Below are 72,089 nucleotides of genomic sequence, written 5' to 3'. Positions count from 1 at the left end.
CCACAAGGTGATGACAGGGTAGGATGTTGTAATAGGTCACTTATCGATCAACTTGCCAGAACGCTCCTTCGACAGCCCGGTGAGTGGGGTGATTAATTGAGGCAGACAGCCTCACAACAGCCTTTACCATTGCACTGGTTTCACTCCATTTTGCTGTAGAGGCTCGAACACCTGCAAACCTTCTCTTTGCCACAGACCCACAGACATGTCATACTACTCCTGGAACACCTGCAGCTTATACCTCAGAACTGATCAACAAGCTTCGGCCGGCATGCAGATCTACAGAGCGACGTTAACAGGGCCCGCTCACAACAAAAATACTACTATGACAGACACGTCTCTTTATAAAGCAGGTGGTTTTGTGTGGCTCAATGGGCCTCTGGGTCAATAATTAGAAGCTTTCCCCTCATTGTAAGGGCCTCTTTAAGTTCTTGGAGTGCCCTGGGCCTACTCCCAATGACTGGATGATTGGAGTTACCTATAAGATACAGTACCTTTTAGATCCACCCGACAAGTATCAAGTGCTGCAGTACAACCAGATATGACCATACCATGCGGCTGTAAATCAACGTTCAGACAAACCCTCACAGGTATCTTTTTCTTCTCCACCACTAACTGCATTGTGCTTTACCTTTCAAATCAGGACACGGGATTCAAAGTGACCATTACTCCCTCCTGCACCAAATTCCTGCACCAAACACTGTGCGTGAAGACTCTGCTCAGCAAATGCAACCCTCTTCTCAGGGAGATGAGGCTTCCTCTTCTAGGCATATGCATAAGAAGAAATATTTAGATGTCATGGAATATTCTCGTGATAACAGCAGCGGTGGCACCAATGGAAAAGTGATGCAGTTCCACTGTGGTTCTGTGGCACATAAAACCTCCTGGTTGGCTGAAAGACTTTGTGTTGAGCTAAATGTTGTGTGTGTTTCTATAGCATAGTATCATAAACGAGGACGGCTATTTTGTGGGAGGGGAAAGAATTGTAAGACTATGATTTACTTTTTCTTGAAGTTAATTTTTGTTGTATAATTAAATTATAATTAAAATTAGGCAAACTGTTAACTTGTTTCTACATATGTACTATGATTATGGTAGTTGAGGAAGTGTGTTGAAAAGTATCTTGAAAGTAAAACTCCCACGAGCAAGGAAGCGTGGCAGAAGCTAGTTTGTGTACAGGGTCTGATTTCCTGCGAGGTCTACCTCAAATGTCAGGGATTTCATCAAAAGGGAATCTGACTGAAAACCAATGTTGTGGGGCTGCAACAAGACAGCGAGAGATGAAGTGAGAGAAAATAACAAAGAAAAGCAGTTTGATTGGATGAGATTGGGCAGATGGGGAAGCTCCAGTAAAGACCGCTTCTCCTGGTCCCTTTACACCCTGGTGAGAGATACCTCTTGATCCACTCACCTCCCGGGTAGTGGGAGGCAATGTCATGGGGAGTATGTGGAGATGGCACACAGCAGCATCTCCTCTTTCCTTAAAGGAGGCATCAGAAGAGGCAGGAGGAGCAAGCGGTGACCTCGCCTTTGCTATTGCACTGTAGTATAGTCCATTGTGTGAAATGCTGCCCCCGCAAAATTCTTAAATGCCCCCCCCCCCAACCTGAGCAGTGTAGATCCGGGCCTGCTGCCTCATACCCTTTAGAAGAATTAATGGGGGCCACAGGGTCGTAAACACAGAATGTGGGACAGATAGGTGCGCATCTTCAGTGACAGAATGAGAACCACGGTGACACTTTGGGGACAGCATGGATGGTGGTGTTCGCGATGACAGGAAATCAGAAAGGAAAGAAGTTTATTTTACCATGACAGTCATTGTTATTGCCATTACAGTCATTATTATTTGCACGGAAAAGTTACTTCCATTAGAAACATTTAGAGTGTGACAGAAAGGTGGTGCAGTGGATTTGCCCCAGCGGGGTTGTAGGTTCAGATCCCACCCGAGGTGTGTGGTTTGCATATTCTGCCCCATTTTTTGGGGGGGGGGGGGGGGGGCGTACTCCAGGTTCTTGAGCTATGCTGTGTTTTTAGCTGCTGGATCTCCAGTGTTCTGTTGCTCGTCTTTTACATTTCCTGACTGCTCTAAGTGTTGCATTTTGTATAATCAGATTTGGTGCTTGCTGTAGTTGAGATGCATTGTGCAGCTCCTGTTCCAGTGCTGCTTACACTCATTACTGGCTGTTCTTTGGAAGCTCAACTGCACTTATGCTTATTAGACTCCTTGTTTAGAATGTTTGCAATGTGTTATTTGCCTCACTTGTATGCCACATTGGACAAAAGTGTTTGCTAAATTAATAAATGTGAATGTGAATGCATGTTGTTCGGGGTTTGAACATTCTGCCATTAGTTTTGTGTTTTGAAATCGCTCACAGGGTGTGAGTGCGTGCCCAGGATATGCTACAGTAGCATCCCATCGAGGGAGCCCCCCGCCGCACGTCCTCACTGCAACCATGTACTGAATCACTGATTGTGGGAGATGATGGATGGATGGATGGATGGATGGAAAAAGCATTAATATGGGAAAAAAAACAGGAGTGGGGTACTGCAGTATTTCCCTTTGTGCTGCTTAAATCATCTGCAGATAACAATTCTTCTCCAACCTCCTTTATAATTACCACCATACATTGTATTACGTTTGTAGTTAAGTGTTTGGTTTTACCAGTTTAAATTTATGGCAGCAGAAATACGAAGGATAATGCTGAGTAAATGCAGGAGAGTACTTATGCAGGGAAGCACTTTATACACATATTTGTGCTGAAATTGAAGTCAGATCAATCAAACAAGCATGCAAGTTTTTTTTTGGTTAACTTACCCAGGTGTGCAGTGACCTTCAGCTGTGGAAGTGGAATACAAGATGAACAGATTGCAGATTATGTTTAAAATGCAGAGAGAGAAATCTTTCTCCACATCTTGCGTCATCATACGTATTTTCCGTTCAGCAGGCTGAATGTATTTATCTAGCTACTTAAAATCAAGAATTTACACATCCATGCCTATCCTTTGTCTCTTTGTCTTGCTGTTACATTTCCCTATTAGAATCTCAAGTGTTAGATCACCAGAAGCAGTATTAAGTAAGACTACCTGGATTTAAAGGCCCTTGTAATTTTGTTAATGTTATTTACCTGAAAGAGCTCATTATGAATCCATTTCAACAGTGGCTGGCTTCCCTTTTTCTACTTTTCACAAGGCAAACAATGGGTGTCTAAAGGTAGCTTTTCATTTTCTGCTGGTTCAGTGTTTAGATTTAATCGTTTTAAATCCCAAAGTACTTCCTCCTGCAATGGAGAATAATCAGTCTTCAGGAGTGGCACCATAATTAATGGATCAAGCAATGATTGTTTGTAAGCGTGCCACAGGCGTGTTCATATGAGTGGTAAAGCACACAGGATGGAGCGAATGGGGGACATCATGGTGAGCGATGTCAGCCTGCCAGGCAGAAGGGAAGGGTGGGAGACACGTCAGGGTGCCTCGTAAGGGACTCATGAGGGCTTGTGAGGCAGAAGGAGAAGAAGGGAGAGGGTGTGTGCAGGGGGTCTCTGCTGGTGACCAGGCTGGGAGAGCAGTCCGGCTGGGAAGGAAAAGGCTGAGCATGTCGTGAACTGTACTTGTAACCAAAAAAAAAAAAAACTAAATGTCTTCTTCCAAGTTATGTTTATTCTAAAAAGGCACAAAACAATCACAGCGTGTTCCAATAAGATCTACAGTAACTGGCAAATGAGATACGTAAAAAAAAAAAAAAAAACGTTTGGTTTTAAAATCTCTCCTTCAGGTACCTTTGTTACTTCAGAGCTTAACCTGAAAACTGTTGGAAACCTGCACAGCACCTTTTGATAGCAGAACAAAAGGTTAGAATAAGTCGGGTTCTAAGGGGTCTGACATGTACTTAAAGTCACAGGGGAGGAAAACGATTTTGCACTGCTGTACTTTTGTTGACAATTCAAGAGAGTACAGCTTCAAAAGGTCTTTACCCGTCGTGCTCCAAAGTCAGCAGCAGCAGCACTTTACAGTTGCAGTTTTATTTTCTTCCAGGATCAATCAAACTTAGTCCCCTTTGAGATGCAAAGTAAATGACAGAAATCCCAAGTCAGGGCGAGATGTCACATGAATGAAAATGAATCCTATTTCACAACCTCCATAAGCGTTTCTACAACACAGAGTCATGGTGATCCTGAAATCTATCCGAAACAACATAGAGCACTACCTGGACCGAATTCCCATCCATCACAGGGCACACACTCCCACTATTACACTCCAGTGGCCATTTAGAGACAACAATTCACCTCACCCCTCGAGGTGTGAGTTACAGTGCTGCCCACTGTATCTTTCACCCCCTGAGTAATCAATGCCACTGGCAAGCTATTAAAAGCTCGGAACACTTGATTGTACAGGGTATTTTTTTCTTATGCATTGGTTCCCATTAATCACAGTGCCACACTGTCACCCACAAAATGACACTAAAAGAACTTGTCTTTGAGGGAAAGGGAGAAGTATTTGTGGGGTCTGTTTGTGCTGAGCTATGGGGTTAGAAAATACACACGAGCACTTCTGCTTTCATGTGGATATTGGGAGCAAACCTCTGTTTCAGATCTGTCCAGAGAGAGATTACTTCCATTAAGCCTTTAGGTTTCCAATCAGGCCGGCGTTTCTACCCTGCCACCTTTCATTGCTGGACACCGCCGCCAATCACCTCGAGCAGCGAGTCACAGGCCTTTCTCAGTGAGGTGGGGGCAGTCGCTGTCAACACACACAGGAGTGTGGGAAGAGACCCTTGACTACAAACACTTTTGGAAACTGTATAAAGCAATAAGAGACCCATGACTGCAAAGACTCTTGGAGACTGTATGGGCAGTAAGAGATCCTTGACTGTGAAGTCCTTTGGAGAATGCATAGGACAGTAAGAGTCCCCTGACTGTGAAGTCTTTTAGAGACAATATACGGCAGTAAGAGACCCCTGACTGCAAAAACCTTTGGAGACCTGAGCATTGAGACCTCTCACTGCAAAGACTTTTGCATACTGTATAGGGTAGGAAGAGACCCCTGACTGCGATGAGTTTTGGAGACTACATAGGGATGGGAGCAGAGGTGGAAAGTTAAAGTTCAAGTTCAGAAAGTACAAATCCAGGCCAAGGTTTTGTTTCAACCAACCAGTTGAGTATAAAGAGTCACAGTTACAGAGTTCTCAACTGGCTGGTTGAAACAAAACCTTGGTCTGGATTTCTCCATTCTGAACCCAAACTTTCCATGTCTGGCAGGAAGAGACCCCTGATTGCAGCTCCAAATGTACATAAGGAGAATTTTCTATTGCTTTCCATAATTGTTTAAATATTTTTCCTTGCATGATCCATTCAATGTTCATGTTCTTTATTTCTGGCTGCCTAAAACAAATCTACAATCCATCTCAGTTTTTTAAAGCTGCTCCCTAGCAACTGAATTTCTCTTCAAAAATACGTCACTCCCTAAGTAATTGTTGCAGCCGAGGAACAGACTTCGCATGATCAAGCCCTACTATAGAAAGTTGTATCGTGTCCCTGAAAAACCGTCGGCTGAACCGATTCCCTGAATTCCCAACAAAGGCAGAGTGAGTAGCAGCACACCCTCATGTCCGGCCTGTGCTACGTAGGATTTCTTCTGCAGCCCAAAGGCATGTACAGTACCCCAGTACCCCAGCGTTGTGCCCTCTCCTGCTTCTGATAGATTGCAGACCAGAATAAGTGATTAGGAGATGGATGCCTGTGTGTGTGTGTGTGTGTGTGTGTGTGTTTGCATAGATCACATTTGAGGACCAAATTGCCCCCAAAATGTAGTATAACCTGAAATTTCCCTACTTTTGGGGACATCTTTTGAGGTCCCCATTTGGATAACCTCAGTTTTATAAAAACCTGTAAATGCAATCAAAAAAGTACAAATATTTGGGTTGATTACTTATGGTTTATTTAGATAGGAACACCAACTTTAGAAATGTGCATTTATATTGAATTCTGTATAGATTTAAATGCCTTTGGTGAGACTGAAAGGCTATTTGATCTGAGAGCCCACTGCCATGCAAAACAGAAAGACGTTACTGACAAGGCAGATTAATGACGTCTGCTTGGTCCAGCTGCATATCTTCAAATACTTATTGACTTCTTTTTATGGGCTGGAGTTTAAATTCAATCTTTAAGATAAAGTATTGATATTTTTCAGAGTCAAACTCAAGGTAACCTTTAGCCAGACCAATGTGCGTGGGCACCACCAGGACCCAACAGCACAAACATGGAGGCCGGGATTGATTTTGTTACTTAAGTTACTTACGCTACCAAAGCCATATTCTTCTGTCTTTGGCCTCATTATACTTTGGCACGGTCAGCCTGAGCGTGTCGATGCTAAATTATTGCCGTCTTATCCCTTTGTTGCAATGTTTTGCAAGAGTAAGGCTGAAGCAAATAAAATATGTAGCTCAGAAGCAGCACAAGGCTGCAGTGAAATCATTATGCATCAAAATGTTTTTCAGGGAACTGCAGCTCTCTCTTCAGTGAAGGAAAGAAGTTTTTTTTCATGCTTTTTCACAAAATGACTGACACGAGGTTTTCTTTTCACCCAAAACATGACCCCCAGTTGCAAACGAAGAGCCCATTTCTCACTTCGTCCTGTAGCCGTTCCCCAGAAGCGCAGTCACCGGGTCTCGTCGTGACCCTGCTGCGACCTGCCGGCCCCATCGCAGCCGCACCCCTGTCTTTGCGTTTATCTCTGACAGTTACCCTTCGCTTCTGCACTTGCATAATGGCTGGAAACGCATGTTTGTGGGATCATACATTTTAATGCGATTGATAAAAATGTGAATGTCCACATAATGTCCCGAGATGTGTACCATGGTATTTACGGTTGTTATGGTGATGTTCACACAGAAGGACAGGGACACCTGCATACGGATGCAGTCACGCACACAGGGATATCCTCTTACCTCTCTTTGAAGGGATACTGACACACACATATTCATTCTGTCTCAGTCATTTGCTGGCAGGGATTAAAGCGGGCCGGAACGAGCCAGAACAGCATTCTGGCACCTTCATTTAGTACATAAATAGAACTGATTGGCAGTTTCATACACAATAACGTCGAGTGAGTTTATTTTTCATGTGCTGCAGTCTGGCATTCTTTCCAGCTCATGCCATCGAAATATGCAACAAATCAGAAAGTAATGTCACCCCACTGCCCTGCCCCCACACTCAACACACACCCTTTTCCGTTCTCCCTTCCCTTCAGTCAGTTAACACGTGCAGATAAACTCGGGGTCGCGACACTAGCTAGCTACAGAAGGAGAGTGAATGTAAAATGAGTTGATTTTTTTTTTTTCTGAAGTGATCGGTAACGTCAAATGCAACGTGTCAACAGAGCTCAACAAACATCAGCAAACACTCGAACCGTTTGATGTGTATCTTGTTAGCTGACAATACATTAGTAGTGCATTAATGGCAGCTGACACTGTTAGCACTTTGGCTAGCTTAGCTAGAGTGATGTTAGGTCCCACTTGGAGATATGGAAGAGCTGCTTTCAATGACGCTTCCCCTGTTGCCGTCTTGTATGCCACTAAATATCTAAATACCATGATACACAGTGTTGTACTGTGTGTCCATCTCCCACCCCCTGCCCCTCCCCACCAACAAAAAAGCACCATTCTGCACTAACTGTCATTTTTATTAAGACAATTTGAATGATTTGAAACTATATAAATATTAAAATATATACAAAGTAGGATTCGTACACTGTACAGAATTATTAGGCATGTACTATTCCTGGAGATTTTTAGTAGAAGTTGGGCAGATTTATGAAAATTAATTCAGAAGTTTTCTTTTGCTCCAAGTAAATTTATTTAGAGAGAAAATGTTACCTTCGACTTTCAAAAAACAAAAATAAAAGGAAAACACTTATTAGTGTGCACAATTATTAGGTAATCAGAAACTAATTGGATTTTCTCTCTTCACCACCATCAGAAAAAACAATAATCTTAGCTATTCAGTCTATATAAGGAATAATGAACTATTGACCATTCTATACAGCCCACATTACCAGGTGTAATGTCCTACACTGCCACCTTTCTTCTCAATGACCATCATGAGTCTGCTGTCCATCTAATCAAGTTTCTGATTCAATCACATCCTATATGCTGAGGCAGCTGGGACTGCCCCCCCAGACGCTGCTGACGGTACTGATTGGTACCTTGCTAAATCTCATACTTTAGTAAGGCCCAGTAGTTCTCAATGGGGGTTCAGTCAGGTGATGAAGGGGGCCAGGTCATAATTCCGTCACCTTTCAAGCCTTTCTTTGCCAGTCTATGGAGTACTTTGATGCAGGGGGAGGGGCATTGTCCTGCATAAATGTCATAACCTTCTTGAAAGCTGCTGACTTCTTCTTGTGCCAGTGTTTGAAGAAGAAACTGGCAGTAGACCTTGTGGTTAATTTTTACGCCATCTGCAAGTCAGAAAGGTCCGACAAGTTCATCCATGATAATTGCAGTCCAAGCTGTTTCTCCCCCACCACCTTGTTGGTGCTTGAAGAAGGTGACCATCCACGGGCTCGTTCATCTGCTCCATCAAGAGTCACTATCATCTAATCTGTCCATAAAGCCCATGTAAAATCAGTCCCGAGACGTGTCTATACAGATTCTTGAGTATTTTACTTGCGTGTCTTATAGAGTTGAGGTTGTGTTTCAGCCTTGGTCACCTTAGCAGTGTCACAAAGCACACTGCATCTAGTAACCTCTGGAGATTCCATTCAGAATGAAGTTTTGAAAATGATGGCAAAAGATGCTAAAGAGTTTCTGGAAGTCTCTCCTTTAATTTGACACAGAACTTTGGCAGTTAATGTGTGTCTTTTTCTCTCTGCATGCCTCTTCAGTCTTCCTTGGCTGCTGGCCACAAAACATTTGATTACACCGTAATCTTGTTTCAAAAGTCTAGCAATTTGATTGTTAGACTACTAACAATGATCTCTTTGACTGGCACTTTACTTTTTTCTGCTCTCTTTAAGCTCTTTCTTCAGTCCATTTGAACTAATACTAATTTGCTTAATAATTCTGCATAAGAAAGTATCTGTTTTCCTGTTTTTCTCAGACCAAGTACTCCGACCAAATACTGAACATGCTCTGTTTTTAAACAGATAATTCTTTATTAGAGATTCAACTAGACTGAAAAAATTGGTGCCACGACGAAGCATGGAAAGGAGGCGAGGGCAGGCATTGGGGTTTAAACAAAAGGGACTTTATTGAGAACAAAAAAAACAAAACTGACCATGAGGGTTTGAAACATGGATGGCACACACGAGGAAGATCTCGGGAACGCAGTGGTGATGACGTTATGACGTCATGAATTTAATGACAGGACTAGGGAGCACAGGACCGGGAAGCACTAATACAAAGACTAACAAGGGAGCAGAACAAGAGGCAGCTGGAGTGAATCACAGAAGGGCAAGAATGAGAGGTAAGATTAAAGGCCACACTGGGGAAGGAAACAGGAGGATTGCTGGGCAGGACGTGTCAATTGGTCGGAAGAGAAGATGCAAGCAAAATATGCACTTGCCTAATTATTCTGAATACAGTGTAAATATGAAAAATAAGTAACAAAGTCAAATAGAATCTAACTGTAGTATAGAAATAAAAAAATAATGAATATCAAATTATTGTTGGCAGTGGTGGCTTGATGGTTAGGGAAGTGCACTTATAATTGAAAGATTTAAGATTGTAAGAGGTTCAAATCCCTGTCCAGCAAGGTACCACTGAGGTACCCTGAGCAAGGTACCGCCCCCAAGCTTTGCTCCCCGGGCGCTGAATTAGCTGCCCCCTGCTATGTCACGAAAGTCACATATGGGTCAAATGCAGAGGACACATTTCATTGTTGTGTGCTGTGGTGTGTTGACAATGACCACTGGCCACCTGATGTCTTAGACCTTTTCTTATCCATTTGTGTTCATTTAGCACTGGAGCATCGATACATCACCCATCCCCAACGCTGTCGACCAAGAGTCAAGACTAAACAAATTCATCTTGGCGGTGGGCAGGCTGGCTTTATATTATTATTAACGATTTCGCACAAACTAGAAAAAAATGCAAGGTTCTTGAAGCTACGTATTCACAGTATTATGAATGAATTGTGGTTTATTTGGTAGCATTTTCATACAGCGATTGATTTTACTAATTATATCAGTACCTTACAAAGTCGAAGGTGCACTATTTGCTGGAATCCCCTGCGCCCCCTACCTCGGGCATCCAGTGGGGTGACCTGAGGTCAGCCCATCCCCGCCCCCCTCCCATCTGGTACTTCTGAATGGTCACCTGCCTAGCTTACAAACTAGAATCAGGCCACCCACTCCGACAAGGTTAATTGACCCACACAGTGGCATGATATCTTTGATGAGGCGTGTAAATGAGCGATAGAAAACCAATCGTGCAAATGCCACCATTTCGATTTCTTTTTTTGTCGCCCATACCTAAATCCGCCACTGTTTCAGATTCAGCTTTTTTTTTTTTTCTAAATTGCAGATGCTGAGATGCTCTAGTGCAGCGGTGGCCAATCTTACCCGCAAAGGGCTGGTGTGTGTGCAGGTTTTTGGGATAACCTGTAGGTCAGCTGTTCAAAGCCAGGTTTGAGGACTCTTCAGCCAATCAGTCCTCTAATTAGTAATATAATTAGGGAACTGCAGTGAAAACCCACATACACACCGGCCCTTTGCGGATAAGATTGGCCACCCCTGCTCTAGTGCTTGTAGAGTCAAGAAACCAGTTCTGTGGTCAAGGGTTCGAGGTAATTGATGGTAATAACATTCTTTTTTTCCCTACTTCAGTTCCTCTCTGTCCCCTAAACAACCTCCCAAGGCAGATAAGAACCTGAAAAGAGCTTCACCCGCTATCAGATGCCTGATCATCTCCATCACGCCCACTTCCCGATGGCACATGTTTTAATTTAATAAACTGCTCACCAATCCCCCCCCCCCCCCGTATGATTAGGTGATACTGAAACATTCATAAAATCCATACAAGTTAATAATGAGACCTTGCATTCAGACATAATAATTATGGCCAAGACGGGGAATGGGCCGCAGGTGTGCGAAACTGGCAGCAGGGGGCAGCGACGGAGCCAACTGGCGAGCCGAGGCAGCTTTCTGGAGTGGCAGAGAACATCCCGGGAATGGTTTCTGTGGGCCCCCCTTCGAGTACATAAGCTCATCGGGATGGCAGGGTGCTGGCAGTGGGGAGAGGGGAATGAGTCCCGGGATGGCTGGCTAGGTGGGGGGTGCAGCCCTGGAATGGGGGAAGGGAACAGCAGCTGGTCATGCTCACATGCAGGATCCCGTAGCCACATCGCCGGCACACCCCTGCAAAGCCTCAGCCCAGACCAGCGAATTATTTCCTGCACCAAACGCAGTGGCAGTTGTCACCAAGCAGACAGCAAGTGAAATGAAGTTTCTGTACCGTGACAAATCCGGCCTGTTTAGCACTGGCTCATCTGGCACGTTCCTGTGTCGGCAGCGAAGACCAGGCACCCAAAAGGAGATTAGCCAGCGCCTCGAACCTCGATCGGTCTGCCGTCACGGGCCTTACCCATGTACCGAGAACACTTTCTCTTTAGTGACAGCACAAAAAAATCCGCCGCCATTTACTCAGAATTTAAATGTCTTAGCGGCACAAATGAGCAGAAGCTTCGTTAAACCTTAATAGCCAGTTCTGGGAATGTGCTTTTCTGTCCTTTCACAATGGCGTCTTCAATGTGCTAAGGCTCATTGGCACCTTGCAGAACAGTCTCAGTGTGATTAAAAGGATTTTCTCTTCTGTCGCATGTGATGCTCCTCTGCCCAAGTGGACCTGCCTCACTAGCCTCACATGTCAACATGGAGACATGGCTGTGCTAATTATACTACTTTCTCCCATCTTGCAGAAGCAGAAACATGGTTTGTTTTCTTGTCCTACACTCTCAGAAAAAAGGGTAAAAATGTGTTCCTTTGTTTGTCACGGGAGCTGTACCCTTGTAATTGTACCTTTTAAGGTACAGAATTGGACATTCCAAAGGTACAAACAGCATCGATGTACCATCAATGGTATAGAAATATTTCTCAGGGACCATTTCTGTACCTTAAAAGGTACATTTACCTACAGTTAAGGGCACAATTGGCAGACCATTGAGAGTACAGCCCCAGTGACAAGCAAAAGTACAAATTTTTACCCTTTTTTCTGAGAATGTAGGACAAGAAAACAAACCGTGCTTCTGCCAATCCATACGAAGGATACCTTTGAATTGACAAGGATACAAATCCTACCTGATGTGTTTACATTTTTAAGCAAAAAACAAATATTCTTTGTTGATTATTAATGACAATTATCATATTACTTGTAGATCTTCTTATTGACAATCAAGGATTGTCACTTGCACTCAGATCCAGTCCAGCCCAGAGCTCTGCTCAGTGACTGTCCTCCCTGCACAGGTGTTACCGGCATTGTCTACCTAGGGTTCATCGACTGGTCTCCGATCCCCAGGAGGAGTCCTGTGCAGCAGCCTCGGCGTGACGTGGCATCACCAGTGCCGTCGGCTGACCGAGCCGGCAGCTGGGACCCCGGAGTAGCAGGCCATCCTTTACGGAGTTGTTCAATTATGTGAGAACAACATGTGTTGTCTTCTGGGCTTGAATAAAATTAATTGAGCAGCAAACAATGTTACTCAACACTAACTCGCTGATATTAAACCCTCTGTCAAGCCGGTGGCACTGGCGCCAAACACAGTGACAACGTGGCCGCCATATCAATTATTATAATGTAATTTCCTCTTCCCCTCAGTTTTATTTCCAAGCTCGGGTGACAGGGAGGTCCCATCGCTGTACTAATGGCTTCTTGGATAATGGTTACAGCCTTTCCGGGGAAAATGTCGCCCGCAGTGGCTCATGTGAGCAGCGGCCGGGTTCTTATTAGATTCCTGGATGGAGACAATCAACGGGCAACGCCTTCTGGGTAAAACCGCCCGCAGCTGGCTGGCTAGGACGCGCGAAAGGATAGACGTCAGAGCGATACTTTTGTTAGTCTTGAAAAAGCAGCGTTACACCTCAGAAATGATGCTGCGTTATTGTACAGAAAGACCGCGCAGCAGGGAACAGAAAAGCACGCCCTCTTGTGACGGAGCCTGATTGGACAGCGTGTGGCTGGATGCTGTGGTGATGTCACACAGTGCTTTGGCCCCCTTCCCCCTTGACCTTGACAGATGATTGATCAGAATCCAACTGGATTTCAAGCGACTGCTTCACGATTAACTTTTAGGATCTCTTGGGATCTATTGTCTGTCAGGCACCTATAAAACATCTGTCCTCAAATCTCCTCTGAGCGCATGTGTAGGGTTAAGGGATCAGCATGAGCATAGTGTCTGTGTAGCCAAGTCAGGTTAGCAGCTTTTTGCTTTGCTAAAGGGTTTTGGTTCATCAGTGTGAACTTCAGAGTGCATTGGTGATAGAGTATGGTGCTCTGTATAGTATCTTGTAATATTATACACAGTTTAATACTACACTCTCCATAGTATAATATTCCAATGACTCATAGTGACAGCTTAATATCTTATAGGTATTTCACTATCATTAGTGGGCCAAGGATTTTATGAAGAACAAAAAAAAATCACAGCTCAGATTTAATCGACCTTTAAAATCTTCTAAATCCTATTCTCGTTTTTGTCCGTTTTGCAAATGAATCATGCTCATCGCCTGCTGGCCGCTCTTTTCCCCGTCGCTCCGGCGTCAGCAGGGTTTTCCGTGTGCTGCTTCCCAAAGAGCTCGGGATAACACGGAATGATAAGGGCACCGTAAACTGTGAGAGCGCGTCGCAATACAGTCTCACCGAATAACATTTCCAGAGGCCTGGCATCACCATGCTCCAGTCAGAGTGTCTCTGCTATAATGGGTCTCTCTGCTGAGATAAATAAAGCCAACAGGAGGAGACGAGGTGCAGGAGAGGTGTTCCATGGCCTGTATCTTGGGGTTTTATACCGGCTGTGAACAAAAGAAGGACTTTCCCCAGTCTTTATGGAGCACTTGACCCTCTGGCCTGGACATGCATTTACACCCATGCATTTACACCCATGCATTTACACCCATGCATTTATTCAGTGACCTACAATTTTACCCATTGATACAGCTGTGGGTTTTAATGAAGGTGACATAATGGTTTCATACATCTGGGGCTAATTTGAGTTAAATTTTGAGATAAATGAAAATGGAATTAGTGTGTTTTGCTTATCTGACTTTTCATTTGAAAGGGAAAAATCATGTCCATAGACATGCAAATCACCGTGCATGTGCAGAAAGATCCACTTTTTGGTTACTAAAGTAGATTACACGCCAGGTTGTTACAGCAAAACAATGAAAAGAATTTATAAACGATAATGTTTTGAATTTTTTACCGAAACCCAAGCAGAGTAGAAATGAAAGAATACCTGATGGAAGAAGAAGCGGAAGATAATATGGAAAGGAGCAGCGTTTGTGGATGCTAATGCTAATGAGAACAAGCAGAGACAGCAAGGAGAGGAGCAGCGTTTGTGGATGCTAATGCTAATGAGAACAAGCAGAGACAGCAAGGAGAGGAGCAGCGTTTGTGGATGCTAATGCTAATGAGAACAAGCAGAGAGAGCAAGGAGAGGAGCAGCGTTTGTGGATGCTAATGCTAATGAGAACAAGCAGAGACAGCAAGGAGACGAGCAGCGTTTGTGGATGCTAATGCTAATGAGAACAAGCAGAGAGAGCAAGGAGAGGAGCAGTGTTTGTGGATGCTAATGCTAATGAGAACAAGCAAAGAGCGCAAGGAGAGGAGCAGCGTTTGTGAATGCTAATGCTAAAGAAAAGGTCTGCAAAAAGGAGCAAGAAAACTGCGACGCAGATGAAAAGTCTGACGTAACTATGAGGCGTCGATATGGCATAAATATTGCATTGTTACGTGTTTAAACAATATCATATTATTGTTCTTAAAGACTGATTTGTGTGTTTGATGTAATTGTGGTCTTTATGAGCTCTGTCACTGCAGAGTTTACAAATTAAGCACTGCAAAATGGTATTTCCAAATCGCTCCGTGTTTCTTGTGATATGCTCCTAGCTCACCATGATCCTGCATGAGATGTGGATGATGGTTGGATGAGTATTTTTGGCCTCTCACAGGACGTGAACCATGTCCTTTTCCACAAGGCCACCTGACCTACAGTAGAATACCACAGATAACACTGTCATACCGGGCCTATTTCCGAATAACACGGCCGTTTCCCAGGTACTCTGACAAACATGTCCATATTATTATTGGCTCAGTCTGGCATGTACCGTCATACTGACGTGTTTACACAACCACATCCATATGAAACTTTGTATGGCCCCGTGTGCAATAAGAAATGAAGACTGTGATTGTATCACCTCTGACCACACGCTGCCTTCAGTATGATATGCTGTTTTAATATTTAGCCAGTGAAAAAGTCAGGGAGCTGCAGTAAACTGGCAGGAGAAAATGGCGATCCTTCTCCTCTGAGAACACACTGCACGGTTCTTAAAGCAATAAAAATAGAGTGTAATTATAAATATGAACGTAGCATAGCTGGAGTTAAAACACAACCTGCCATTTGTGAGAGTGAAAGCTTTATATGGTGAGACACCAAGAGCATTATGGGGGTGGGAAAGGTGGCCTCAGATGTTGCAGCATGTAAATACACCCACCCAGCTGCTGAACGGCATGGTACATGGGGAGCATGTTCTGGCCAAACTGATTCAGGATGGATTCTTGGGCCAAATACTGTATAGCACATATGAAGGATTCCATTTCAATGTTATCCCACTGTCTCATCCTTGATGAAGCCCCTTAACTTCAGGCTATTGTCCAGCTGGCTAAACTGGCAATCCGCTAGGAAATACCATAGTATTAACATTGAAGTGGAATACTGATTCTGTTTAAGCTCTTATTGTTAAACTGCAGGTGCGCAGACTGCTAGACCTTTCTACAGTATTAAGCATCTCCTCTGACAGAGGTGAGCAGGACTGCTTCATGTTTGCGGGCTCAGGTCTCCGAGCAACACTCTGACTGCTTTTAATTAAACCACAACTCCTGGTAGGAGGATTGGGAGATAAAGTGGGCTTCATCTCTGCTTTTCAAAAGGTTATGAAGATCAAGAATCTTCGCTTTTTACAACCATGCAAACAGGGAACGCTTGTACTGCAGTGTTTCTCAATACCAAGGACACAAAGACTGCGCTTGTGGTCTTGGCAAGACCGGTCATGTTAGCTTGCCTCCCAAGAACAAACTTGGGGTGCAATAAATCATCGTCTCATTTGGTGAGGATGCAACCGATGTATCCTTGATATTTGGGGCGTGGCAAGAACAAGATCTGTGGATTTTTATCGTCCTCTATACTCCTGTTCTTGAGTATTGGAATGGGTGTTTGGCACTGGAAGATGACATCAAGTGGGTACAAGGGAACACAAGTAGAGTCAAGTACACATATTGAGAAACACCCCTATATTGGTAGTGGGTGGCCCCTCACTCTAGCCCCACCCTCAGATATCAGGTGACTTCATGATGGACAGGATTCTGTTTTCTTTTTAGTGCTTATTTCCATTCAGAGCTATGCCCTAGTTTTGCCGCAGTTGCACAGCCCTCCCCATACAAAGCTCTCTGGTCATTACCACCTACAAATAGCATCACGTTGTTTAAGAAGCTCGCATGCGTCTGCTGAATAAACGGGCCAGTAAATCTGTGGCTTCAACCTCTGTCAGTTAACATTTAGTCCTGTCAATTAATCTCCAAGCTAATAGGATATATAACACAAGTAGTGAACGGCTTTTAGCTCCCCACTGGATTTGTTCGAACAGCGTGGGCATGTAAGAAAGAATCTTAATTTCAGCTTTAACCAAGGCTTTTAAACACAAGCATGTTTCAAAACCCACTAATTTAATGCACATACACACGAAAGACTATTATTATTGTACTAATGAATTTGCACATTATAACAGGTAATTTTATTAAAAATTGCTATAAATGAATAACAATGTTGTGTAGCAGACCACCCTGGGGCCCCCGGTGAATACTGTAGACTGTGGAGGTGTTATTCTTCATTAATTAACAAGAAACGACTATTGTCTTATTATAAAAAATGGACAAATTTATAAAAGATTTTCCCAGCAAAAACACTACAAAAAATAGTCCATATATGCAGCCGTTTTGATCTGTAGTGATGTTTTTCCTGCTTTCCTGGTGCTGCCCACACACTGTAGTGCAATCTAATAAAATGGCATAAATGCCAAGATGCCTCTCCGGTGCTGCTTGTGCTCTTAAGGCTCCCAGCATCTTTGAGAACAGCCAAAGCATTTGGTCAGTCGCTTTTCTCTGCACCTCCTGGCTGTTTATGGCCCGTCTCCATTCACGGGCATGTTCTTGGGCATCAGCGAGACAAAGCCCGACGCAAAATATATTTTTGCTCCTGTTCTACTTGAACACAGATGGACACGTTGTTTAATTAAGAAAAAGATAAGCGACTAAATAAATGATCCATCCAGCTGCTGAGATGAACTCTCTGCTGTTTCGGTTGTGAGACAAATTGTGGGGAGTCTGTCGCTGTTCTTTATGTGAAATTGGTACATCCCAAACCTTGTTCTCATCTGTAAGCTGAATAATAAAAAGAGCATTGATTTATTTTACTAGGACCTTGTTCTGGTATAGAAGTCACAACAAAGAGAGCCAGTGGAAAATAAATTTCCTCTGGGCTACAATATCACTCCAATTGTACAGCTGTTGCCATTTTATACTTTCAAACTGCAGAGAAAAAAAATGTACCATACTGAAGCAAGTATCAAAAAATCTATAAATTTCAATGTTTGTGTCTGCGTGTTATACTTTTTTTATGAAGCTTTTCAGTTAATATGGTCTTGTGATCATGCTCAAAATGAGCAATTAGAAGATAAATGATGGATGGATGGATGGATGGAAGGGAGATGTTTAGGCAGCATTGCACTACAGAGGGCAGAACTGTGTCTCATACTTCCAGGAACTTGTTTGAGGTTGATTGATTCTCCCTGTGTTTGTCCATGTTTCCTCCTGGAACTCTGGCCTCCTCAAGCGATCCATAGACATGCAGATACAGGAATTCATGTCTCTAAAATGCCCATAGCTCAAAGTGACCCCCCGAGCGTGTGTCCTGTGCATCCTGGGACAGGCTGGAGGCTCATTCTGACCCGGAGCTGAATAAGCATGTTTGGAAAATGGGTGGCTGTGCATTGTGTTGTGTGTTTGTGCGTATTCTCCTTATGTGTATTTGCATGCTGTGTGGGTTTAGTCGGGGAGCTCTAGTCTGTCCTCTTTTCATTTTCAAAATTGTTCTGAGGGTTTCGTTTCCACTTGTGTCTGTTTGTGTAAAGCTCTCTGGAGACGGTGACTTCCAGCAAAGCCAGCAGATGCCACAGGGTCGTTAATAATAGATGGGGGGATAATGTTGGCACCCTACAGCTTCTGGCAGAGTGTGAGGGGTGCCTCTACCCAGCATCCCCCAGCCCATGCATATCCATCTCCAAACTCGCTAGACAGAGCCTTTGTAGGGTTATGGCAATGCCTGGTCAGCCTGAGGCACTTGGTGGAAAGTCACGGACGATGTATATCAGTTCCTTCCAAGTATGACATATGACTGGCTGACAGACAGGACAGATACCTGAGGGGGTAAATGAAACATTAATTTACTTGATTTTTCAAACAGGTCTGACATCTGTAGACCTTTGAAACGCCCGGGTAAATTCAAAAATAAAGTTAAAAAGGGACGTTTTATTCCTTGTTTACACAGGTAATTCTTCTGTTTCCATCATCAGACGTGTGCAACCCTCAGATGTTTCAAAGACGAGCTGCCTCTATGCCTGTGTAATACATGGGCCTATAATATATCACCGTGTCACTTCCTGTGTGTAATAACTACTTCCTGTTTCAGTATAGCAGTTTAAATAGTCAGGTGCACTATGGGTCCATCCCATCGCCTAAAAGAAATGCCAGAAAATGCTATAACATTTCTTGAATTTCTGTTCTCTCTCATGTTAGATTAAAGACATTCAATGCAGCGTGGTTATGTCCAGCCTTGTGTGCTTTGGCAGATCTTTCAGGCTTAGATAAACCTAAAAACAGATCTTCAGGCCTGCAGTAGAATCTCGGCTCTCTCTTTTCCTGACCTACATTGATCAGTTGTAATTCTTGATACCTTCTCTGCATTTCTCTAGTTGCAAAATATCACTAGCAATTCAGACAATAAAAGTACTTTCCTGTATTTTGAGACTAGTCTGCACTTCTTGTAGAGTTTAAAGCAGAATTAAATGGAAACTATTAGTTAAGTGACAGTGCTGCTTAATACTGTGATTATTTCAGCATAGTATAACTGATATCACATACCTACAAGTAACTGAATCAATTGTAGAACTTAAATTATTTAACTTCACAGAAGATATAGTGAGATGAACGAGAATATACCTGGATTGCTCTTTATCTACCGGATCACAGCCATCTGACTTAGGCTTGTGATATATAATGTTTCTTTACTGTGGTCCTTTTGCCTTAAAATATTGCTCTAATCAATAAATAATAAATAAAATAAATAAATAAAATTTGCTAAGATAAGATAAAAACAATCACAGGGGCTCGTTTAGCTACTAAAATGTCTTTTTCTTTGCCCAACTAAATATCTACCTCAGAATTGATAACTTTCTCTGCAAAGTGGATATACTGTAAGATGGATTATTGGATACTCTCCACTTTGAATGTGCATATTGCCTGTACATTCTTATTCTGCTAATCAGCAGCTGGTGATTCCAAATTCCAGTCACTGTTGATGTGTTTTCTTAGCCTGCCAGGTGCAGGTGTGTCTATGTCTATGCTGACTGATACGTTGAAGGCAGCCAGGTACCCCTGGCTCTTGAGATCCATCCATCCAGTACTCAATGCGTCAACATGTGCGAGACGTTTCCGCAGGGTTAGTGATTCCAGATATACAGTCTTGGGACGCTTACTTAATTCAGTAAAAATATTCTAATTTTGTTGGTTGCGGCTCTGGAAAAAATTAAGACACCGCTCTATATTTAAAAAAAATCTGCATGACTGAATCCTGGTTTAATCTTGGTTCTGCTGGCAGAAGGCTACACTGAGTGGCAGGATACTCCCAGACTCAAAATTTCTAAGACAGCAGTACACAAAGAACAACGTGAAGCAGGAGACATTGGGAACGACCAGAAACCAGCCAGGTAAATGGCGGAAGCGACTGTCTGATGCCAGAGATGACCGTTGACTGATCCAACCAGAGGATGACATCAAGTGACCTTCAAAAGAAATGGGAAACAATAAGTGGTGTGAGGTGCACTGATAGGACAGTTCATATCAGGCTCCTAGAAGGACAACTGAGGTCCCATGAAGCAAGGAAGAAGCTCTTCGTTAATGAGACACTGTCATGACCAGCTGCAGACATGACAAGTAGGGAAGAACAGGAGTCCAGGGAACGGGGATATTTGGGGTTTATTGGGGAGAAACAGCACAAACGGGAATGATCGGCCGCAATGGCAAACTGACATCAATGACAAGACTGGAGAAATGTACTCGAACGTGGCCTGAAATACACAAGACTAATTGGAAATAACAAGTAACAGCTGATGACATCGGGATTTCACACGAGGTTAACGAGGGGGGCGTGGCACACAAGAGGATCGGCCGATTGGGCGTGACAGTCACAGAGAAGAACCAGACTGCAGTTCGCAAAAAAGTATAAATTATTTACAGATGCACACCCATAAATTGACAAATGAGTGAAACTGAAAATGTTGCTGTGACCTCTTGATTTTTTCCAGAGCTGTACACATTAGAAACAGCCAGTGTTTTAAGTAAAACATTCATTTCAAAATGAACATTCATAAACTGAAACCCAAATTATAGTTCTAAAAGAGCTATTCTGAGTTTAAAAGTTCATTGACAAGCAGTCTCATTGGGTGCTTTTTAATTAGTAACACCTTTGCAATAATATGAAACACCAAACAGTGTCCCTCTGGGAGCCAATGACTATAATTGCAATTAATAGCAGAAGCAGAAATAAATGTCAGTAAAAAAAAATGACAATAAAAATAAAACGTTTGTGTGGAAGATAGAAGCAGATGTGTTGCACATTGCTTGACAATGGAGTTTTGTTATGAAACCAATTAATTTGCATCATCCATCTATTTTCTAGAACCGTTTGGGGTCGGAAGGGGTCTGGAGTCTATGTGACCAATGTGCAACATTTTAACAGAAATAAGCAAGTGTCACTTCTGTGAGCGCTGTGAGTGAGATGGAATGTAGGGCTACTTTTAGCTAAGTCTTTTATTGGCTCATTTCTGACTTACTCATCAGCCATACTGGCTACCCTTTAGTTGTAAACCAGGATGTTTCTCACCCTTTCTGTAGGAGCTTGGAGACCCCTGCAGTTAGCATTTACAGCTAGCAGAATGCAGCCGTTCCCAACATCCCGTCTTCACTGTGTTCACAATGGCATTTTTCAGAATCAACTGATTCAGGATGAACTCAGGTCCTGTGTGTCATCATCAGCATTTACACATTTCTAGCTGCTGCTGGAAGTGTTGTTGGCAGAGATAAACTATTCACAGTCATGCTAACACAGGCATTTATGTGCTTGTTTATAAATGTTTATCTAAACTTATTTTACTTAATATTTTACTTTCTGCTAACAGTTCTGTGCAGGCTGCCACTGAATGGTGGCTAGTCAGAGTCACTAAGCAATGAAATTGAATCGGGAAGCACAATTCACTCATCATCTCATTGTCTGATAACAGTACGAGACCATGTCCTATCTGTGCCTTTCATGCTCAATTTGGACATTTTTTCTATGTTTTTGAGAGAAAAAAAATCAATGGGCCTAGGTTAGATGGATGCAAAAAATGAACACGTTCCTTGATTTGGTACCAAGTCATACAGAGAATTCTATTTGGGAACTTAACCAGTGTCACTGATCTGAATACATCACATGTCCTTATCATGGAGTTATTGATGTGCTTTCATTCTCACTTTTGAAGCCAGGGAGAGCCATGACTTTTCATGGCATTAACTGTGTCATCAGAAAGAAGAAGCCTTAGCCACTCCCATCACTTAGAGCCTTAGCCACTCCCATCACTTAGAGCCTTAGCCACTCCCATCACTAAGAGCCCTAGCCACTCCCATCACTTAGAACCTTAGCCACTCCCATTACTAAGAGCCTTAGCCACTCCCATCACTTAGAGCCTTAGCCACTCCCATCACTTAGAGCCTTAGCCACTCCCATCACTAAGAGCCCTAGCCACTCCCATCACTTAGAACCTTAGCCACTCCCATTACTAAGAGCCTTAGCCACTCCCATCACTTAGAGCCTTAGCCACTCCCATCACTTAGAGCCTTAGCCACTCCCATCACTTAGAATCTTAGCCACTCCCATTACTAAGAGCCCTAGCCACTCCCATCACTTAGAGCCTTAGCCACTCCCATCACTTAGAACCTTAGCCACGCCCATAACTTAGAGTCTTAGCCACTCCCATCACTTAGAACCTTAGCCACTCCAATCCCTGAGAAGCTATTGCTACCACCTTCACACTGCTTTGATGCTTTGTAACTGGGAGGCAGTATTAGTCAATTTCATGCCCTGGGTGTGACTGAATGTTATTGGATAATGTGTTAATGATATCACAGCATAATGACCAATCATAGACAGTATTGTCTCTCTTAAATTACTATGGAACTACATGAACGTTCTGGATTAGATGAGCAAATATGTACAACTATTGTGCTTCTGTTTTTCAACAGAAGAATTCCTTGGCTACAGCTTTAAATATTGTGTATAATTAGCCATACAAATCCTCACTGAACACATTTTATTATCCCATATCCTAATATTGCATGGTGCACTGTTCAGTTGGCCAGAACAGTTTTCGATCGCCAGCAAATCATTCATCACGGCATGCCCCAGTGAAGGTTCTTTGATGACTATTGAACACTAAATGCTTCAAAAACAAATACTGTAAATGCATTAGCATGCAGACACTCATTTTTAAAGCTAACTAAGATGCTATACTGTACTAGCAGAGATGCAGTTTATGCAATCAATGCAATCAATCTTTAATTTGAGACATTATAGCTACAGAGAAGATATATTTTAATGAATGCAATGAATTAGCTTTAAGTTGAGTGTCTGAATTGCTCTTACCCAGGGCATTGTTCTTTTGATAAAATTAGTGGAACTAAATAGTCTTATCTAACATCCCATAAACCATTCTGTCCTGTGCTGTCTGGGACAGGCTTCAAGTGCCCCCAAACCCTGATCAGAACAAGAGATTAGAAGATGGATAGATGGATAAAGAGTTTTACTTAAGAACATAAGAACATAAGAACTATACAAACGAGAGGAGGCCATTCGGCCCATCGAGCTCGCTTGGGGAGAACTTAACTAATAGCTCAGAGTTGTTAAAATCTTATCTAGCTCTGATTTAAAGGAACCCAAAGATTCAGCTTGCACTACGTTATCAGGAAGACTATTCCATACTCTGACTACACGCTGTGTAAAGAAGTGCTTCCTTAAATCCAGTTTGAAATGTTCTCCCGCTAATTTCCACCTATGGCCACGAGTTCTTGTATTTGAACTAATGCTGAAGTAACTATTCGGTTGAACAGCATCCAAACCTGTTAGAATCTTATAGACCTGGATCATGTCCCCCCTCAGTCTCCTTTGCTTGAGGCTGAACAGATTTAGCTCAACTAACATTTCCTCGTATGACATTCTTCTAAGACCAGGAATCATTCTTGTGGCCCTACGCTGCACCTTTTCTAAGGCTGCAATGTCCTTTTTAAGATATGGTGACCAAACCTGCACACAATATTCTAGGTGAGGTCTCACCAAAAAATTGTATAATCTTAGCATTACCTCCCTTGACTTAAACTCCACACACCTGGAGATATACCCCAACATCATATTTGCCTTTTTTATTGCTTCCCCGCACTGGCGATAATGAGACATGGAAGCATCAACATACACACCAAGGTCTTTCTCATAATCAGCTACCTTTATTTCAGTAGGTCCCATAAAATACTGTACCTGTATTTTATATTTCTGCTCCCTACATGGAGTACCTTACATTTGTCTATGTTAAATTTCATCTGCCAGGTATCGGCCCAGTCACTAATTACATGTAAATCAAGATCCCGCTGTAGCTGCTGAGCCACTAGTTCAGTATCTGCTACACCACCCACCTTGGTGTCATCTGCAAATTTCACCAGTTAGCAATGCCATCCATACGAAAATTAGTCACTGAAATTTCATTGAAGTATCTTAATAAATACTAATGGCAGACCTGCAACCTTGGCTAATTCTTTTTATTGCTGCAAAAACAGGGCTGTTGAATGAAAAATAAGGAAGGGATTAAGGAACCACAGCAAGGCAGAGCAGTCCTGTGGGTCTGAGTGAAGTCGTTGACCATCGAGTTGAGAGATGGCATTGATGAAACTAACCGCATAGTTTGTACTGTTGTGTGTGTGTATGAATGCAAGACATAAAAAGATGTTCTTTATTTGATCAGGAAAGAAAAATGACAGCCTTTCAAAAAAAAAAAAGTTTTAATTTGCTTTACTCATCCATTATTGAACTCGGCCATGATTTAACTTCACATTCAAGGTTCGTGCTGCTTCTCAATACGTGTTAAAGGCTAGATTTTGTGCAAATCTTTAGTTCCAGATATTTCTTAAACTCCCACAGATGATTGGCCTGCCTCTTCCAACGTGGTCTTGGAGATTCCCCTCTGGGAAGGGGGGGGGGGGTCATTACTCAGCATTGATGGACAAACAGGGGGGTTGGGGGGTGAACATTACTCAGCAGTAATGGAAGAACATGAGGGATGGGCATTACTCAGCATTAAGGGAGGAACACTGGGGGGGGGGGGGGGGGGGGGCATGACTCAGCATTGATGGAGGAACATGGGGGGGTGGCCATTACTCACCAGTGATTTAGAAACATGGGGGGGGGCATTACTCAGTAGTGATGGAGAAACATGGAGAGGGCATTTCTCAGCATTGGTAGAGGAACACCAGCCAGAGGGGAAAAGAAAATGAAGTGCCTGTGATGGGGGGGGGACTTGGATTAGGCAGCACCCAGGGGTGGAGACCGAGGAGCATGGCTACTGCTCAGAGAATCATCAGTACCCTCCATGGTCAATGTTCTGTGCGTTGAGAAAAGCGGTCGTAGGAAGTCTCAGGGGCGTAGATTTGGGTATGGATGGTAAGGACATGTGCTTATAAATATCATGGGAGTACTGTGCATGTTTAGGGGGGCGGGAGGGTCGGGGCTGATCTGGGGGGGGGGGGGGGGGGGGTGTCGAGAGGAGGCTGTTTGTGTGCACAGAGTGCTGATGAATGGCCTCTCATAAGATGGGTAATATTTACAAACATAACATATGGGCATTATTAAACATTCAGGGTAATCTGGTATAATTCATATTTCAGGTGTGTTTTTTTCACTTTGCAACATTAATAATTTATGCTGTAATGTGTCTTTGCATTTGTCTTCCCTGGAGCGGTGAAATAAATCTGTCCCCCGCTAACAAAAAGGTCAATAGAATTAGATAAAGTGAGTTTAAGGCCAGAAAGTACTTGAATTGTCAAAACAAACAATATCTACTGATCTTGCTGTTGACTCAGAACAGTTAAGATATTATTTCAAAGACTTCCTCTGAATCCACGGTCCGTGACTGGAAACAGCTGCACATGCAAAGTCCACCACCAGAGGCACCAGTGAGGCCATGTGTTAACAATGGTAACAGCATATTTCAGAATCAGAAAAAAAACCTTTTTGTTACATGTTTTCCAACTATCATAAAGGCTGGTGCAAGGCCAGAATTTGTGCCTATTCCACAAATACACAACACTTCAGGGCAGGAACTACCTTGAGTTCCTTTTCTATCTGAACACAACAATAAACACAAAGATAATTACATCCTGTGAAGGTAGTCTGTGGAATGACACGGAGTGACTTTCTCCTGTGTGCTGCGTAAGTATTGATGAATGAAACCGTATTCTGCAAAGCACCCTTGTTTGCCTGCTGTTATAGGCAGCTTGGACTCTTGGTGTCGCTCTGTCTGTGAGATTTGAATGACCTGGGCTCCATCTGTCTGCAAAAGGACTGGCTACATTCAGTCCACCTCCTGCTTCAGACCCCTCAAATCAATGCAAAAAAGGTTTTGTGCCAATTTTTCCTCCCAAAGAGATGACAGCAAAGATGCTAATTTTGAAAACATTTCATGTTGTTTTCTTCAGATTCCTCAGTCCAGTTTGAGCATCCCAAAAATATCGAGTAAACAAAAATGTGAGTAAACAGATGCAGTTGTTGTGCAAACTCTGGTGAGAAGAGTGCAAATTAAATGACTGCCACAGAATACATAATTATAACCGCGGATGCTGGACCAGGTGTATGAGAACTTTAGAGCACCCTGTGCTGTGGTGTGCCTGTGGTTTATCCTGTAGCTGGGAGGGAAATGTCCCACAGCCTTTCCCAAAGTCCTTATCAATGTCACTGGAAATGTCCCACTGGCTTTTCCATAACCCTTATCACAGTCAGTGGAAAAGTCCCACTGGCTTTCCCAGAGTCCTTATCACTCTCAATGGAAATGTCCCACTGGCTTTCCTAGTGTCCGTATCAATGTTATTGTAAATGTTCCACTGGCTTTTCTGAAATCCTTAACACTGCCATTGGAAAAGTCCCACTGGCTTTTCTGAAATCCTTAACACTGCCATTGGAAAAGTCCCACTGGCTTTTCTTCCCAGGGTTCTTATCATTGTCAGTGGAAATGTCCCACTGGCTTTCCCAGAGCCCTTATTACAGTCAGTGGTGGCAGCTGAGGAGGGTCTGACACTTTTGACACCTGCTGTACACTGATCACCTGGAACCCTGGCGATTCCAAAATTAAAGCTGGAAAGTGCTTGTCCATGCTGTAGACAGGCAGGAGGTCTATGTAGCGTCATCTATTGTTTTCAATGCCTCCGTGTAAAGCAGCCATGTCCACATCTGTCAGCCACTGTGTAGAAATTGTCAGACTCATTTCCCTCCTGTCTGGCAGACAGACACACACACAGACACACACACACACAGACACACACACACACACACAGACACACACACAGACAGACACACAGACCTGTATTCATATCTTTGTGGGGATCGTATATTCATTTATAAACAAAACCCTAATCCCAATACTGACATGCTTAACCCCTACCCAGCCCTAACCTTAACCATTAATAACCAACAAAATGCAAGTGTTTTTGCATTTTTAGTTTTTTTATTGCTGTCACAGATTTTTATTAAATTTTAGAATTTTTTTTTTAGGTTTTATAAAACTGACAAAATGGTATCCACAATGTCAAAATAATAGGTTTTTATCACATTGTGGGGACATCTGGTCCCCATAATGTAATGTATACTTGGACTATACTCACAGACACGTCGAGGCCATTTAACTGCATTTGGATGTTCTGAGTTCACATTAATCAGGACCAACAAGCTGGGCCTGGCGCTCGCACGGTATTGCGCCATGCTGCCATTGCCTTGGGTTTAGCTTTGTGGCGATTGAAGGAGAACATCTGAGGCAATCATGAAGCCAGATTAGACAGAAGCCAAGCCACCTTTTTTCAGGGAACATCTTTGAGGCACGGAGGATTATGTTGTTTGACACAAATGGGGTTTTCGCCATCGTTAGCTGTCCTGAGGTGTAATAGAAGTCAGTACATAATGCATCTCAGCACCAATGCAGCAGTCGCTGCGTCGGGGGTCTGAACCACACTTAGGCCTGATTGCTGTGCAAGAGCCCAGGAGGCAGAGGGCCCAGGCAGAGGGCCCAGTGGTGGAAGGACTGCACCTTTATTTCGTATCCATAGGGAACCTGGAGCCCAGGAAACACCAGGTGGCAGGCCTGATGAAGATGATGATGAAGATGCAGGACGGCAGGTCAGTGGATGGCCCACCAATATCGGGGGTTTGATCCTGCTTCAGCCCCGTGACGGACCACAATCCCATCTATGATGTGCTCACCGTCCTGTCTAGGGTGTGCTCCGTACTCTACACTGTGACGTACTGCCATCCCATCTAAGAACGTAACAAATTTACAAACGAGAGGAGGCCATTCAGCCCATCAAGCTCGTTTGGGGAGAACTTAATTAATAGCTCAGAGTTGTTAAGATCTTATCTTGCTCTGATTTAAAGGAACCCAGGGTTTTAGCTTCTACTACAATAGCAGGAGGACTATTCCATACTCTAACTACACGCTGTGTGCTTCCTCAAATTAGTTTTATAATGTTCTCCCGCTAATTTCCACTTATGGCCACGAGTTCTAGTATTTAAGGTTGGCCCCATGCTTGTCACTGGATAGGCTCGAGGACCCCCTGCACTGCAAGATGGCTGCCTGGAAGGTGTATAATTTTTCATTTCATCCATGCATGCATCCTTTTTCCTTTACTTGCACTATGCAAGGTCTTGGAGAGTTGTTTTTGTTGCTGTTGATTGTTTTTTTTTTATTTTTTTTTTTTGGTTGAAAAAGCTACTCTGCATTTTATTTGCAGTTCTGGCCAGGTGACATGCACCTGACTCAGCTCATACTAATAAGCAGATTAAATGCATCAAAAATGCAAAAGCATCCACGTGAGGGTGGGCCTTTGCCCGTATAATGAGCTTAGACTTCAGCTTTAATAAGCTGCCCTATTGTGTCCCGGCTTACGTACATCGACCCATGTGGCCCATGTGATTTCCCTCCCCTGACCTGCTTAAACCACCCCCATCCCCCATTGACCTGTACACACACAAACACATACACCGAACTTTCCATGCTCGCGAATCACCCTGTGTCCCAGAAGCACGATTGTGCCGCTTCTGTATACGGTTTCATTTGGTTTATTTACACGTATTTTCCACTGCGGAGGTGGGGGTGCGTGCACACCTTAGTGCCCCCTCTGAAGCTCTTCACCTCATGGATGCGAGGTCCATGGGAATTGGCACTTCAATGGGAAGGAGATGCCCAAACAGTGTTTCTGGGACCTGAAAACTAAATATTAGTTGGATAAATATTATGCCAAATATTAGCCTTGAATTATGGGGACAAACAGAAGCGGATTATCCCCAGACGATCCCAAGAAGGCTGAATCCAAGGAGCATTTCCAACCAGCCCTCCTCATATTCCATCCATCCATCCATCCATTATATATACCGCTTAATCCATCTGGGTTGCGGGGAAGCTGGAGCCAATATATTCCTTAAAACAAAAAGGATTAATTCTATCGATAACACTGAGTAATCCGGGGCAGCCAGATGGCTCAGTGCTCAGCAGAGCCACCGCAGGTCCCCAAGTCCGGGAGGACATTGCATCCGCTTCGCTCAAGTAGCCAAAACACCAGGAATTACCCAGTCATCCCACCTTAGGCATACTGATGTAAAAGAGGTGCATGAGGAACATTCGGAAGGGGGGGTACTGGCTAGGCTGGGGTGGTATTACAGTAAAGCTGTTAAATATCCCAACAGCCCACAGCAATTGTTAAATACCAGAATAGTGTTATTTTTAAATACAGTGTTAAAATACCATATATAGCGTTATGATGTCTGGATCGTAATGTGCTATTGAAAATTAGATAGAGCCCAAGCCTGAAACCTAAACTTAGCTACGGATTTCTGGAACATTGCACATCTTTTGCGGGTGTCAGGGAGCCCCTATTCATTTACGGGGACTCTGCTTCCTGCGAGTCCTGAGACGCACTGGCGTCCCACCTGAACTGCCCCCTGTACTGCATGGTTGCAGGGGGGCCGCGGGGATGACTCCCAGCCATTTCCTCTCTACAAATGGGCATCTCTAAATCAACCCGACTATGCATAAACCAAATTAAGAATAACACCGATATTAATGCTAATAATAATAATTATTATTATAATAGTCAAACATAATCACTGCTGTCACACCAGGTAATTGATGCTTTGTATAAATACTGCACCCACTGCTTGGTTCATTTGTATAGTCAAGCTAGAGTAACTCATATTCGTATTCATATTCATATTCGTATCCTTTCATTAGCACCAGTTGATTACAAGCACGCGTTTCCATCCGCCGCGATGTTATTCTCAGCGATGATGGATGACCCCCAGCGTGTCACATTGCCCGACACCCAGAGTCCCTCATTCCCGCAATTGCCTTCCACGAGTGTATTTTGTATTTGCCGCTTTCCCATTTGCTGATGAATAACCATAATTAAATGTGTACTAGTTACAAATTGCTCAGTTTTTGAACTGCAATTCAAAGAATGTTTACTTATTCATTGCTGGGCAAATTAAAAATATATATATGCGCAGAGCAAAGGCAATATTTGGCCCTGTTTTTGACGATCTAACAGAATATAATGATGAAAGAATGACACGGAAACAAATCCGCTGGCAGGTCCTTTTTAATTTATTGCTTTTTCTTTACTGCAAGTCTCTTCTGAAGGAAAGTATGAAATCGAAGGAGAAGCAGAACTGCCAGAGGGATAAAGAATAAAGTAATTCATGAAATAAGGAAAATACAAATATAAAGTTGCTTCCGTTGCCAAGTTTTGAGGGATGCCCCAGCGGTCTCCACGGAAAGTCCGACAGCAGCTGGGCTCTTCTGATAAGGCCGGGCCGGGGGGGGGACCATGGAGCAGAACAGGAAATGGATCCAGAGAGACGTTCGGTTTTGTAAGTTTTCCCCCAAACAGAGAGGTGGAAACAGAGATGGGGTGAGCTCCAAGAAGAACAGAATGGGGAAAGGGGAACAAAGCATTGTGGGTAAATAGCAGATGGAGGCGGAGCCCTGCGAGTGGGCACAGCATGGTAGGTGAGGTTCTCCACGGGAGCTGAGGTTAGCCAAGGTAGCTCTGCCTAATAGTGTGAAGCAGGCTGGCATTTGGGGCATCCCCTGCCCTTGCCCTGCCCCACTCACACACACAGCATGACTTCCCCCCCACCCCAGATAGGCTCCAGGTTATAACATCTCCAGATGAGCAGGCCTAACTTCTTTTTACTGTTTCGTTTCTGTTTTGAACATAAAGACCCTTTTTTGGGGACTGAAGTCTATCTTTAAAAAACCAGGGTCTGATCTGGTAAAATGCCACGTGGATGGAGTCTCACCTTTTTGGAAGCTTTTCCTTAAAACCATATAGTGAGGTCCACCTGTCTGGATGACGAAGGAATTAAAGAAGCCAAATATCCTCTCAGGACACCCCCTCTGCTGCCACCCAGGCCTGATCTTGAAGAGATCTTCGGTTCGAATACTGGCTCTGTGGCTTTCGCAATCCGGCTAAATGTGATGGACTTGGAAAGGTGTGGATTCACCAGGGTTCTCAGCCAAATAATATCTGTCCCTGTTCATTTGCTAGAGGGATCATTAACTAGCTGGAAACAGCTCCTGTCATCGGGGGACAACAAAGCCTTTTACCCTCTCAGCACATTCTGAAGTTTGTGAATAAGTAGCAGTGGGCTCCCACTGTGACTCACTGTGGCACGGCGATGATGTGAATTCATTAAAACCTTTAATTTCACCTGCAGTATCAAGTTTAAAGGAAACTGGCTGACCCCCACAGTTCAAGGAGTTGTTTTTTTTTTTTTTTTGGGGGGGGGGGGGGGGCATCACCACTGTACAAAGCTGAGCTCAGAACATGGTTAATTTGAGCAACAGAAATGAAAGAGATGTATTATGTCACTGGACACAGGATTTATGAATGCCTGTGATGGGGGTATTTCTCCTGTGTGGCCTCAAGGACCAATCACATGCAGGAATAGACGGCAGGTGATCAGAGAGTGTGCAGATGTGGGGCGACGGGCAGTGGTGGGGGACTGTGATCACACAGCTGATGACTGCCGTGGCTTTGTGGGGACCATTCTTTTGGTCCTCAAAGAGGGAAACTTTTTATAAAAATCTGTGACTGCGATCAAAAAACTAAAAATGCCAAAAGTCTTGTATTTAGTTTGGTTACTTATGGTTAAGGTTAGGGCTGATTAAGGTCGTCATTGCTGGGATTAGTGTTAGAGTCTCCATAAAGATATAGACACCTGATGGGTGTGTGTGTGTGTGTGTGTGTGTGAGACCCTACAGTGTACAGTAGGAGAATAACCATCTCCAAAGTACAAGATGTGTGCGTGCACCATGTGATAAACTCACATCCAGCCCAGATACATCCTTAAGGGGGTCGGTTCTCCGTCGCTCTAAAATGGATTGGCAGTAACCGTTTGCTAACGCATTACATTTGCAGCTCCAGTGACCAAAATATCTTCATGGCCAAGCTGCGACTGCAAGGATCGTTTAGCGTAGCTGAAGCAGCCTGCGTAAGACAGAGCGCCTCTGAGGAGCAGCCCGTACCCCTGTCACATTGCTGAGGTTCACTGCACGAAGCCTCCTGCAATGCAAGCTTTGCATGCATGAAACAACACGCCCTTCCCTCCTCCTTATGCACCGAGAGCCTCCAAATTCCAAATTCAAAGCGGCTCTGGTTATTGAGCCGAGGATCTGGGGGGCTGAGGGAAAGCTGTTGATTTAGAGAGCTGGCAAACACAGCGTTTGCTCTTATAGGCCTCCGTGCGGCGCAGGAACTGCAATCGCTATTGGCCGGGCTTGGAAGCATTCTTGCGTCAGATTAGCTCAGAGGATTTAAGGGAGGAGGATGACCCCACACACACACGCACGTTATTGCAGCTCCAGTTGTCATTTTATTCGTTTCTTAAGTTATTTTGTCCCCCCTTCCCCCATCTACTGGCAAAATATTTTCACACATGGGGCCCATGCAGGTTAGGGGAGGCAACTGTGGAAAATTGTTTTGGCTGAAATCCCTGCCTGGTTCCAAGAACCGCTGTCTGCATGGGGATGTTGGAGTCAGTCGTGGGGCTGGGGGGTGTAACACAGACCCACCAGGGGTCTGAACCAGGAGATTCTGAGGACATGGTATCTGTGCCGCCAGACCCTGTGGGACAGGTCTGCACGTTCTGTTGCGCTCTGAGCCTATGAAAATACATCAGGTGATGATGTCACTTCCTCAAGTTAAAGTCAGTCTTCTGTTGCATTTCCCAGTTGGGTACTTTGATCATTAGCTAAGCGGGCTAATGTTCGTTAGTGTCTTGATACGACTTGTGGTTGCTGGGCAACATGGCTTTGATCTTAGGCCCGACAAAGGTTGGCCGACTTAATCCCAAGGCTAGAATGGGGTTTCTCCAAAGACAAAAGACTTACAGCCCCCTTATCCCACTTACTGGGGGCAAATGGACTTACAGCCCAACCTTAATTCTTTCTCTGGATACATTGGGATATTGTAGTGTGGTATACATGAACACAAAAAACTATGCATAAAAATGCATAAATGATCATATTCAAAGGCATAATGAGAAAAAAAAGTCTTCTAGGTTTTCCACTGTCATGTTTATAGAGTACATTGAAATACTTACCTGTGGGCTCTGTAGATATTAGTGCCTAATAAATATTTGACAAAAAGCAAAAGCCAGTAAATGCTGTGGCCGATGAGAACAGAAGAAACAAGCCGATCGTAGGCTGAACTATAATGAGGTAACAGTTGAACTGTTAACCGTAGGCCTTAAATAGAGTGAACTGGAACAACCCACTACAACCCAGTGCTACACCTCATGTTCTTCCCAGAATCCCTGTCTGCCCGGAGCTATTGACTATTGCTGCTTATGTTCAAAGCTCAGGCATCCAAATGTATATTTTGAACATGCACCGAAAAACCAAAGTAAAAATCAACGGGGTAAATCCCCTTGTTCTGCAGACCCATTAGTACAGAGGTTGGTTAATTGCATCTTTCTCGAATACACATGTTCTTCATTACGCAGCTTAATTAAACATATAAAAAGCCAAGCTCTAAATGACTCGCGGAATATTTTATGAGATTGCATTTCAGCCTTGGAAACATAAAAAGTGTTTTTTTCTCTCTCTTCAATTCCCTTTGGGAAAAAACGATGGAAAAAACTAACATACAGAATAAGATAAAAATATAATCAATCAATCAATCAATCAATCAATTGATGGATGGTGTATGTGCAACTGACATAGTAAATGTCCAGTGCTATCTGTTTGAAAGATGCCTATGAAATGTTATCCTTACATGTTATGGCTGGAGGTGACGGGTGACACGTCAGCAGGGGGCGCTGTAGTACCTGACGGCAGCAGGCAGGAAGGATCCCCAGCAACACTTCTTAGCACACCATGGCAGAATAAGCCGGTGGCTCCAGGAGAGCGCCCCCTGGATCAAATGCCGGTGATATGCATGCTGTTCAGTATCCTCCTCTGCCCGCAAGCTGCGCATACTTTGGGTGTCCACCATTGCAAGTGACACCCTATCGACGGGGATTGCCAGTGTGGACGCCGGAATCTACGGCATTCTGATTTCCCTTCCTCATCATTCTCCACATTTCTCAACCTGGGAGCTTCTTCTAGAAAATGACAGAAGGGTCACACAAGGTGGGAAAAGTGTGGCAGCCATTAAAGGGTTAATAGCTATCCAGTTAAAATGAGATATATATTCTGGGGGAAATTGATGTTGTCATTTGTCAAACATGTCAAATGAGACAGAGAATCTCATAGAGAAATCCATCCATTTTCCATATCCAGAGCAATGAACCTGGGATAGATCCAAGGAAGTGAAGAGCATGAGGCAGGGGTCACACTGGATGGGACGCTGGGAATCCACAACCCTGGATATAGTACTAACATCTGAGACACCAGTCTAACCTAACAAACACGTACAAGATGATCGTGCTCGTAAGAGGGGATTAACTTATCAAACGAATGCTCAAAAAAGCAGTGCTTCAGCTCTGAATGCGGTCTGTGTTACTCCTTAGTTCAGCCACAAATGCCTTTGTTGTTATGCGAGTCGCATTATGCTGAAAGCTTGTTCCAGGTTAATGCGATGCTCTCTTCAGCACATTGGCTTTAGTGAAGCACGCCGGCTTCGTTTTCTCCTCTGTCTCCCCCCACAGTCCCGCTGCTGTCTGTAAACATTTCCCTGTGGTGCCGTCTCTGCCCTCGCCCAGGCAAACAGCCCCACCAAGGAGCATCTCCCCCAGCCCCTCCACGTCTTCCACCAATCGATCCGTTTAATGCGCTCGCTTGGTGATTTTCCCCATGGGGCTTTTCCACTGAAGTTGGCCATGCCCCCCTGGGGGGGGTTGCAGTGAATGGCAGGGCAGTAATACGAGAAACGATGAAACAATACAAAATGGGGGGGGGGGGGGGGGGTTTACAGAGCTGACTGTGCCACATCAAAAAAACATCCATATCGATCCCCCCACCCACTAGGCACTGGGGGGCGGGGTGATGCTGATAGCGGCTCTGGCAAAGGGGAGCAATCGGCAGTATAGACTGCTGAGCGATGACGGCGCTCGGAGCTCAGCGCACAAACACGTTTCCTCTGCTGTCGTTCCTGCCGTCACTCGTCGGGTGCTGATGGGCATCTCTGCATCTACTGCCACTGCAATGGCACATGAAGCCGCTTGGAAACTGAAAATGACAGAGAGAAATGTGTCCCTTTTTTCCTCGTGAAAATGTGTTCCCAGGCTCGCTTGAGGTGCCAGTATCATATACCACAAGGCAGAGAAAGACCTGACCCTCAATAGACGAGCTTTTCAATTCCTCACCGGAAGTCGGGGATGAAATCCGCATTTCATTTCCACTTTATCGTGTGATTTAAAAAAAGATATTTGAAACTTTTGATAGTTTTGAATCCTGTTTCTGTTTGTTGTTTTTTTTTTTTTCCTGTGGATCGCCCGAGAAGAAATTTCGTTGAAGCCGTGGACAAAATAACAGGAGCCAGATTTGAACACTGCTGCAGATAACGAGTGTGGAGATTAGCGGGGAAGCTACTGGGGGTGTTTTGAGTGACAAGCTCAGGGCCAGAAAAGTCAATGACTCTCTTCCTGGCTTTTATCTTGCCGGTACGCTAACTTCAGACTTTCTAGGTGTATGAACAAGATAGAAATTTTTGGAAAGGGTTGGCCGCAAAATATGGACAATTAAAGACAGCTGGAGTTTTTGGGTCCTGTGGAGACACACAGCAGAGTATAAACAGTCTGTCAAAAGTAGGAACGCCATGCTAATCTGCTGATGTTGAAGTGCAGCTACATTGGAACATTTTTGCCTAAATTTCAATAATGCAGTTTCCCTAATACATACCTGCACATCGCCTCAGCCCATCAGCTCTCATTACAACTTTTATGCACGTCTCATAAAGGACACACATAAATGTATCTAACAGATATCAGTCAAGAATGTTTGTGGCTGAAAGATCCATCACCCAAGCATGCATGTCTCTCTAAGAGGAAGCAATCAGGTGTCTGAAAGAAATATCAGAAAATCACGCATATCTAAGACAGATCAAGTTTCTCAGTTGGTACTTTCATTTCCAAGCAAAGGACTCTGGCGCAAATGAGAAAATCCAAAATGCATGTAGCTTATTACAGATGCAAAGCAAATGACAAATGTAATCAGCATTTAGTCATCTTTCCGACTCTTCTTTTAAAACCAGGCCTCTGTAAGAATGCTCAGAGTTTAGGTTTCCAATCCTAAAGTTATTAAAAAATGTCAACCTGTATTTTCGACAGAATGAGCAAGTCACAGTGTAATAGACTGCGGTCCAGGAACAGGTGTGCGTTAGAGACGGCGTGTAATAGAAGGACCCGTGCGGGCCGAATGCTCTGGGCGGCTCCCCGTGGAAGGGTAATTCATCAGACAGGGGTAAGCGTGGCGTGACACTGTCACCAGCGAGGCGGGGAGATGAATTATCCCTGTCGACAGCATGGAGCTGGTGCCGCCTCCGTTTCTGCAGAAAGGCGGGCTGGGCTGAGACGCCGACGAACAAGGATGTGAGACTGGTGAGACTGGTGAGACTGGTGGAAGTGGTCATCGTTCAAAACGTCCATGCAGGAGGTACTGTACACAACCTCCAGAGTAAATATGGAGACGTGGGGAAAATTGTTGCTGCCTGACTGACTGTGACTGCCGCTGGATCTGCTGGAGTCTCGGGACTGGATGGGCATCATTAACCCAGCACTGCTGCACACTGCCAGCAGCGAGAGCCTTGCAAGGGGCCACAGTCCCGCTCGCTGCTTCCAGAACCATCCGCTACCAGTGCACTCAGGTGCCGCCAGGGTCCTGCTCACGCTCAGGTATGAGCTTCACGAGGGGAGGGGGGACTGGGGGGTGAGAGTCTCCCTTCACCCGCCACCCATCAACCATCAAGACATTTGGAACTGCAGCAGCAGGCTGTGACCACCACGCACTTTCACAAACTCACTGTGAACCATCTGCAGGGTTTAACAGAGTGTTGTTGTGGGTGTGTGTGTGTGTGTGTGTGTGTGTGAGTGGGTTTACCTATCCTTATGGGGACACAATGTCCCCATAACGTGATAAATATCCATTTTTTTCCCTTATGGGGACCGGTTTCCTGGTCCCCATAAGGGAAAACACTATTTTATAAAAATCGGTGACTGCTATGAAAAAACTAAAAATGCAAAAACTCTTGTATTTTGTTAGGTTAATTATGGTTATGGTTAGGGCAGGGTAGGGGTTAAGGTCGTCATAGTTAGCCTTAGCATTTTTCCCATTGAAATGAATGCGCGGTCCCCATAAGGATATGTATACCCTACATGTGTGTGTGTGTGTCTGTGTGTGTGCAGGTCGGGGCCCTCAGTAATCCATCTCTGACAGTTTCTCTGCACCAAGTCCCGAGATCTAATCATGCACTGGGCCTGTCCAAAGATAGAAAGTCTGTTTGTTTGCAGCACAATAGACATGCTGACCCCGGTGCTCTTCGAGAGACTGATTTCTCATTCCGGATATTTAACTATGATGTCAGCTCAGGTGAAAGCAAAAAATAACAATAAAAATGAAATACTACAGCAAGCATGAGAGAGGGATGTTTTTTGTTTGCCTTCAAGGTCTGCCATACCTTTGAAAATCTCAGGGACGGAAACGATTGATTTCTTCTCTCCCTGCTTAGCGGTTTTTGCCATTAAATAAACATTGACCTTTCTGCGTCTTCGCCTCCCGCCGGTGCCCTCAGGATTGGATACAGAAACAGCCCCATTTACAAGCAACTCCAGCCAGTTTGGTCCCATGGACACATCTGTGGGTGTCCACAGGACCGAATTCCTGCTGGACTGCCTGTCACATCCTGTTATCTGGTACGGGGTCACAGAGAGTCTAAAGCCTGTCCTAGGAAGCACAGGGCACGAGGCAGGGGACACCCGGGACGGGATGCCAGTCCATCACAGGGCACGGGGTAGGGGACACCCTGGATGGGATGCCAGTCCATCAGAGGGCACGAGGCAGGGGACACCCGGGACGGGATGCCAGTCCATCACAGGGCACGGGGTAGGGGACTCCCTGGATGGGATGCCAGTCCATCAGAGGGCACGGGGCAGGGGACACCCTGGATGGGATGCCAGTCCATCACAGGGCACGGGGTAGGGGACACCCTGGATGGGATGCCAGTCCATCAGAGGGCACGGGGCAGGGGACACCCTGGATGGGATGCCAGTCCATCACAGGGCACGGGGTAGGGGACACACTGGATGGGATGCCAGTCCATCAGAGGGCACGGGGTAGGGGACACCCTGGATGGGATGCCAGTCCATCAGAGGGCACGGGGCAGGGGACACCCTGGATGGGATGCCAGTCCATCACAGGGCACGGGGTAGGGGACACCCTGGATGGGATGCCAGTCCATCAGAGGGCACGGGGCAGGGGACACCCTGGATGGGATGCCAGTCCATCACAGGGCACGGGGTAGGGGACACCCTGGATGGGATGCCAGTCCATCAGAGGGCACGAGGTAGGGGACACACTGGACTGGATGCCAATCCAACCTCAAGTCCACAGAACACACTGAAGCCCAAAGCGGTGGGATTGGAGCCGACACCTCCGGAGGCATGAGGCTACACTGCTAACCACCAAGTCACAGGACATAAATGAGGCCAAACTGTGAAGGATCCCCTGTGAGCTGTGTGTAACACCTCCCCCTCCCCACCACCACCAGCATCCTCTTATCACCTTTTTCTACTCAGTGAGGTGAGGATCCCAGAAAACGCGCACGATCCGCGAACCTCAAAGCCAAAACTGAACTTTTTAAATTTAGCAGATACAGGTACCTAACTAACCTTAAGTGGCCTGATATGGGAAACGTTCGCAGCCAGACGACAGGAAAGACTTCCTGTCTCTCAGGAAACAGCAAAGGCAGTACTGAGCCTGGGGCACATGGGCTTTGGGACAGGATGCATTTTCAGGGTCGCCGCATTATTGACAAATGCTGTAGTCAGAGCTGAAATGTAGTTTGGTCATTTTAGAAATGCGTCGGAATAACACAGCCCCACTGATGGTAATCAGACAGGCTTTGTGTGTTCGCTGGCCAAAGTACTGCAAGGTACACGCTGTAATGATGCAGGTTCTCGTGTAGATAGATCAGGTGGGGCTTGGCTCTGGCTGAGAACTCAGTGTGCACCAAGCCTCAACCTTTTGTGTGTCCCTGTATCATTAGTCTGCATTCTCCTTCGCTTACTTCTTGTGCAGGTTCCAGCAGGGAACACCTCGGACATGATTCCAGGCCATCTGGGGCTCACTGACTGTCAGCAATCCAGAGACACCAATTCCAATGTCACGTGCAGGAGGAAGGAGGCACAAATTGGGGACACACACCAACTGCACGCCAAAGGTCAGGAATTGTCAGGAATCAACGCCAAGCGCTGAAGCAACACAGCACACAGAGAAATGGTCTTCATTTGTAACCTTAGTAGTGGATACATTGGTTTTACATTGTTATTAGCTGTGAAAAATTACTTAGGTGCACCTGGATGTGTAGGTAAGACAGGTGTATCAGAAGACAAAATGCTTAACCGAATTAAATAAATCTTTCACAAGCACCTTCTAGATAAAATATGGACAATGATTTATTAAATGCAACGTCTCAATGCAAGGTTTCTATAACGATGGTTGGCTGATGGAAACGCAGCACACCGACCATGGTGACATAACTGCTTTTCACCTGTGAATGGTGCGACTCCCATTTGGCTTGGGATTTTAAATGCTTTACTTGCTCTTTTGTCACAGATCAAGCATAACATAAGTGCCGATTTTATGCTAAAGCATGCAGAGGGGCATCAGTACGCAAGACAACCAAGAGAGTTCTGCTTTGATCCACAGAAGAATGCTTGCAATTACAATGTATCCATCCATGGCTCTTCCATTGCAATGGCGCAGAACAGACAGCCTATGGCGTTAGGGTCTATAGGGCTAGGGTCTGTGAGGATAAAATCTCTAGGGGCGGGGTCTATGAGGATGGGGTCTGTAGGGGCAGGGTCTGTGGGGGTGTGGTCTGTGGGGACGGGGTCTGTAGGAGCGTGGTCTGTGGGGTGGGGTCTGTAGGGGCGTGGTCTGTGGGGTGGGGTCTGTAGGGGCGTGGTCTGTGGGGATGGGGTCTACAGGGGCAGGATCTGTGGGGGCAGGGTCTGTGGGGATGGGGACTGTAGGGGCAGGATCTGTGGGGGCAGGGTCTGTGGGGGGCAAGGTCTGTGAGGATGGGGTCTGTAGGGGCGTGGTCTGTGGGGGCAGGGTCTGTGGTCTGTAGGGGGAGGGTCTGTGGGGGTGGTGTGGGCCTCAACAGGTTAGGATACTAAGCCTGTGATTGGAAGGCCATTGGTTCAAATCCTGTGGTTAGAATGGTGATGTCACTACTGGGCCCCTGAGCAAGGCCCTCAACCCCATTTTCTACAGTGGCTGACCCTGCTTTCTCAGCTGTAGAACAACACATCAAATCCTAACCGGTGTACAGTTGGTGGTTTGTGCTATTCACCGTTACTGACCCCATGACCACATCTGCTGTTTCAGAGGAATTTAATCCAGTTCGACCAAGATGACATGATGAATATTCTGAACAGGAATGTGTTTAATAATAAAAAAGTAATTTAAATATTTAGTGACAGCTTTGTTTGCTTTATTTTTCACATGTCAATGGCTGATGAAGAAAAGGTGTAATTGTGTGCATGTCCTTGAACACTGCTCTGGATAAATCTGCTGAACAAAACGTCAATGCAAATATATTATAACACGTTTGATTTATAATACATTTTGGGTGATACTGAAAAGTAAACAAATGGATGGAGTGGCGACAGATAAGCTTACAATTGTAATTTTTATTTATATGGGGTGGGGTGGGGTGGGGTGGGGGGGCTGGGATTTTCCTGCCTGTTTAAAAGCACATCGCCGCAGGGTGCGAGGGACTCACGGGCGTCCCGGCAAAGCAGCCAGATTCCCCTGATTGTTCCTCCCTCATTCACACTTTGTTACAAGTTAATCAAGAATCATATAGAAAACGTCTGTCTGTGGTAAGTGAAGCAAAAATAAAGACCCATCATGTGCGACCCAAACTCTGTGTGCTGCAAATCCCCACTGGTCATCCACAGCATCACTGCATCTCCGGGGCAACGCACACGTGTCTTCTGCTCATTCTGCCCTTCTGGTGTACATAACCCCCCCCCCCCCCCCCCCCCAAAAAAAAAAATGTCCTCAGCCAGGGGGAGGCTATCACACGCCACAGGCGGCCCAGAGCCACTCTTGTCTGCATGGACCACAAACAGATTACCCCTTCACTTCAAAGCTGCCGTCGCCAGCCGGGGATGAACACGTCACCATGGCGACAGCCTTGCCAGAGTCTGCGGTTCCCTCCGAGTCCCAGGACACTTCCGCCCAAAACAAAAAAAGTTTGTGGTGCCTCATAGTTTTGGCACAATCATTTCTTTTCAGAACAGAACATGAACAGTGATCAGGAAAAATATTTCCATTTTTTATATGCAAATCATGGTTAATAAATGATTTGATTGAGTTTTACTTTTTAATTAAACACAGCCATGAAATTCACAATTAACCAGAGACTCACTTGCCATCCAAATTTCCAGCTCTGAGAATTGCAGAAATATCGGGCTTCAGCTACTGTGTGCACAAATCCCTCGACTTCCAAATGGAACGCTTTCCTGAGAAATCATTTGTAAAATGACAAACATATATTGCATCAATTTGATTGATTGTGTGAAAAGATTCCAAAATCCCAAACTTTTGATGGGTACTGTTAATTATTACCAGTGCAGTCTAGTAACTTATGCACGATGAAAAAATGATGTCTTCTTTCAGCAATTTGATGATTAGTCTTACATGGTGGAAAATCATCGTGATGCTTCATATTTTCATGAAAAAATAATGAACTAAAAAAACTTCCCTGAAATTCCGTATAACTTGACCATGAATTTCTGTGCAGCTTAGACCATGACAGAACAGAGCAAATTGGGAGCATGTAATGTTTTGTCACCAGAAATTTCAAGCCGTTATTAAAAGTGCACATGCTAAGCTGACGGGTGTGGGAAGGACAACGCCGTCTCGCTCAGCCCTGAACCGCCAAAAGTGAGCATATCAGCCTGACGGATCCTCAGCCTCCTTATTTCCGGCTGGTTCTCTGTGTCTTCGAGGGCTGGTAGCACCAGAGGTAATAGGAGGAACGGACAGCCTAACGGGGAGAGATATGGGAGGGTACTGACACATTCAATTATGCCTTGGGGTGTGGGGGGGTATGGTTGGCACACTTACGTTTGCCGCTGAAGTGACTGTTCACCGTTTGCAGAAATCCTGACAAGTGAAATTAGTGCACGACAGGGGCTTTGTGTAACACGTGTATGCCTCGGATCACTTAAGAGAGACAAAGGGCAGTGTCCTTCTCTGTTCCCTGATGGCGGCCGTGTGGCTCGCGCCTCTGAGGTCAGACAATGGCAGGCCTGCATCCGCGACCATGCTAACGGTGCCGCACTGGGTGCCATTTGCAGTCATTGGAAACAGAGGCAGCTGCCAATCTAATTCACTATATAATCAGCGTAGCCCCACAGAGGAACGGGGGCAGATAATGGGCCGGCGATTCCCGCCTGGCGGCCGAACGAGCCCCCTGGGGACAAAGGGCTAAATTTCGGGATGATCGCCCAGTTAGCCGCCTGCTAATGGCTGAGAAGCAGCGCCGATGTCGCCTTCCCCAGAGAGCGTGTGCCGGCTTGTGGTGCCAGGCGATCGATGTTCCCACCGAAACTCGCTTTCCTCTCATTGGAGAGCCGAGAGGCGGCCGGGCGGGCGGCGGAAATGCCAGAGCTGGCAGCCGACACCTCGCAGGTGCCGGGCTGATGGGCGGCTGAGGCAGATGAGCGCCGTGACAGAGCCGCGCCGCTCTCAGCACACCCTGCACTCCACTGCTTCTGCTTACAGTCCCTGATATTAATTTACACCATCATTCTCACTGGCTGTTTTGTGAAGTACTGTGTAAAACACAACACAGCCATACACTAGCATTATATACAGTATTGACGCATCCGACGTATTCAGCAGTAGAACGGTTAGTGAAAAATTCAGCTTTTAAATATATATATATATATTTTTGCCGGTCTGCAATGTTCCCAGTTTGAGGAAGGAAACGCACACATAGACAGATAATGACACTTACTGCAGCCAATTTGCTGCTATCAGATCCCCCTCAATCCGAGCACTGCAACCTCAGCAGGCTGCGTATATAAATAAATATGGGGGAAACACCGATCTCGGTTTATCAGCCAATTAAAGAAATCATCTGGCTGAGAAGATCTCATTAGCTGTGTTTGCAGAGGGCTGTTCGATGCTATCAGTGGTCAGGATTAAAACCAGAGATTAGACAGGGAATTAATTTGGATCATTGGAGCACTTTTGCCGGAAGACTGCAGGGAGCAGACCCTGTCTCCCCGCCCGGCTGGCAGGCTCGTCCAAATGGATGATGGCCAAGGGACAGGGCATTCTGGGGACCCTCATGTCCCACCCCAGTGAGTGATTGACAGAGGGAGAGAACCAATCACCTGGGTTTTAAACTTTCATGACGACACAAAATACAATAGGCCTTTCTGACGGATGTGTATCATGTCAAATTTTACAGCGTGTCCTTAAAATGCAAAAATATCGGCTTCCAAACCCGAAGGCAGTTCTTGTTAAGCCTCGAATTTATGAATGAAATTTACTCTAATTTAATAATTACTTAAAAGCAGAATCCAGACACTTTTTGGAAGTAGGGTACAGGCACAGATCACTGAAAGTTGCTCGCCTGCTTAAAAACATGACAAGACATCGGGCTAATAGTAAGTTCAGAATTTCCATTTTTCCAGCTCGGGCAGCCATGACAGCCGCATGTGGTGGTACTGAGAGTCTGTCAGCTGCCGTCATTCAGAATCAGCCTTAAGCTCTAAGGCCACAGGCCCAGTCCAGGTTTTATAATAGTCCAAACCTGGGTGATTTTTTTTAACTTATCATCAACATGCATTTCTGAATAAAGGCAGCTGTCCAAAGATTTTAATCACAGATGTAATTGGACATACTCAGCCGGTCTAGGTAAATTGGTCTTGCCGATCTTTTCGGCAGAATTATAGGAAATATCTGGCAAACCTTCATCCTGTCTTTTATCTCGAGCTTAATTATTTATGTGTTGTTTCTTTTTTCTGATAGGAATGGTGCATCATGTGGCAAGCCATGGTAATGGATTCAAATTAAATTTTTGTGGCCAATCACTTATTTCAAGTAATTCCTAATGACGGGCTGTTGGATGGCACTGCGGCACGGGGGGGGGGGGGGCAGAGGATGTACTTCTGACTTTGACGTGAGGGGGGTTGGGTAGAGAGCTAGGCAGCTGGGAGAGCCCAGGATGGGGAGCCTGAACCCCCCTCATTTCACAGAGGGCGTGGGGGGGGGTTGGCACCACCCTGTCCCGGCCCCCCAGCCGACAGAGTAGCTACCTCCGCATGCACGGGTGCGTCCTACTGAAGCCGTATGTCACCCAAACAGATCTCAGCATGACCTCATCTCCAAAAAAGGTACAACATGCAATTTTTCAGACCAAGAAATATAAAACGGAATACACATCATTTAATAATTACTACATGCATATAAGGATAATATTTTAATGCATTAATTACAGTATAAGTATTCAGTACTGGAAATAAGATATGTGCATTATTAAGAGGCATTACAGTGACTCAGTGGATAACACTGCAAGGCTGTGGGTTCAAATCCCGCCCCTGGCTCCGTGTGTGTGTGTGTGTGTCTGTCTATGTGTGTGTGTGTCTGTGTTTGCATAGACCACACTTGGGTAATATGGTAAAACCTGAAACTTTTGAGGACATTTTTTCAGGTCGCCATTTGCATAACCTCAGTTTTATAAAAATCTGTGGTTTCTTATGGTTAAGGTTAGGGCTGGGTAGGGGTTAAAGGTGTTGTGATTGGGATTAGGGCTTTTCCCATGGAAATGAAAGGAAGGTCCCCATTTAGATAGGAACGCCAAGATGTGTATGTGTGTGTGTGTGTGTGTGTGTGTGTTTGTTTGCATGCCTTACAATGGACTGGCATCCCCCGCCCCCCTCCCTGGATAAGCAGCTGGAAGATGGACGTCATCCCATCAAACCCCAGAATAATCCAAAGGGAACTCCAAGGACAATCAGGCTCATTTGCATAGAGCATCGCACGCATGTCCCGCTGCATGACAGCCAGCCGCCGATAGTGTCTAAGGCTCTGCTGGAGCTTGGACGGGATTCCACGCCAGCAAGATGGCAGGCCGCTGATCCTCCCTGGCAGGAGCATCCGTCACGATTACACCAGGAGAAAAGCAGTCTGGGTAGAACCGTTCCTCCGGAAAACCGAGTCAATCCGCAGGCTCTGCTGGTTTTCATTACACCTCACATTCTGGAGCGAAGCGGAGTTCCTGATGGTCACTGGCTTTGCTGGTTTTTCATTTACCTCATGCCCTAATAATGTAATGAAGGTCATAATTCAGTAACAAAGTCTCTTGACTCCTTAAAAGATGTTCAGGGCTAAAACCACACCCCCCTCATAAAGCTCTGGAAAATAAACCTTGGAGTTTCAAAGTTTGAGCTTAACGCACAGCAAAAATAACCATCCTTTTAAGATATTAATTTTACTGTAACTACGTCAATACTCCGGCATGAAAGCAGCCCATTTGAAACACATGGTCCCGATGAACATTCTCTACTACTGTGTCCTGCATATGCAAATCGTAACAAAGACCAGAGATAGACTCATATTTATACAGACCAGAATATCTCTTTAAAACTGACAAGACTTTGCCACAGAAGCAATGAATGATGCAAAGACAATAATAGAAATAATTCTGGGAAAAAGGCCAAGTGAGAGACTCATCAGCCTGCCGGTTCACGTTAGTCATAAAACAACTGGGTGTTTGTTTAAAAATAATATTCCCCTGTTTTAGTGTCAGATTAGTATAGACACAGTGGAGGGACCTTCTGGAAGAAGACTGTGCCAGGGTAAGGCAGCTGTTGTAGCAGTTTAGGTTTTACCAAAAAGGTCACCTTCGCAGAACCACGATATACATGAAGGAACACAGATAAGATTTCAGGTTTAACCCGGTGCCTGAAAAATCGATATAACACCGCAGGCTTGCCGGGCATACCCAGAGGTCTACAGGAGCGTCTCGGGGTGTCGATCACACCGAAAGTCCCGTAAGGCGAATGCTCACAGCGGCCAGAAGGGGTGATGCTCAGATCACATCAGCAGAAACCTTCCCCTAAAATGACAACATCAAGGAGGATTTAATTACAAATTGGGCTCTAAAACAATATAAGGAGCTCTGCTGATGCTCCCGGCCAGAGAAAGACCCTCTCAAAGAGACAGACAACAAACAAAGACGTCCGAGTGTGTTTTTTACAACAAACCCACTCTTTGCCAAAGCAGTGCCCCTTTGAACAGCGTGCTTCAGAAGGGCCCGGAAGCCCCCTGGCTGGGAGCTCATACTCGTACTTTGTAATGAAACACTTAGCAGAGATACAGGCTGCATGCAAGGACTGGCAGAAGATCAGATATTCATTATCTCCTTATCAGGTTAATGAAGCGCGTCGGCCACTGGGTATAAAGGACAAATGCTGACAAACGAGCGTTTCGGATAAACAAAAACCGTTAGATGTAGATGTCCCAGCTGGTTAAGGCTTTGGACACGTGTATCTAATCTCTGGATAGGACCTGCTGTTGTACCTTTCAGCAATTACCGCCGCACACACACAGTGACACGGACAGCCATGACAGCCCCTAAAAATGGTCATACTGCTTCCCTGTTTAGATTGTGGGGTTCCTGGTGGACAGGGGGTGGGGGGGGCATGCTCGAAAAGGGACGGTGTTTCGAAGAAGATCCTTCAGATCACTTCAGGCTGTCAGAATAATTCCCTTCCCGTCTCTAGCAGAAAAACAAAAAGAAAAAAAGAAAAAAATCACAAAGATCTCCCTTCCACCAATAGAGGTGCCAAACTGTAATGCAATTTACAAATGACAAAAGAAGGCAGTCAGATGGTGATTCGTATCAGAGGAAGCCTGAAAATATGCCATTTATTCCTCCCAACAAGCTATTTGCATATAATTTTCCCTGCAGTTTACCTCCGGATCTGCAGCAGCCCGCTACCCCCTGGGGCTCACCTCCGCAGCGCCGCCTCAGAGAGCGCGCACACCTGCCCATCTCCCTCGCCGCCCCTCCCACACACCCCCATCTTTTCTGTTCTTATCCTGCTCTCACGGTGACCCGGTGGGCCCAGGCTTCATATCTACCCAGAATTTTAAATTCGCACTCATCTGTCTGCATTTTGTTCATTTCCCCAGAATTCGGCTGGATTATCTCTGTGAACGAGGCGCGTGTTCTAGCTAATAACCAGGGTAGCCATTCTGCAAGGATAACGGCAATCGAGGCAAGAACAGGGTAGGATTAATGTGGTCGAGCCATGCAGATTAATGACAGGGCAGAGAAGACAGCCATCCATACCAGACACCATCCATACCGGGCACCAGAGTCTGGATTCGCCGCACATCCACCCCATGTGAAACATGTAGCGCTGTGTAGGAGAGAGCCAGTCCGAGGAGATACAGGCCCAGATCCTGCAGCATAGCATGAGCTCAAACCCATGTCAGACAAACCCTGCTACATATAGCAGGCAAAAGTCCACTGACCTTTGCACTGGGCTGAAGGACCCAATCCATCCATCGTCTCAGCTCCCCAGGACAGAGTATATACACACATGCATCCACATAAAGTGAAAGGTTGGCATAACCATGCAGGACGACTCTGAAATTCAATATGGCTCCAGGTTTCATTATAACAAATTACTGAGTCTGGTGAAAAGATTACATGCAACAAAATGAATATTTACTTCGCAGTCTTGCCCGGAGAACTGTAGAATTCAAAAGCTGCAGATATTATAAAATGAGCAGGTTATTTACTCAGGTGGTATGATAAATCTGTTCTCCAAAACCATTATCCAGAGCAGGATCATGAGGCACGTGGCCCAGACGGGCTGACTGTCCATCGCAGGCCATGCACTCAATCCGGATACTTTACAGATGTACCTACCTGCGTCTCGTTGGACTGAGAGGAATCACACATGAACACAGGGAAAAGACAGAAGCCACAAGCAAGAAGTGACCCTGCAAACACTGAGCCCTTGTGCTGTACCCAAAATACAGTCATTTAAAATCTGCTCATGCACTTTCAGGCTTTAGTCACTCTGGATTAAATCACATGTTGGGCTATATAATAAATCAATATTAAATATCAACATAATGTTTAGTTACCAGGCAGATGCGAATATTACACTTTATTTATTCATATATTCATACAGTCATATAATCATTGATTATTCTTATATCTCTGTCTTAAATTTACCTACCACTCATTGAAAGGGTACAGCAGCGTTCTGAGCCGTGTCCATTCCGGATCTGAGCCTTAACTGTTTCACCGCCAGCTGTCTCCATTTTTGGGTTAAATCAGTGGCAAAGAGAGACAGGTGTGATATTATCTCTGTAAGGAGTGTGCAAATGAATTATTAATAGAGAGCCGACTACAAGATGTCGCCCAAGGCAGAGCCAGATGCGGTATTTGTTTTTTTATTTAAAATTTAATTTAATTTTTTTTTTGCAACTTAACTTTAGGCGTTCATCCAAAGATCACATTTGGTGGCTACAATGGATGTTCACTCGGTGATTCTCATCTTTAATCATCTGTTTCTGAAAAGGGCTTTTTTCCTGCTTCCGTGCACTAGAGCTTAGTATTCATATACCTGGATTATGTTCTTTACAGTGGTTTTTTTCACCGAAGCCCACACTGCCAGAGGTGATAATAATGCAGCTCAACACCACCCCCCCCTACTGACAAGGGATATGAAAGACTCACATTTGCATTTAGAGTAATTCCAGAATAAGACACAGTCCGCTGTTGTGCGACCGCTTTCTCTTGGCATCACATGCATGGGAGAGCCTGTGAAGTGAAGATTCCGGGCATGTGCGTGCATGCATGTGTTTGCGGGCAGGTCGGCCGCAGAACTGAAAATGGCAGACATGAAGGGGGGTTAGGGGAGAGGACAGGATTGGGCAAAGCTGGTCTATTTCAGATGGAGGACTTGGTGATGTTTATGAAGGCTATTGTAGCTCGGAGACTGAAAAGGCTCAATTCGCTGTACTTCCCCGTGAGCTAAATCTGTTTATGCTAAGTGCTCCCTGAAGAACAAAGAGTCGGCCAGAAGCACCTTTCTGGGCGCGCGCCTGTTTACTGGCTGGTTTCTCTGGGCTGAGGTGGAGGCGACGCACCCCAGGCCCCGAGGGAGACAGCAAACCCTGAAACGCTGCACAGCCGCTCATTTTCAAAAAACAGAAAACTGTGTTTTGTACCCAAAAGCAAAGGCTCAATGAGCTTTGGAAATGAATGGCCTGCAGGGGGCTCCCTCATGCAGCGGGGGGCTGGCCAGACCCCGCACCTTCCTGTGGAAATGAAAGCGAGACTCACTGTCATGTGTGGGGGGCGGCTGTGAGCCTGGGGTTTTTGGTGTCAGGCCGCTTCAGGGGCAAAGGGAGCCGGCTTGAAATGAAATCGCGGAATATTCCAGAGCAGCCAACAGAGGCGAATTCCAGCCTAGCCGATGGACCGTGAGAGCTGTCTGGAAGGACGGGCGCCCCACAAGCCACACGAGGACTGCCACATTCCTTAAGAAACGGCAAAAAAAAAAAACCCCGCCCCTCCGCAGACGGCACAGACCCCTCAATCTTAGAGGTGACGCTATGCTACAGGGATAACCATACATCTGCAGGGGCTGGGCATGACGGTCAGGTGTGGATGGTAGGAAGGAGAGCAGGGACACCTTATTATTGGCAGTGTTGAAGGACAGATAAACACTAGAGCGTGTTTTGTAAATGTCATTTGTGCCATGCCCTGCCACCATCACGCTCGAGGTCCGTGCCAATTTTTGGTTTATGCTTAGAAAATAATAATAACAGCAATAATAAGAGCCATAATAATACAATTAGAACACTCTGGGTTCCTGAAAGCTCAGCACAGAGAGAAAAAGTACAGCTGTGAAATTCGAAATGCGAAGCAGCAGGAGGCGTCCTGCAGTCGGCAGCATGGCGGACGGCGCGCGGTGGCGGAAAGGGCAAAATGAGCTCCGTCTCGGGCCAAATCATTATTACTGGAAGCGACAACACAAGAATGTGTGAGTCGCTGTGGGTGGCGCAGGGGGATGAACGGGGTGCCGGCTGATAGGAACAAATTAAGTGTGAAAGACGAGGCAGCGATTTAGACGAGTATCATACTCCACGTCATATAAGAACGTAAAACGAAATCAAAAGCAAGCGTGTTGCTGCCTGCCTTGACTTCTTTTGCCACAAGCCAGTTCATGCAGCTGAGACGCTACCGGCCCCACATGCTTTGAGCTGCGGCCTGGCAGACACATGAGCGAGGACCGGCAGACACATGAGCGAGGACCGGCAGACACATGAGCTGCGGCCTGGCAGACACATGAGCGAGGACCGGCAGACACATGAGCTGCGGCCTGGCAGACACATGAGCGAGGACCAGCAGACACATGAGTGAGGACTAGCAGACACATGAGCTGCGGCCTGGCAGACACATGAGCGAGGACCGGCAGACACATGAGCGAGGACCGGCAGACACATGAGCTGCGGCCTGGCAGACACATGAGCGAGGACCGGCAGACACATGAGCGAGGACCGGCAGACACATGAGTGAGGACTAGCAGACACATGAGCTGCGGCCTGGCAGACACATGAGCGAGGACCGGCAGACACATGAGCGAGGACCGGCAGACACATGAGCGAGGACCGGCAGACACATGAGCGAGGACCGGCAGACACATGAGCGAGGACCGGCAGACACATGAGCGAGGAACGGCAGGGCGACGCACCTCCCAGCTTGGGCAAACCATCGAAAGATGTCGCCAAGCCAAAACAAGTGGCTCAGACGGTAAGAGAAAAACAGTCTGCGCCTCTCACATTACTCCATCTGAGATCCCCCTTAAACTCTTGACAAATTTCAGTCCGGAGAAGTTGCTAATTCACAAGGGTGTGGTTTTCCTCTTATAGCCACACAGCTCCTGTCCTTTGCTCACACCTTATGGGCCATAAATAGAGTAATCTGTCTCCATCCTGGCGGGTCGAGCTTTGCCTGCCTTAACAGCAGCACGCCAGTGGGCATGTTACCTGCAGAGGGCAGTGTAACCAACCCCACAGGAACCATGCGGAATTCCGCTCCGTTGCCGCTTGTTCACTGCACCACACAAACATGCCTTTAACAAGAGAACAATATTGCCTGTCTCTTCGCTCCACCTCATCAAGCCCACTGCACATTTTTAGTGATGACAGCTGGCACTCAATCACATCTGCAAACCCCACACCGTCCTCTGCTCCCTACCCACTACCCCAAACTCGTGCTTTTTACCACCATTGTCCATATCAGCAGCCCCCGAAAGGCAAAGAGCGTTCAGACAAGAACGTCCCTCCCACCCTGTGAAACGCTGGTGGCAGAGACAGCCTGCATGAAAAAGCCAGCCAATGTTACCTAACGACGTGGCGTAGACTAAAGCCACAACTTCCTGAGGGACACCGGGCTCCTGATTCATAATGATTCCGAAGATCAAAGTGACAGAAGTGAAACACGAGCTTTCACACAAATAAAGATGTGCTATTAAGATTTGCTAAATTGCCATTTATTTGTCAAAATTAATTTTATTCGGTCTGAAGCCTCAAGCTATCAGTGTTCAGCTGATTCACTTAATTTACACTTAAGATTCAACGTTGGAATTATGTATATACAAATTAAGACAGCTCTGGGCTGTTACAGGAACATTCGGGGGGGGGGCACATATTAGATGCTAATTATTATAGTTGGAATGAAAGAGTGTTAGACTCCACGACTGGGATTCTTCTACTAGGGTGCAGATGTTTATTAGCATATTGAATGAAACATGCAGCCTAGAATGACTGCTGAATGTTTGGTTAATTAGTTAGGAGTGGTTAGCCCGTGGTGAGCCTTCCTGTGCTCCCCACTGCCCCCTGTAGGCGTAAACTGGCCTGCACCTTTCATCTTCATTCAGCTACGACGGTACCCTCCAGCTTCCACAGGCTGGTTTCACACCGTGTCGCATTACTGCCGTCTTACGTGCAGCAGTCACGCACTTGAGTGACACTCCCCCAAATGCATAAATGAAGGTAAGGTGCCCCCTCCTCGTGGCACAGCTGTCGCTCGCATGCAGATACGGCGGCCATGACTAAAGAAGGCTGACAGAATGGGTGACCGTGCACAGCCTCTTGGAGACGGGGCAGCCGCTAAAACGTGCTGACAGGTTGACACCCACACTCAGCATGCCGACACAGAGGGGGGGTTAACGCGGCAATGCACAAATCGTGTCTTTAAATAGCTTTACATATTTCTCCATTCAGAGCAGTGCTGTCTGTCATAGGAGTCGGGGGGGTTGTAAATACTGGGGCTCCCACGGGTGCCACCAAGGGGTTTCTGGTGAAGAATGAGTCTTGGTCACAGATCGTGGACATACGGCTGGGGGGGGAGGCGGGTGGCTGCAGGGAATCTAAGTATGGTGACCCAATCATATGCTATGCAGAATCACACCCGAGATACGTCCGTGTACAAACACCATCTATTACAGGGGCTTCAACTTGGTAATACAGGTGTCATTTAACAGCCACAATACTGTAAAAGCTTAAAAGGCATCGATTACTGCCATAAAAGGGGCTCAGAGGCACCAGATTGGCTGAAGAAAGCATTCAGGATTATTGCCAACAACACATGCACACAAACATACACTGTATATACAACCCATGTTAAATGTATCATTCAAAATTTTATTACATGCTAATATAGAAATCATGCCATTTTTTCAAGCAATGTCAAAATTGTGAGACTTTCATCCAAGGCCGTCTCTGAAGATGGGGAGCGAGGAACAGGCCTTTGATGCCAGCAATCGCACTCTGCCTGAATCCTGCCGCTCACATCGGAATTACAGAGCGACGTTCCAGCAGGATATCCCATTAACCTACCGGGCCTCTCAGCGGCTTCCCTCTGCTCGCATAAGCCGTCCGCCATCATGCCACGGGACGGACGCAGCGGACCACGTCGTCATGTCCACAGAGAGCCTTTGTGCGCTGCCTGAGCCTGAATGCGTCGCTCTTACATGATGAGAAGCTCAGTTAGCAGGTAACAGCTCCACCTCACAGTCATTTATACGTTTCGCTTGGAGCGCCCGGGTTCACCTGGCAAAGCTCACACAGATTTTAACGAGCCCTAATTTAATTCCCGGCCACCATGCGTTGTGGAAATCCTGAGTAATTTTGCACTGAGGGCAAAGCACTGCTTCATTCTAATGGTCACGCGTGTCTGTATCCTCCATGACAACATCGTTAAGTTCTTTTTTAGAGGCCGGCCTGTCTGCTCCTGGCAAAACAGAGAAGGTGCTTTGATCTATATTACAGTGATAAATAAAACAGAATCACCTATGATATTGTTTTAGACCCTCTGGCTGCCTTGCAGAACGCCACCGCAGTGAATGGTGTGGAAGGGCCGGCGGTTTTATTAGCATAAATTAGCATAAAGCACAGACCTAGTGTTCTACAGAAGACAGGGCAGGTTGGAAACGTTGTGTCTGAAAATCATAAGCAGTTCAGACCCTGAGCACAGAATGATACCACATCTGTCGACTTTCCGTAGCTAAGGGGGAGACGTGAATGATGGGCCCGACCGCAGCATTCCGAATTCTGGAACTGGAGGAGTAACTTTCTGCCATGTTTCGAGAGGGAATTTCTTCAGACCTGCCTTTCACAAAAAGCCCCCAAAAAATTATGTTCTGGTGTCAGATGTTTGCAGGTCTTCACCTTTTACCCATCTCCACCCAGCGTCTGACACTTTAGCTATGCCTCAAATGTACAATTTCTTACAGCAGAAATCAAACCAGAAAATAATATATAACTATCAGCACAATTTTTCCTCTACTGCAGCAACCAAAACCACTAAATCTAAAATCACATGGAGAGACGAAAAAACCATACAAAAATGTACATTTTCTACTAGGGCCAGATTAAGAGTATTAAGCAAACAGCACACATGATGTCATGTCAGAAATAAATGAAGCCGACTGACTGCTCACGAAAATCAGAAATGCATCTAACGTGGAATACGTCACCTAGGCTTCTCAGTGAGTGCCATAGTAAAAGAACAATTAACATATTATGATATTAAATATAATTATAAATGAAATAGATATTAAATAGCATTAACTTGTTCCATGAATTAGGACCGGGGGGGTTGAGAGGGGCTTATGGCGGGGTTGATCTGCTTGGTCCCCCTGAGGATGTGGTGCCCAAAGACCCATACGGTTAATCTGGGCCCATTTCCCACAACGTTGTCTTTATATTGTAATATCTATTCTTCTGTTAATACAATATACAATTTTTACAGCATTTATTCTAGGAGAATTACTTGATCTCTAATCTTGTGCAAGGTCACACACAAATTTTTAAATTTTACCACCCTGGCAAATTAAGTATACTGTTCCTTGGCCTTCTTCCTGAAAATCATCCCCAAAGCCTTCTGTGACGTGACACTCAGTAAAAAACATAGATAAATAAAGCCAGAGAGGGTCAACCTGATTGATTAAAGGACGCGAAGGCATTGGAATTGAGAATTTAGTTTTTTTTTTTAACAAGCAAAGACTGCTTGGGAGGATAAATCTCAAACAGTCATGAACAAGGGGCTTCTGGTGGACTGGATGGAATGTGGTGTGACCATCAGACCAGCATCCTGTGTCTCCAGGTTTGACAGCAGCTCCCAACCCAGGCACAGCAGAGCGGGGGTCAGGACCAGGGAGTGTGAGGGACATCCTTCCGCCCCTGCAGAAGACAAACATGGGGAGAAAACTATGCACACACAGAGCCAGGGGGCAGGAATCGAACCCACAACCACATTGGCACAAGTGCAGATTACCACACACTAACATTCCGCATCCATCAAAATGGCTGTCCTCGCTTAGGGGAAAGGAACATGGGTGTGAGCCAAGTGGGGAGAAGATCTGATATTAACTGGGCTTCCTGATGCAGTCTCCCACCCCAGCACTGACGGCCTGACGGTCAACGACCTCCCACAGCAGCGGCGAAAATAATCACAGGCACCCCGGTGTTCATTCTGGCTCCGGCTGGCCGGGGTTCACAGGGGAGGGTGTCCTGGTGGTGAGAACTCCCCCCATCTATGTCGCAGGGAGTCATGAAGCTTCACCCTGAAGAGCCCAGATGAGATGGAGAAGGAGCAGCTTCGCGTAAGTAAGCCCAGGGCACAGCCTTGGATGTGAATCAGCCTTTTCAGTTTCACGCCCCCCACAGAACACATACAAGCACAGACCTACAGCGCTAACAACCAATCTCTGTGAATCCAATATCACATATTCAGTCACAAAGTCATAAAGTGCTCCGTACTGCGCCTCTGTCCATTACAATACCAGCCTGACCTTCAAAATCTGGCTGAGGCCATCAATAAAAGAGTCAATCTATCTCCACGGTCTCCACAGAGCAGAGCAGCTGTGCCGATCGCAAGCAAAAACCTTAAATGGTCTCTCTCTCTCTCTCTGCCATTTAAGAAATAGTGTCGCTTTCTTGACTTCTTCAGCTTTTTCCCCCTTGTTTCTTCTGGGCTTTATTTTTGTTTGATGCTCCTCATCCTGCCCCGGTTCCTCCTACAACCTGATGTGGGGCATTGTTACCCCAGTTTGGGAAAATTAATGATGCACTTGAAGGGTTTGACTGGCATCTAAGAGGATGGTGGGTGGAAGGAAAAAAAAAAAGACCTTTAAAAGATCTGAATATTTCACAAGAATATTATATTCTAAAAATCCTGTGTGTGATGGACTGGCATCGCGTGCTGGGTGTGGCCGGCCTCGTGCCCTGTGATGGACTGGCATCGCGTGCTGGGTGTGGCCGGCCTCGTGCCCTGTGATGGACTGGCATCGCGTGCTGGGTGTGGCCGGCCTCGTGCCCTGTGATGGACTGGCATCGCGTGCTGGGTGTGGCCGGCCTCGTGCCCTGTGATGGACTGGCATCGCGTGCTGGGTGTGGCCGGCCTCATGCCCTGTGATGGACTGGCATCATGTGATAGGTCCTCGTGCCCTGTGATGGACTGGCATCGCCTGCTGGGTGTGGCCGGCCTCGTGCCCTGTGATGGACTGGCATCGCCTGCTGGGTGTGGCCGGCCTCGTGCCCTGTGATGGACTGGCATCGCGTGCTGGGTGTGGCCGGCCTCGTGCCCTGTGATGGACTGGCATCGCCTGCTGGGTGTGACCGGCCTCGTGCCCTGTGATGGACTGGCATCATGTGCTAGGTCCTCGTGCCCTGTGATGGACTGGCATCATGTGCTAGGTCCTCGTGCCCTGTGATGGACTGGCATCGCGTGCTGGGTGTGGCCGGCCTCATGCCCTGTGATGGACTGGCATCATGTGCTAGGTCCTCGTGCCCTGTGATGGACTGGCATCGCCTGTTGGGTGTGGCCGGCCTCGTGCCCTGTGATGGACTGGCATCGCCTGCTGGGTGTGGCCGGCCTCGTGCCCTGTGATGGACTGGCATCATGTGCTAGGTCCTCGTGCCCTGTGATGGACTGGCATCGTCTGCTGGGTGTGGCCAGCCTCGTGCCCTGTGGACTGGAATCGCGTTCTGTACCAGTGGTTATGGGTGGATGGGTGATAATCATAAGCAATTTCCTAAGGGATGATAATAGTTTTATGATTGTGATCCTGATAAACATGTCATTTTTCATCTTTTTATCCATTTTTGACAATATGGCCCAGGCCAAAAATATATATTAAAAAGTCTTCCAATATCTTACCAACTTTATTTGACACATTTAAATGGGACCCCTAAAGGGACAGGGTTGGAAAGTATTATTCTGAAACAGTACTGCATTCCCTCGCAAAACTTTTGCTTTCCCTTGCAGTTGGTTTCGTGTTTCCTCGCTACAGACAGGACTGTGACTCTGCCGCACTGCAACAACACTGCAGGAAGCCATATTATAAAAAGATGACAGAATTAATACTCTATATGTGCAACAGCATAAGAGAGAGTGAGTATTGGGGTGGGGTGGCACAACTTAAAAATTTAAATACAAAGGTCCAAATTAAATATTGGTGGGTACATGTCCCCTCATACCCCCGCCTCCCACGACCCTGTCCTGCTTGTACAGATCCGGAGCTACAGTACCATCATGTTGTTTTCGGCAATTTAAAAAATCTGCGTAACACCAAGGCAGCATAACTGGAGAGCCTTTGTGAAAACTGCGGAGAATAAGGCCAGGAGGCTGTTACCCAAGCATAGAACTGCTGGTTCAAAAATAGCTGGATGGATGGATGGATGGATGAGATCTTTAAAAGGGCAGGGTAATTTTAGTGGGAGTGTTGTGGGAAATTAAGACAGCTTTCAGGGTATAAGATACATGGGGGGGGGGGGGGGAGATCTCTTCATGAGTTGTGCACTTTGAAGCTCCAGTATGAAAGTGCAAACACTGCATCCAGAGAAAGAGGACAGAGTGAGAGAGTGGGAGTTTGATACTGGGGGAACACAACTCAATAATTACAAGGATATTAATTGGGGGGATGAATTAATCCGAATTAAATACTGGGCGGTACATGTCGTGCCCCCCCCCCCCCCGCCCCCTGCTTTCTATGCCGCTGTATCTGTCTAAGAGCAAGTGCCAAGTAAAAATCAATAAAGTTTTCCATTACTGTTGGATGCGCTGGAATGCATTGCACAGCAGCCAGTGAGTGTCCCGCATTTATAGGTCACGAAGCAGGATTGTGAGGGAATGCAAAAACAATTGTGAAGGAATAAAAACGTTTTTGCAAGTGAATGTAAAACTTTAAATAATAATATTTTCCAACCCAGTGCCTTTGGGTCCTGTGATCAAGAAATGGGGGGGTCTAATTTCTTCAGAAAGCTGAAATCACAGGGCAGCACAAGCGAATCAGAGTTTAGCATCATCCGTAGTGTCTCGTTCCACAGCCTGGAAGAGATGCAAGCAGGTTCACTGTTCACAGGTCACTGAGTGCACCCCCCCCCCCCCCCCCAATTAGCTGCTGGCCTCTGCGCTCAAGTTCAACAAAATCATCTGCAGTTTGCATCCCTTTGTGTGAGGAACAGTGACAGGCTGAATACAAGTCACTCTAGATAAAAAAAAAAAGACCAAAACGTTTCGTTTTTTTTTCACAGGTGTGGGGAAAACCATTTTCACAATTCTTCTGCATTAAGCCTGTTTTATCAAAGTGATTTTAAAAAGTAGCCCACAAGGAAAATGCATCAGATTGTCTCAACCTGGGTTGTAGGATGAATAGAAAGGTTATGGTTTTTAGCTGATATGTCATACTTTTCCCTCATCCAAAATGGCAATTCACAGATGAACGTGGGTGAGTGCACCTTCACTCCGAGCATCACGGCCTTTTCCTGTCCTATCAGCGGCTTCTTCTAATGAAGGGATCCGTACTGGCATTCTATCTGAGCTTTTCAATGCTGCCAATTTCATGAAGGTTTTGTGTCAGCTATTAAATGGAAGAATGTCTGGAAGATACAGTAACAGATTTCCAAAAAAAGAAGAGAAAAAAGATTCCATAAAGAAAAATTACTTTGAAATGCTGGAGTCAGAAATGAATACTTCTTGCTCCGCGCCTGAACGCGAATTCGTTTTAATGTAGCGTATGCTACACTTCAGGGCTTTTTTTCTGTGCTGGGGAAGCGCAACCACACAGCAGGTGTCCGAACAGCAAAGAGAAAAACCGTACTAAGGGATGGGGGCTTAAAGATCCAATGTGGTCCATCCAGTAGTTTTACGGTGCTCGTTGGATGTGAACGACATGAGAAAAGAGCAAACATAAGCTGACGGAGCGCACCTCTGAGGAGATACCTCCATGCCTCCAGCAGGGCGGCAGCACTGAGATGGGAGAGCCTGCCTGGCCTCGCGATGAAGCGGAGACTAAGCTGTCCAGGACAGCGGATGCAGAACGGGGACCTCGCCTCGATTCTCTGCCCTTCAGACGGTGCAAGCAGCTTTGCCCCTTTTATTTAGGCCCTTGACTTTATTATTAATGCCTTCATTTTTAATCATTATCACTCATTATTTTAATCATTAGCACTTTAAATGTTAAAAAAGGAACACTCAGAAACACTGTAACCTCTGCCAAAACATGTTCTTATTCGCTTATCATGCACAGCTGCTCGGAGTGACCACGGTCACTTTTCACTACATGTTCTATGTGCACAACTGTGCATGTGACAAATAAACCTCTTGAACCATGAACCAAAAAGATTACAGTATGCACCCATCCTTCCACCTTGTCAGGGTGCTTGGGGGGGGGGGCTGGAGCCTAGGGATGGGATGGCTGCCCATCGCCAGGCACATACACTCCTGGGCAAAAAAAAGAGGAAAAAAAACCATTAAACACCATTAAGCTTTGGCCCATGTTTTGCCTAGGACTGTACATACACACAATCATACAATCATACTCTATGGCAGTGGCAGCTAGTCAAAAATATTCTGGGTGGGGCTGTTTGCACCAGATTCACTCAGCTTCAGTAACCAACCAGATACTGTACAATTTAAACCATAGGATACCACTATTCTGTGAGTCAGTAATTATTTAATTAGCATTAAAAATCAACAGATTAATAATGAAAATTATCATTACGGGACTCACAAAATTTCTTAATCTTCCAAAGTTCTACATGTACACATATCCTAAAGGCCATTCTTATCTTTTCAAGTTAGGCAATCCAGCCACTTTGTATAACAGAGGCAATATTACCTCGGCACCAGCAACGAAATTGTTATACAGCAGTCTGTCAGGATCACGGACATCAAGAGAGGAAAGCAAAGAAATTACCGAGACAGTCCCTTCAGCTAAATGAAAGCTGGGATAAAATAAATCGATCAGCAATTTACATTTCATTTGCTTTAGTGTTAGCCACGATGTTTGAAAAAACAGGTAAATAGCGATATCTTCTTAACGGACAGCGTGCGGCTCACAGTCATTCGGCTTTCAATATGTGTTGGTCATATCTAATAATATCCATTTTCTATTCATATCGTTTGCTTTTATTTAGTTTTATTTATATTGCTTTTATATAACATTTGATATAACGTTATTTCGCCTCACCGCATGCAGGCTGAATATGGTTGTACCAAGATGCAACGCAAGGCGACCGCGCGGTACTATCGCAGCCGCCCCCAGTGCGCCCCCGGAAAACTCCAGGTTTAGCCACGCGCTGGCCCGGAACTCTGTTTGGTACCACAGATTAATCGCCCTTTAGGTAAAAGATTCGTGGACGGTGATTGGCTAAATTTATCTTGCTTTGGGCGTGTCTTGTGTCAGCAATTGGTTGCTCTGCTACACTGACTGGGCGATTTTTCTAGTGAGAAACTGAGAGAGAGGGGTGAACCTATATATATATATATATATATATATATATTACACGTTGTTACACACAACACACACGCTAAAATAAGTAATTATACGTTATTAAAATCAAGAAACACATTCCACCAGGGAAGTTGCCACCCTAGCGCCTCCTATTGGCCGCAGTTGCTCTATGGGCAGTTTACACATGTTAATTAGCCGAAACTTCATGAGCCTTTGGGCTGCATGACGAATTCATCTGTTGGTTTTTTGTACAGAATCATTATTAAAGACAAATATGTACACTAACAGGAAACAAAAAGGCAACAGATATGCAAAATATATTAACATCTAACTACTGCAACATATGTGGATTACAATTTGTTCTAATGCCAACCCGGTTATCATTACAACCTCCTGTTCACTGGATAATCATGTGGGCTTGGGTTCTTAGCTTGGATATCATTGATTTGAGTCAATAATGGCGTCGGAAGCCTCTTCTGTAGTGGCCCTTAAGCAAGGTACTTAACCTGAATTGTTTCAGTAAAACACCCGTCTATACAAATTAATTGAAATTGTAAGGCATGTTGGAGACACACATCAGCTCGTCAAGTGAATGTAAAATTGAGTATTTAGGCATTTGATGAGAACAAATAGGGCTGGCATAATCTGAACACGGTGATTGAATTGGTGAAATTAGATGCCAGTTTGTTTCAGCCTTCTCTAACCATTAAATTACATTAGCGCATCGATCACCCCGACCTTTTAAAGTAAATGATTTGCATATGTGCGACAAGTGATGTGCAATTAGCGATCAACACATTTTTTAAGTCAAGTATGCTTAAAAGCACCTTCGTGAAGGACATCAAGTGGTCCAGCTCGGCATTCACCTGATTTTCCACAGTTTGGTAGCAGAATTAATATCTATGACATCATCCATATGGCAGTGATGACAGTCCCCAACATGAGGAATCACACATACTGTAAGCATCTTGTAAAAAATGGTTTGCCATCCCTAGTGACCACCCACCACATCACCAGCAGCCCTGCTGAATCATTTTAGTTGACAGCTCCATGAGCTTAGTGAGAAAAGCTTATTAATGAAAAGATATTTCTGCAACACGCACTCACACATCCATCACACAGTCCAAGCACTCAGCTGACGAATGTACAGGGCTTTGCTGGTCACTGGGTTAAACTGGGATCATTGGGAGCTTGTGGCCAGCCATTAATTGGGGTAAACGAGTGTGGGAAGTGGCAGGGAGTGTCAAAGGACTGTCACTGCCAGGGCTGGAGAGAGATCCTCAAAGATATTACCTAATGGTCAGCTGAGGTGTACTAACACAGACTCGTCACTTGTAAAGATGTACTCCTTCTAGTCAGCTGTGTTGGGTTCTCTCTAGCAAGCAGTAGCAGATACAGAAAGTGGCTGATGGGTGGCCCTGTGTGAAGCTCATTACCGCTCATTTTCTGAAACAAGCTTAGATATGTACAATATGGTGACAAGCAGCGCAAAACTCACGTAGAATTATAGGTGTGAATTAATGTAACCTCAGTCAATTAGACATGAGAGGAAGTTCGGAATATTATTACTGTTGTTATTATTATTGTTATTATTATTAACTCCCAAGACAAAACAATGCACATTCAATGTAATGAGTGAAAATTTAAATTTAAAAAATGTATTATAAAAAAAATATTTTAATTAAACTGAATTGCGGGGCCCAGGTGTCAGGCCCCACCCACCCATAGCTTCACACCTGTTAGTAAGTAAAGTTTTTCATCCTGTGAATAGTTGCAAGTGGAAAACTTCAATGAGCTCATTTGTTGTGATCTTCACTGTCAGCGTCCTTTGGCAAAGCTGTGACCCAGCTGAGGTCTTCCAACCACGGTACGGCAAAGCCTGAGTGGAAGGCTTCAGCCTGATGGCACAAAGCGCTCTGCTCACATTCTCCTCCATCACACTGAACCACATCTCAGAGCGTTGAGCCTTTATGTGCCACAGTTCCCATTTTAGGAGACCTTTCCATTTTAGGTGTGGCATCCATTAACGACTTTGGAAGCACTTGCTTAGGAGAACATCAGGATAACGCCCAGAAAACTGAAAATTTGTTACTTGACGTTGCTCTGAAGTGTGCCAGTAATGTTTTTTTTTGCTTCTTGATTGTGAGAAATCCACAATTGAACTCTAGATCTTTAGAGTGGATCTTGAGAAAAGCATGCACTGTGGTATGGAGAAAATCCACCAGGGACGACCTGAAAAAGCCATTCTTCCTAACAGGACCACACACTGATGGCGTAAGAAGATTAATCAGCCGACTAGTAAAGCTGCTTCATTAAAGCGATTATTTCCCAGGCCTCCATGCAAGAAATGGTGATGGGAGCCCCCCCACCAGCATGAGAACAGCCCCCCATCACCATGAGAACAGCTGTAAAAGGGCCTGTTAGAGGATTTTATCCAGTTTAAATTAGGCTTATTCTGAAGTGGTCATGTGGGACCCTGACACAGCCAATCACCTATCAGCTCTGGCTGGCACGGCTGCTCGAAACCAACCATTGAAGGGTACTTTAGTAAATATGGCCCATGTCCGAACATTTGTTTGTCATGTGATTTACGTAATATAATAACAGCTCCTGAGTACTTTTTCATTTCGACATCATAATGTGGATGCCTGCCATTTGCAGAGTGTTCCCATTTTCAGAAAGTGCTACCCGGGACACCAAGTCAGAATTTTCACTCAAGATGACAAGAACATTTTCATTTATACTTATTATATTTAGCTGATGCTTTTGTCCAAAGCAACATATCAGTGAGCCAAAGAGCACATTACAAACGTGTTTGTACCCAACAAGATTATAAGCGTCCCCCCGCTGATGGTGAATACACACGAGGACTTGGCTTCAGAGTGTCTGAAGAAATGTTCGCATGAGTGATCTGGCTGCCCTGCTGGTTTCATGGTACTTTCTTGGGGAGATTAGTCATGGTTAAGGCTGCCAGTATTAAACATGGAACCCATGAGAGAATCCAGACTTCTTCTAAAAGGGAGCTGGTGAATAAACAGGGCAGGATCCTGCAAAAGGGCTGTTCTGCTGTTGTGAGTTTGTGTCCTGTGATGGACTGAATCCCGTCTATGGTTTCCCCTGTCTTCTGCCCTTCTACATCCCATCCAGGGTGTCCACTACCATGTGCCCTGTGACGGACTGGCATCCCATCCAGAGTGTTCCCTGCCTTGTGTCCTGTGATGGACTGGCATCCCGTCCAGAGTGTCCCCTGCCTTGTGTCCTGTGATGGACTGGCATCCCGTCCAGAGTGTCCCCTGCCTTGTGTCCTGTGATGGACTGGCATCCCGTCCAGAGTGTCCCCTGCCTTGTGTCCTGTGATGGACTGGCATCCCGTCCAGAGTGTCCCCTGCTTTGTGCCCTGTGATGGACCTGCATTCCATCCAGGGTTTCCCCTGTCCTGTGATTCCTGGGATTGGCTCCAGGCCCCCTGAGATCCTGTACTAGGTAAGTGGCTATGGAAAATGAACTGCAATTTTCAGTTTACATTATTATTAATTATTATTATTATTTAAGAATTCTACACATATCAATCTGTCTGTCAGTATGCATCGCTAATTTTATCTTAATTTCACTATCTGCACCTCAAACGCTACCCCGGCCAACCTTCTGGTGACACCCATAAAAAGGGGAAGCTGTGTTGGGCGCTGGCTCCAGTGAATGAATCCAGTGAATCCCCCCCCCCATCCTGTGTGACTCCCACTCACTGGCATTCCCCTCATTGAACTGTATTTAATGAAATATTCTGCATCATTCCATCTACATTTGAACCTGACATTTAAACACAATGTGGATGTCATTATTCTTAAAGGCAAGCATAATAAAAATATAATGATGTGATCGACCTCAACTTCCACTACTAAATGTTTGTTGTATTTCCTAATTGCTTCCATTTGTTATTCTTTTTCCTGACCCAATATCTCCCAGCCTATTTCCATTAGAATATTAATTACATAATAAAAACCGTCACTCATGTCCTGTTACTCTCTAGGGCTGAATGCACGAGTGGCCAGAGATCATAAACCATTTAAAGTTGTATGAGCAGTGGAAACCTTCAAATAAGGCAATTAAAGCTATGTTTCACTGGGATAATAAAACCATATTACACCACAGACACACTGATCAAATTTTCATAGTTCTTTGTAGATTTCTTCTGAATGTAATGAGTCATGCTCTCTGCTTTTGAGAGTTTGAACAAAGAATGAAGCTTCGAAGGTAATTTTTAGCAGGCCCTTTATATAAGTATGTGCGTGGTCGCCATGAAAGTTCAAATGAACAATGTAGGTATCACTCCTACATCAAGCACAGCGTCCATTCAGCCAATGCCAGCTGGTTCTCAGTCTGCTTCACCAGAATACTAAGCATGTCTGTAGCTCATCAACCTGGTTAATTAGCAGGGATTAAATACACCTGGTGTATCAGTTAATGGTATTGTGGAGTATTATGTTTCTGACCAAGCGGGCGTGTTTGTTTTCATAATCAGGTTCTCATACATGACTATGTGCTTGTTTCACTGGATCTCATGCTTTTTGTTTTGCGTTTTGGATTTGCTCATTTGCCCTGTATCGCTCTTTTCGACTTTATGACTTGGCCTGTGTTTGTCCAACGGATTTGGATTTTGTTGCCTTTGTTTGTCTTTGCTGATTTTCCGGCCCTCCACCCGTTTCGCGGACTATTGTTTCATAAGTTAGCTTGGAGTTCCTGAACTTGGATGCTCTCCCTGTCCAGTTATTGCCGCAGCATGTTTGTGTAAGTAGACCTAGGAGGACTGCCGATGAACCCTGAAACAACGTTAATCCTCCACCACACCAGCCAGCTTCCCTTCAGCCTCAGGTGACTGGAGCAGCTGCGAGTTCAACCAGAAGGCTTGGCAGGGGTAAATGCATTGTTTGTGGGAGATTTAGCAGAAGATCACATTTCTCCCTACTTATTAGGGTTGCAAAGGGATCGAAAATTTCCAGAAACTTTCCATGGGACATTAAGATGGGGAATTTTGGAAATATTAAACTCAGTGGAATTCCGCGTGCTGTCAGATACGGTGAAGAAAACAAATTATATAATCATAGATTATGACTTATAGGTAGTGCATTTTGATGCAGATATTTTTACGCATGCATAATTACTCACAAGCACTTAGTTACATAATGATCACTATTAGTGCTGTCAAGATTTTTTTCAAGTTTTATACTGTAACTAGTTTTAAGTTCTACTGTAGCTTTAAGTTGCAAATTTCCAGTTATTCCCATTAATTCCCGTTAATACCCATGGAAAGTTTCCAACTTTGAAAATTTATAGAATTTTGCAAACCTACATCTCACTGAAACTAATTAACCATTATTCACAATTTAAAACTCTTGCTGAAAAGGCCATAAGGTCCCTGTGGGTAATGGGTAGAATAGCAAAGTGAGGGTTAAAATGTGATTGAACCATAAATACATTATTGCAATAATTAAACGAGAGAGATTTCTTTGTGGTTGCAACCCATAAACTAAACTGAATAACATAACAGCAAGAATTGAGTCTTTGCAGATATGTCACCATTTAATTTAAATCAATTTCAAATCAATAAAAATCCGTTATGTACTGTTACGCCCTGCATCCCTGCCCCTCTCGTTCTCTCCCTAGTTCTCTCCCTAGTGCTGCTCTAACAAGCCGCACCTGTTACTAATTTGTATTGCTTCTTGTTTCAGCCCTTGTGTGATTCACTCCAGCTGCCTCTCATCTGCTCTCTCGTTAGTCATGTATAAGAGAGCCTCCCAGGGTTAAGCTCCCCAGTCTGGTTATTGATGTTGCCCCAGTGTGCGTGCACATGCACGCCTGTGCTTTCCTCTGTTGTTAGCCCTATTGAAGATTCCTTAATAAACCCCTTATTGTTTGCCCTTACACCTGCTCCTGCCTCTGTCATTTTTGACATGTAACAGTACTACACTTGGAGTGTCACATGATTAAGGTGTCTGGATTGCTATATTGTTTGTAAATTATTATTAGCAGAGGTGTATACAAAGTCACCTTTGCTGTTTTCAAAGGGCAAAAAAAGCAAGCAGTAAGATGTATTGTTGCCCCTGACAACTCTCATTCTGCTAAGGGAGTCTTCATGCTATCCGCTGCATCACCATTTGAGAATTGCATCTGAGAATTGCATGCCATGTGATTCCCATTTACATTCCTATGAAAATACTGCAAATGAGAACAGACCAAAAAAACAGATGTACAGTTTTATGGTGCTGGCATAATGCAGAGTGATACATGAAAAGGTGGCTGTCCTTAATTCGGTGCTGCTGCATAATTTACACTTTTGGGTTTTAAGCCTTCAAATTAGGCTCTTGGGGTTATATAAGCATGAATGTGACAGAGAAAATGGCATCTACATAAAAGGTGTATGTTGTATATCCAACATTTAATGCATTAAGGACTTCTTGTTTTTTAATTTACATTTACGTATGACTTATTCACTTCACAATTTTATTTAATAATCCTTTTCTGCTTAGGAGGATGGGAGATAACAGGAGGAGAATTTTAAACATTAAAATGCATAAGTTATAATGAAGCTGTTTTAAAAATTTTAAGGTCCGTTTCATTCAAGTGAAGTCTTTGTAAGCCTGTCTGAATTTGTTTTAGCTTCATTGCACTTCCTTCAAATTTAAAACACAAAGCTGCAACCAACCAGACCATTTAACAGAACTCAATAATATGACAAATTACAGGTGAGCTCGCTGTAAGAAGTGGTCATAAGCATGTAGCTATGTAGAATCGTAAAATTAACCAAGCTTTGGAAGTATCACACACAGTTGCCTGAAAATGTACCCATTTCATGTCATCTTCCATTGCCAAAGTGTACTTTCAATACTCAAGAACAGACATACAGAGGACAGCAAAAATTGGGAAAATAGCATGTTTTGAGTATTGAGCAAATTGAGTGGATGTTAGGTGGAAGGTGAATACCCTGATACCAAAGTAGAGCAATAGAGGTGGAGAATTATGTTTGTTGTATGTTTGAACTTGGTTTCTGGGTATTTTGTCACCATTCAGGACTTGGAAATCCTTATAGGGGATTGAGTGTTAGATTATATCAACTGGCTGCTGTTTGTGTTCGGGGTACCTGGTACCAGAGTGTGCCTGGAGACCTGTGCTAGATTGCGGAATAAAGGAGAAGAACTGATTCAAGGAGTCCAACCTGGGTTTGCTTGGGTAATAGGAGAGGTTGATTTTTTCTTCCACAGGGGAACTATAGTTGTCCCCCAGTAGTCTATGATGACAGTGACCCCTGTCACCAGCTAAAACAGGTGTGCATTATGAAAAACAGCAGGAGTATGTTCCGAGTCTAATCTCCTGTTTTATAAACCATGGCATTGTAAATGTGTTAAGTACATTGACTTACTCTTTGCATGATATCTGTTTATTCATTTGATATTGTTCATTTAAGGAGCTGTGGTTCTTCTGTTCTGTCACATTACCAGCGTACCCCATTTTCCTTGCAGGAGTAGTGTTGTTATCACTTTCAGGGTGATGGTGAATGGTTTCAGGACTGATGGAGTGCTACGAAAGGTGAGAACTGCAGGTGTCTCAGGCTAGTGTGTGTGAATGACCTGAGATGGGCTCATCCACACACCGCCTCTCCACACCCTGGGAGAAGGTTAACAGTTGTGCTAAAACAAGTGGAGCCTCTTCAGGCTCGTTAACGGTCGGCCCACTCATGACACTGCTTGTTCGTTTCAAAAACTCCCCACTCTGTCCTCTCTTAACACCCCCCCCCCCCACCCCCCGCACTCGGATAGCACAAAGTCAAGTGTACTCCTCTACCAGGCTTTACGTCAGCTGCACAGAGCCTACGCAAAGTTTCGAAGAATACTTCTCAGTTAGAAAATGGCTCTTTTGCTACAGAAAGTAATACAAGCACAAAGCTCCTCTCTGATCCCTTATATTCGCATTGTATAAGGTGTGTAGGATTTTGATTTACTGGGGGCTACTTAGCTTTTTCAAAGGTCAAGCCTCGTTAACACTGTTCCACATTGCAGCATGATATTAAATAAATCAAATGCATATATTTTGCCAGTCGTCTTAGTCTCAAAACCTGACATCTCACAGGTTTTGTATGGAATCAACAACAAGATGCAGTATCACACATATCACATGTCATTCATCCATGAGATCTTGGAATGCTTCAAGGGAGCCACCATTTTCAGCTCCCATATTCTACAATCGGCATCAGATAACCTTGGAACCAAGGCAGAGAGAATTGACTACATTCCAGTTTAATGTCATGTTGTCTTGAACAAGGCTTCAGTCATGTTCCAACCATGGTACATTGATAATATTGTTTATTCACCTTCAAAGAAAGGTATATGCTGGACTCACAAGAAATATTTGACAAATTTCATGGTGTTAATCTTTCCTGAACCTAAAGAAATTCATCGTTATGCAGCCTTCTCACAAATTCCTGATGCAAATCATGTCCGGAGAAGGTGTCATGACTGATCCAGCAGATACAGATCTCCAGGATTACCCCACCCCACAGAACCTGAAGGAACTCCAAAGGTTTTCGGGAATAGTTGGTTTGTAGGACGAGTTTATTGTGGACCCCTCTGTTTAATTAGCTGCACCTGAGGGATACAGTACATTATGGGAGTTGTCTGACGCCTAGCAACAAAGTTTCGTTGAACTGTTGAGTAACCTCCTGCTTTAGGGCATCTTAACCTCATCAGATCATTCAACCTCCACACCAATGCAGGTGAGGGAACTATCATCACTCAAATCTAAGAACGAGAAGAATTCCATCTTACAGGGTTGCCCAGTTTCAGTCTTGAAGTGTCAGAATGCAATACATTTTGCAGATCCCTGCTCAGATTCACCTAACAAACCTGGTTAGCTGACTAAGATGTGTTTCAGCAGGGAAATCTGCAAACTGTATTTGATTTTCGCTGTCATTTAGGCCATTGAATGGCAATATAATCTGGAGAGGACGTGATTTGTAGTATTTATTGATCATGCTACTCTCACCTGGTCAGGTTCACATGTTGAACCATCCAGCTGAAAACTTCTGAGTTTGCAATGTTTTATCAAAAGACTGTTACCAAGTCACCAGTAACAGCATCACGGCTCCAAAGTTTTTCTATCTAGCTGTGTCATTTCTTGAGATCCATACTGCCCAATTCGACAATCTCAATATACAGGAGATTCAGAAAACCAGGTGACAGAGTGAGCGAGTTGGTCATCAGTGAATCAAATTCACCTTACTTCTGGATGCAGTGTATTAGCCAATACCAGCTAAAGATGGCTACCGTTATCGCGAAAGGAAACTGGAGGACCTGGATGAAAGCTGCACAACACAGAGAACATGAAAACCCCACATTCATCACAGCTGAGATTTGTAGCCCCAACCCTGGAGGGCTGAGATTACAGTGCAGCCCCAAATTTGCCTGACATCTACTTTGTAAACTAAAGAAAAAGAACTATGTATTACACAAACAAATGCACCCAGCAAATGTCCATGTGTTTGAATTGCAATGTGACTCCTCATAAAAAAACTAATAGTCTTCATAGTGGGAGGGATGCTGGTTTAAGTCCCAGGAGAGCCCCTGCTGAAATTAATGGCTCATTTAACCTGGACTGTTAGCAGTGCAGCTATATAAATGGATAAACCTGGTAATTTGTCTTTGAAAAAAATGTTAATTCAGTAATTAAACTTTAAACCATAACATCCAGCCACCTTGCCATTGTAGAGCATTCTGGGGAGGTCCTCTCATATGGGCATGATTTCTCAGTGTCCCAAAGGCATAAAGTATAATTAGTCTTGTAAAGGGATTTCCACCTGCCGGTGGCTTTGATCTCGAGAATGAGTGCATTTGACAACAGCCTCTAATTCATGTTAAATATGACTCTCTGGCTACAATGGAAAGATGACAGCATGACCTAATTCGCAGCTGATGGACTTGACTCCCTGCATCGCTAAAGTCCTCACCTGCTGTGAATCATCAAGACGAGAGGCTTCAGGGGTCACCCTTGGACTGCTGGATGTCTGAAGGATGCTGTCAGGTGCATTAAGAGTGACACCACTGATGGCTCCATAGCTGACGATAACTTGCAGGTAATGAAATGCAAAAGCTTTGCAGAACATTTCACGCATTTCGAAGTACCTCCTGGAGGAGTTTCACTTTTGATATTCAAACATTTTAAAATTATACTGAGTGATCACCGAAACCAAGGAATGGAAGTTTAAAGAAGAAGACTTTTACACTCGTATGATCATGCAGGCCTTCGCCGCACACAGAGACACACAGGCAGACAAAGGGAAGCTCTCAGAAGTCCTCAGAGACACACTGTCTGCATCCAACAACTGGCAAACAGGACGGCCCCTCGCTCTTTCATGTGTAATCTCCGGATAACCAGGAAAATCCCAGAGGATTATGGGAGCACAGCACTGAAATTCAATGCAGAAATCTGTTAGGGGAAAGCAAGAATGGATCTGGGACAGTCATTCTCACCTCCTCCTCTTGGAGAGGGAGGGGGCTGGATCAAAACAGAGATTTTTAAAGGCCAGGTCAATGTCAGTCTTTATTACCTTTATTTAGAAAAAAGACAATAATTTCTCTAATACTGGAAATATACACTCACCTAAAGGATTATTAGGAACACCTGTTCAATTTCTCATTAATGCAATTATCTAATCAACCAATCACATGGCAGTTGCTTCAATGCATTTAGGGGTGTGGTCCTGGTCAAGACAATCTCCTGAACTCCAAACTGAATGTCAGAATGGGAAAGAAAGGTGATTTAAGTAATTTTGAGCATGGCATGGTTGTTGGTGCCAGACGGGCCGGTCTGAGTATTTCACAATCTGCTCAGTTACTGGGATTTTCACGCACAACCATTTCTAGGGTTTACAAAGAATGGTGTGCAAAGGGAAAAACATCCAGTATGCGGCAGTCCTGTGGGCGAAAATGCCTTGTTGATGCTAGAGGTCAGAGGAGAATGGGCCGACTGATTCAAGCTGATAGAAGAGCAACTTTGACTGAAATAACCACTCGTTACAACCGAGGTATGCAGCAAAGCATTTGTGAAGCCACAACATGCACAACCTTGAGGCGGATGGGCTACAACAGCAGAAGACCCCACCGGGTACCACTCATCTCCACTACAAATAGGAAAAAGAGGCTACAATTT

The 72,089-nt window shown here is 45.0% G+C and overlaps 1 long non-coding RNA gene across 1 annotated transcript; it reads right to left on the bottom strand.

Moving 5' to 3' along the window:
• Nucleotides 1-46,660: 46,660 nt before the first annotated feature.
• LOC111841719 (uncharacterized) lies at nt 46,661-49,621 on the bottom strand. The gene is made up of 3 exons (XR_002837736.2): nt 49,322-49,621; nt 48,103-48,949; nt 46,661-46,678 (listed from the first exon to the last, which is right to left on the bottom strand). It is a non-coding gene; the product is annotated as an uncharacterized lncRNA (long non-coding RNA).
• Between the last annotated feature and the right edge of the window lie 22,468 nt (nt 49,622-72,089).

This window comes from Paramormyrops kingsleyae, chromosome 9 (assembly GCF_048594095.1).
Source record: "Paramormyrops kingsleyae isolate MSU_618 chromosome 9, PKINGS_0.4, whole genome shotgun sequence".
NCBI lineage: Eukaryota > Metazoa > Chordata > Actinopteri > Osteoglossiformes > Mormyridae > Paramormyrops > Paramormyrops kingsleyae.
This window is presented reverse-complemented; position numbering and strand designations above follow the sequence as displayed.